This window comes from Ochotona princeps, chromosome 17 (genome assembly GCF_030435755.1).
Source record: "Ochotona princeps isolate mOchPri1 chromosome 17, mOchPri1.hap1, whole genome shotgun sequence".
Classification (NCBI taxonomy): domain Eukaryota; kingdom Metazoa; phylum Chordata; class Mammalia; order Lagomorpha; family Ochotonidae; genus Ochotona; species Ochotona princeps.
The window spans coordinates 8154484-8226100 of NC_080848.1; the positions used below are offsets into that span (position 1 = coordinate 8154484).

At 38.2% G+C, this 71617-nt stretch overlaps 1 protein-coding gene across 1 annotated transcript; it reads left to right on the top strand.

The window, feature by feature from the left end:
- The first annotated feature begins 8826 nt into the window (after window positions 1-8826).
- On the top strand, window positions 8827-57853 carry ABCA6 (ATP binding cassette subfamily A member 6). Its single transcript, XM_004592953.4, has 38 exons — window positions 8827-8942; window positions 10340-10544; window positions 11441-11602; window positions 13726-13829; window positions 14503-14729; window positions 18301-18442; window positions 19232-19417; window positions 19803-19950; window positions 21078-21246; window positions 23466-23524; window positions 24489-24599; window positions 24946-25121; window positions 25311-25430; window positions 26956-27094; window positions 27930-28020; window positions 28834-28973; window positions 30131-30247; window positions 32147-32330; window positions 32700-32866; window positions 34177-34310; window positions 36306-36443; window positions 38090-38197; window positions 39486-39659; window positions 39842-39955; window positions 41173-41292; window positions 43057-43134; window positions 44926-45017; window positions 46525-46645; window positions 47294-47411; window positions 49302-49393; window positions 49759-49937; window positions 50412-50487; window positions 50572-50666; window positions 53302-53421; window positions 53614-53754; window positions 54944-55023; window positions 57430-57485; window positions 57606-57853. Exons 1-38 carry the CDS (start codon window positions 8847-8849, stop codon window positions 57705-57707), a joined length of 4881 nt encoding a protein of 1626 aa, XP_004593010.2. The 5' UTR covers window positions 8827-8846; the 3' UTR covers window positions 57708-57853.
- Window positions 57854-71617: the final 13764 nt, after the last annotated feature.

Consider the following 71617-nt stretch of genomic DNA (forward strand, 5'->3'; position numbering starts at 1 on the left):
TTGTAAATTCTCCGTTTTCCTTCCTGTTGTTGATTTTGTTTTATGGCTTTCCAATTAAGGGAATGTATAGTAACTGTAACTAAGATTATTATATTCAGATACAATACAGTGTGCATATCTACTTTCAAATCAAAGCTGGATTCCCAATGAAACTGTTGAATGTATCTTGAAAATAGGATGCTGGACACTCTGCCATTGTCCGTACCTGCAGTGCGCATACATTTAAATAGCAGAATGATGGACTTATGACTGATTGTGAAGGGCTATGCTATTGTAATAATATAGGGGAAATCAGTGGGAAGAGGGAAGATCCCAGAGCCTATGGATCTGCATCACAAAATAATATTTAAAAATATGTGAAAAAATGCGTGATCTCAAAAAATTAAGGAAGAGAAAGGAAGGCAAGAAGTGAGAGGGAGAACGGGGGAGGGAGTGGCGTGTATTATACCAGAGCTGTAGCTCAGAAATCCACTGGATCTGTTCTCTTCATATCAATATCATATTTACGTGAGAATTCTGTTGTAGTCATGATCATGCATTTGCTCTGAGCGTGAGAATCTAATGTTAAGTTCCTTTCAAAAAAGGCATAATGCTTAAGTTAACATAGAATTTGCAAAGACAAAACAAATGGTCATAAAAAAGAAAGTGAGTCTTTTTCTTTTTCATTGCTGTGAGTAGTCAAGCAGGAAAGTCTGTTTTCTCCAATGCATGGTAAGTGGACAGCATGCTAACAAATTTGTGTTTAGTGTAAATACATAGCATAGAAAGAAAAGAAAATTGACATTATTTTTATTATATACAGGAATAGCGGAATCCTGACAGACTACATATATTTGAGAGAATCTAAGCAGCAAAGCAGCATTTCAAGTTGATGGATGACAGAAAAGTTTTTGAAGAGGAAAAATGGTCGAGGAGGATCCCCAAACACTTAGTTACCCAGAATATCTTCATAGGGAATCTTAGAAGTAAGAAGTAAGACATCTTATTAGCTTTGAGCAAAAAGATAGTCCATTGCTTTTAATAATATTTATTTTATTGATAGCCGCTGTAAACTGGAATTGAATTTTTATGTTTTATTGTATCTGTTGAGTCTCTCCAAGAAGAAAAATTCAGAAAAGCCAGAAGATGATGACGCTAAAGCTGTACTGAAAATAGCAGATGTGCTCATTACTAAATGACAAGTGCTGAGGACAGGTGAATAGAACATTAACATACTATTGCACAAATCATCCTTTACGGTTGAGGAGAGGTTGTATTTTATGTTGAGAACTTTCTTTTGTTTCTATATCACTTCCATTTGTTGATCATATTCAAATGACTGTCTGGTATAATATCTACCCTGTCCTCATTCTTCCAATTTTCTCCAGTTTTACGTGAGTCTTAGCTTACCAGATTCCTACTTAAAAAAACAAAAAATCTCAAAGATTTTTGCCAACTGTAACGAAACATATCTTTTTTGAGAGTTGAAATTTCATATAATACTGAGGTTATAATATTAATAACAGTGAAGTATACCAAATTTATTTATATTGCATGAAAATCAAGAAAGGATGATGTAGGATTGAAATAACTATGGACAAGAGTAGGTGTTCATCATAATGCAAAGGAAGTATATTTTATTAGGACTTAAGTCTACGAGTAGTTGAAAAATATTCATGAACATATATTTAGAGATTTTATTTAAAAGATGGGCTTATTCTCTTTAGTCTGAAACAAAATCTGGGTATGTTCACAGCCTAGGAAATGGAAGGTTAAACATGAATTCATTTAATATCTAACATTTAATGGGAAAATCATGCTTTGTCATGCTTTTAGAAGTATGTCATAATGGCAAACTGTTCATGGAAGGGATATAGGGGAAAAAAGGTGCTTTACAACAACAGGAAAAAGTAACTATTAAAAATGCTGCTTTTGTGTTAAAAAAAAAAACAAAATATTTAGACGAGTGTTCCTAATATTACAATGTTTCTTATTCTCTAAACTTAAGACTATGGAGGAAGTAAACCACCATTCTTACTTAATTTAGGATTCAACATTTCATTCTCTGTTTTGAAAGTAAGAATGAATAGAAGAGACAATTCCTTTCAACCCGTCTCTTTCCAGGACTAGGTGTGATGATTCCAATCAATAACTGAACAGCAGGGTTGGTAAGGATTGTTTGTGTGTTTCTGTGAGCGCCTGTTGTATATGTGATGTCAATATGAAAAAAGTAGTTACTTTAGGGATAGTTCAGATGATCAAAGAGAACTTTAGTTCTATCCGAAATACTCTAATTATCTTAGAAAAGTTTGTGTGTGATTACTGCATAATTAACACCTATGCATTTATCACATGAGAACATGTTTTAAATCCCCAACTTACCCTACTTATGGGATTACTTTAGGTTAGTGGTTCTTAATGGGAAATGTTGTACCTCTTCCAAGGGAGTTTTCAGAGTATATGGAAATATTTCTGTTGTCAACCAGGAATGCTACTTGTATCTGGTTGGTGGAGATTGTTATCCTGGTAAACATCAGATAACCCATTCCACATGACCAAAGAAAGTATATAAGACAAAACATTAGTAGCACTCATGTTAAGAAATACTGATTTTGTTTAACCAAAAAATGAATACTCTAAGCTTTGCTTGCTTGATAACTTGCAATTGAGACCGGCTTCTGTTATTTGTAGCCTATACTCTCCTAAGGACTTTTTAAAAAGGAATCTCTTATTTTAGGTTATATTGACACAGCCAGAGAAAAAGGTGCTAGTTTTAGTGTTTTTGCTTCATATTTTGTGATGGATTATCACAGTTGATCAAAAAGAGGAGATTGGGAAATAGGAATACCTCCCACTTTTCCACTACTGTGTTCATTCCTGCTAAATAGTTTGCTTTGACCAAAAAAAGATGCTGTAAAGTTGTGTAATTTTTTTTTCTGAAGCAGCTGTTTAGGCCTGGAGGCGTATCGAAGCCTGCACTAATGAGAACTGCATGTGACTCAGCTGTTTCTAAACAGGTACTGTTGGCGTATGCAATGCTGTCAGATAAAAGAACTTTATCTAGCAGATTTCTTTAGCTGCTTTTGAGAATAAGGTATTCCAGGATTTCACTCAGTAAATTTCCTACTACTACAAATAAGAATCATATAGCTACGTTGCAGTTGGGTTGCTCACACCCTTAAAACAGTTTCTTTGCAGTAATTGTCCATAGCTTCCCTTTTTGATCATGTGACCAGATGCCAAGAAAAGAAAGAGCTTAACATATAGAAAACATCCTGGATGTCCTCCAGCCATTATGTCTTAACTAATTGCAAAATCTCCACATTCTTTGAGATATCCTATTTCTTGCATGTTTATTCCTGGTCAAACTGCTGTGTTCAGTAGTTTCTCCAGTTGCAAGAACAGACTAAAATGTGCTACCTCAGATAATGAGGGGTGAATTATAATCCCAGGCAAATTAAAGAAAAAGAACTGGAAGACTTGAAAGCTATGGTAGCTCCAAGTCAGCCACAAGGATGTCCATGGCGAGAGATTGTGGTACTACAGGGCGACACTCCACCCATGCTAGAATTGACTTGACTTCTCACCATCAATAGTCCCTTCTTCCCCCTCGGCACTCACTGTATCATTTGCTTTTTCATGTGTCTCTTTCCCAATCTATATGTTCTGCTCTTAGAGCTAACTGCTACCCCCGAGTTACCCTGTAATTCATTGTGTCTGTCTGTGCCTGTCTGTGGACTCTGTCAGCCTTCTGTGTGTTTCCCAGTTTAATTTCTGGAGAGACAAAGCATATGGCTGTGTTGATCTCTAGCAAAACAAAGATGTCCACAACAAATCGCCATAAGTGGAATGTGCTGTGGTCTTAGGTTTGCAACCCAGGTTATGGTCAGACTCACATGGAGCCTCGCGTGGACCCTCCCAGAGAGGAGCTGGGTAGAAGCATATTTGTCATTTGCAGGACAAATTTAACCCATCGAGAGTTCAATTCTTTCAACATGACACTAAGTTAAACGAGGCTCTCCTACCTTTATAAATAGATTAATTTCTAGGTAAAATGAAAAAAAATACTTTTGACATAGTAAACTCAGCTTGTGTTGCAATAGCCCAACTCCATGGTGAACTTTTACTTAAAGCTATATGGTTGGAAACTGCGCTTTTGATACCTACAAGATGAAAAGCTAAAGTTGATGAAAAATGAGGACTTGAAAACCACAACACTACAAAAAGCTAGCTTCAAAGGCTGCTCAGACTGGGAAAGAAGCCCTTAAGACAAGTTGCTGACAGCCCAGAAACCTGCCCTAGTTTTTGACTGAAAAACACCAACCAACCAACCAGTAAGCAAATAAATAAATAAATAAATAAAGCGTTGGAATTTTTATTGATCAGGTGATTTCAAAATCCTTCCTGAATGAGCCTAAAACTGACGTATAAAACACTTTGAAAAACAGACCAGGCGCATAACCAACTTTGTGAAGTGTGCCTTGTTTCAAAAGGAACAGTAGGACCACCGTACAGGAGACCCTCTGAGGGTAGACTCAGAAGCAACAGGGATAGGATAGGTTTGATAGCTCTGTCATCACCTGGAGTGATCGCTTCTTCATGCCTTCAAAATGTAATGTTAGCAGATTGGATAAATGTAGAAGCAAATACGTAAGACCTAGCTGAATGGCGATGGCTGAGTAAAAAAAAAAAAAGTTGCAATAAAATAAATAGATATTTATACCAAGCAATGGTCAGTGTATCAATCCGTTTAATTTGGGTGTGTATCTGTCCCTCTGTGAATGTAACTACTACGTTTGCAGTAAACCAGACACAGAAGAGCAAATGTATGATTATATTTACATGAAATATCTAGAATAGGCAAAGATGCTCTAGTCTTCACAAAAGGATATGGAGAAGGAGAAAAAGGCTTTTTTACTGAATGGGTTCAGAAATCTTGTTTCAGGTGTTGAAAAATGCTGGAATGAGATGGTTGTGATGGCTATATCATGTTGGAAACACAATGTGACTTAATTATAATCTTACAATGGTTAAAATGACTTAATTCTTACAATTTTAAGAAACATAATTTAGAAAATTCTGATATAAGGCACGTTCACTATTGAAAATAGAATTTATGGCGTCAGCATTCTATCAAGAAAAACCTGTGCATCTCAGTTACCCTAATGAGTATCTCTTTGTGTCCCACCTGCTTCCTGCTAATGACCCAGAAAAAGCAGCAAAAGGTGGTGTGAGTGTTTGAGTCCCTGCTATCGACACGGAGGACCTGGGTAAAGCTCTTGTCTGCCGGCTTTGTCTTGGCCTGGCCCTGGCTTTCACGGTCATCTGGGGAGTGAATCGGCAGCCAGAACTGCTCTGACTTTCAAGTAACTTAACAAATCTTAAAAAAAAAAAAAAAAAAAAAAGAACATAGTATCAGAGAGGCATCGGGTGCAGTAGGCTTGGCCTCTGGCTGCAGTGCAAGCATCTCATTTGGGTGCCAGTTTGCGTCCTGGTTTCTCCACTTCTCCCAGAAAGCTCCCAACTTAATGACCTGGGGAGACAGTGAAGAAGAGCTCAGGTTTTTGGGACTATGCCCCCTTGTGGAAGACCTGGGAAAAACTCCTGTTACCTGGCTTTGGATGGGAGCTTTTTCATTAAACACAATTTGTATGCACATTCCAAACACTCACAGATCTGAACTTATATATGAGATTAATATTTTATTATTAGTATGAATTTTTATTATTGAAAATGCAGAAATACAGCGAGAAAGATATTCCATCTACTCATTTACTCCCCAAGTGCCGGCAACGGCCAGAGCAGAGCAGATCAGAAGCCAGGAGCCAGAAGCCAGGAGTTTCTTTTGGGTCTCCTACGTGGGTGCAGGGTCCCAAGGCTTTGGGCCGTCCTCTACTGCTTTCCCAGGCCACGGGCAGGGAGCGGGATGGGAAGTGGAGCAGCTGGGATTAGAACTGACACCCAATTCAAGGGGAGGATTTAGTTACTAGCTATCGCACCAGGCCTGAACTTACATTTTGAAATATACTTTTTTATATCATTGTCCAAGCTGGAGGTTGGGCAGTCCATCACTGTATCACCATTTATGTGGAAATCATGTTTAGTTGAGGAAAATACTCTCCCTAAAACGAAACGAAAGACCAATACAAAACATAGACAAGGAAAACAATGCTAAAGGGTGAAGCTGCTAACTATGGTTAATCTAAGAGCTATCATAATTGTCGCTATCAATTTTAGTGCATTTCCAAGAAAGGAAAAGTGAAAATTATTCCAAAAATAGGGTACACAACTTTAGTAAAAAAAAAAAATAATTAAACTAATAGAAATATAAAGTATATTCCAGGTGATTTAAAAGAAACTGAAATTTTATTCTACCATTGATGAAAATTTAAAATTTGTGAGACCAGTTCCCCAGCATTTGAAGCGCTGGTTACCTTTCAACCTCAGTTCTTGCCAGTTTCCAGCTAGATGAATGCAATATTTCACTATATTTTGATTTGTTGAACTCTATGTAGTAGAGCATTAAAAAGTCTTTGACTGGGCCCAGTGTGGTAGCCTAGTGGCTAAAGTCCTTGCCTTGAGCGCGTCAGGATCCTATATGGGTTCCAGTTCTAATCCCAGCTTTGGATCGGCTATTGTGGCCACTTGGGAAGTGAACCATCAGATGGAAGATCTTCCTCTCTGTGTATGTGCCTTTCCAACAAAAGAGTCTTTAAAAATAAATTTAAAAAGCCATTGACTGACATAACTTAAGATCTTTTTATCTCAAAAACATTTTTAAAATTCTAGTAAGAAAAGGGAATGAAATAAACAAAGCATAACTTGATGTGATTTTGCATAATTTAGAGTAGCACAAAAATTAATAGCACTAGCTGCAAAGGAAACGCATATTGGTATGTGCATACACATGTTGGTCCATACATATATGTGTAAATACACAGGTAGATGTAGGTTCACACTTTTGTAGGTTTAACTGCTGTTGCTTTAAAACTATCCGTTTTCACTCCAAGACATCTCTCGGCTTCATGAATATTAACGTCTTTGGAATGGGAGCCATGTCAAATATTTGAGCTTTCCCAATTCATGGACTTTGATTTCCTGTTTAGCCATTTACTGTGGCAGCTCCAAAAAATGGTCGCAACTCCACGGAGAGAAAGACTACGCAATGATTATTGAATACATTTCCACTTTTTTTTTCTAATCTTCATTCACAAAAGTTCATATTATTTTTTTCTCCTTGGCAGTCAACTCACTTTTGTTTATTTATGAAAAAAAATGCTGCATCCACAATGGACAAGATGTGAGAAAGGGATTTCCTGCTATTTCTTCATTTGTCCATTCTGGGAGTTTATTCAAGGCAGACTATGAAATGCTTAGTTTTATTAGTGACAAAAAACAACGTCAGAGCCAGCAGTTCTTACTACTTCTTCTGAATTAGATGTGCAATTTCCACTTGTGTGTAGACACAGTGAAAAAAAGGAAAAGTTTTTCATACAGAGTGAACTCTTTCTCGGTTTGTAATTGTTTTTCCTCTTCTTTTTCCATCTTGGTCTCACGTGTTACAGACTAAGTCCATGTTTCTTGTTTACCATTTTCCCCCTTATCCCTGGAATTGAAAGGCTAAGTGAACAGACATAGGATTTGTTTTACTCCCAACCAACCACGGAGCAGTTGTTTCCCTGCAGAATAATTGGCTTAGGAAAAAAAGACACAGACAACAAAACAAGTTTCATCATGTGCGGCTTGCTCTGACCACACCCCTTGTCAGAAACCAGCCTAAGTCAGGGAATAGGCGCCCATTTAAGGAATAAATGAAGAAACTGCAATACAGTTTCAGTGGGTGCACTGGCTGGAAAGAGAACTGTGAATTGACTGTGCTTCCAGAGTGCTTCTTCTAACTTCCCTGACAGTAAGTAAAGTGGTTTTGTGCTATGCTGAATATATGGGTGGATGTGGCTGAAATCAATCTATTTTCAGATGTTTGTAAATATTTATTTTTTGCTGGAGACAATAACAAATGTTTTCTATTCTTAACTACCTTTTGTTTTGAAGAAATAACAATAGAATGCAAGAAAAGAGTTGCATTAACTCCTGCACTAGCCAAAGGAGAATGGCCTGGATATTTGAATATATAATTGGAAAAAATTTGATTTCGAAACGAGTCTTTAAAAAATTGAGTTGCAAACAAAACTACTTTCCCATGCAATTTATTTGTTTTTTTTTTTTCTCAAACTTTAGAAGCTTATTTTGGTTTGTTTTTAGGTCATTCAGACAGCAAAAACTTCTGAATTCAGAAAATTAAAGAGACAGAGATACTGTGTCAAAATCAAACTTTAAGTAGCTCGAGTCTGGGTTGTTATGCTGCAACTTCACTGTTTCACAAAAATTGCTTGGTTCCATTTGGAGTTAAACACTTTGAGAAAACTGGGGATATTTCTAGTGAAAGTAATGTACAATGCAAATGAGCTTGAGTAATCAGCATTTTGATGTTCACTCAGCTAGCTTTTGGATTCCTATTTGAATATAAAGCATAAGAAATGACTAGTAGTAGGATGGTTTAATTTTCTATTTACATCATTAAATTCTAATATGAAGCATAAAAGTTATGTGTTTGAACTCTAGCAATAGCTTTATAATTGTAGCAATCTGTTATTGTAATATTGTGATAATAACCACTCTGTTCCTTCATTGTCATCCACACCCCCTCAAATGACTTAAAGTGAATATATTTGAGGTGAACTTTGGAATCATTAGTTATTGTAATAATATTATAAATCAAGTAAATGTTTTGCTCAAGAATACTTTTTTCTGGTTTATGTATCAACATGTTTCTCTATTTTTCCTCATGCATTTCATCAACAGACTAAATGACACCAAAACAGAGAAGTGTTTATCATCAAACACGAGCACTTCTACAAAAAATTGTTTTAAACAAATGGAGAGTAAGAAGAGAAAGTTTATTGGTATGGACATTCATCTCTTTCCAAAATGGGGACTCTGCTTTTCTTACCTAGTGACTCTCTTATGTGATGTTTTAATCAGAATATTAAACTTATGAATCTGAGTTTATCCATAGTTGTAATTGAGAACAAGACAGTTACAACAATCAAATGGAATTGCAAAGACCAAAATTATGAAATTAATTATATGGTGAATTAGAAGCACTCTTTTTTGTGAAGATGTATTTATTCTGCTTGTAAAGGGCAGATTTACAGAGAGGAGAGACAAAGATCTTCCATCTGCTGGTTCACTCCCCAAATGGCCACAGTAGCCAGAGCTGAGCCAGTCCGATCCAAAGCCAGGAGTCAGGAGCTTCTTCCTGGTCTCTCACACAGGTACAGGATTCAAAAGACTTGGGCCATCCCGCTTACTTTTTCTAGGCCATAAGCAGGGAACTGGATCAGAACTGGAGCAGGAAGGACACTAACCAGTGCCCATACGGGATGCCTCACTTGGAGGTGGAGGATCAGGTAGTTGAGCATCAGTCCCAGAATCACTCTTACACTGCTACTACACATCATACTTTTAAAGTCAAGACATCAGTTAAGTAATTATTATCTTGTGGATTTGTAAGACCATGAATTTTCTTCACAAAGATTCAAGGATTGTGACCATGTAACCACACTGATCATCAGTTTATGTTAGACATTTGGGCTGGTTACAAGTGACAATCTCAAATTGTAGTGGTGTGACATTGCAAAAGTTTATTTTTAATTCTTTTTGCAGTATGAAGGGCAGTCGTGAACGTGAAGTGGATTGGATGGGTAGAGAAATCATGGTCATTCTAATTTCTTAATCTGGGGATCCTGCATTTCCCTAGGCTTTGGAGACCTTCGCTGGACCCTCTAAAGCCAGTCAGAAGTTCAGGAGAAGAGAGCCACAGACCGAATATTAAAGCTTATACTGGGGCCCATGATCCACACCTTGGAGTGGTGACTATCATTTCTACCCACATCCAATGGAGTGGCTATGAATACAGTGAAGTGTCATGCCAGCAAGGAAGAATTTATTTAGAATTGCAAACCACTAGATACTCTACCATTTAGTCCTGTTTCATTTTCCTTTGCTTTTAATACAAGGGTATGAAAATTGACAGAAAACATTGCTATTTCACTATCTACAATACTTTTGTAATCCGGATGCCGGCTTCCGCGGTAGCTCATACGCTAATCAATGTAACTCTAGAAGGGGAGAATGATATTAGTAACTAAACCTCAGTATTCATCCTCCTACGCATTCTGCTTGTTCTGAATAGTGGAGAGCTGACTGTTTATCAAGTTTAGAATTTATCTTCAACAGGTCTTGATGTTAATTCATAAAGTGAATATGATCTAAGTCATTCCTTTCTTCTGTGTTATAGGAATTGGGTGTTGCAATACTGATTGGACTGTATATGGGTGTATTTTCATATTTCAAAGAAAATAATCGGGTTCCTGAAATACCTCCTCAGAATCTTGGAAGGGTCGATAAATTTAATAGCTCTTCTCTAAAGATTTTTTATACTCCAGTCTCTAATATGACACAGCAGATCATAAATCAAACGGAGTTTTCTCCCTATTTGAAAGGTAGGTACACTAATGGTAAGAAGACTTAATATTAGTTATATCTTTGTTGTAAGATGCATACAGGTTAACTTGAAGTTATAATAACACATTATGCTATCAAGTTAAGTATCAAGAGGATAAAAAAAACTTGCCTGGTATTTTTCTTGTTTTCATTAAACTAGGCTTGTAAATTAAAGCTTTAAGCGGTTCCAGTTTAGTAGGGACCGTGTTTCTTTCTTTTTTTTTTTCTTAAGGTTTATTATTTTTTGAATTTTTTGAATTTTATAGCACAATTCCATAGGGCCTGGGATTTCCCCCACCCCTCCCTAACTACCCATCCCTCTACTGATTTTCCCCAAATTATTACAATGGTATAGTCCTTCATAAGCAGTCATAAGTCCATTAGTCTGTTATTTCAGTGTGTCCCGACAATGCTGATACAGACCCTGTCATACAGTCCAGCATCCCACTGTCTAGATGTATCCAGCAGTTTCTTTGATTTGGAAGCACAGGTACACACTGCATTGTATCTTCACATCTGGATATGGTAGTCTCTGTTATAGCATCACTGTATACCCTGAAATGAGAAGTCACAAAATAAAGCCAACAGCAGGTATGAAGTTAAAAGAAAAAAATTTACAGCACCATGGAGTCAAAAAAACATGCCACTGAATAACCAATGTGGGACCGTGTTTCTCCTGGAACATAGCTGTAAGATTATTTATACTTCCAAATTTACAGATTTCTGTATGGTGGGAATATAGGTGTTAGTGAGTGTATGCTTTAACATAGGAATGCAATAGTTAAGATTTCTAGTTCAGATGAAAGGCTTGTTTAAGTCTGATAAGAACATACAATGACACAGTTGGACATCACATTAGTCATGTCACTACTATGTGCTTACCTTTAATTCATAGGAGTAAGCGTCGCTGAGGCACTAAATGAAAAACATATGGATACTTTGCTTCAAGAAAACATCCCAAATGCTGTGGGAATTGTCTTTAATGACACCTTCTCTTACAAGTTAAAATTTTTTAATGGATATCATGTTCCATTTGTGAAAGAAGAAGATTTTTCAGGTAATTTTTCGTATAAGTTCTTACAATGGCATATTTTCATATCTTCCTAAGGAGCAGGTAGGGGGAACAGCAGAGATACTTTCAGTAGCACGTGAGAAGACAGGGAACAGCATTTTCTTGATGAAATTGTTCTGAGGTCAAGCATACATTTCCATTAGACGATGACCCTCAAAACAGCGTAGAATATTTCATTACATATCCACTGAGCTCACCAACGAATGCTTTAATGATACAGGAGGAATCAGTACGCAGAAGTCAAAAAGGAGTCAGGTAAGATTGCTTTTCATCAGGAAGGAAATTCAGTGAACAGTTTATGACAAGTGCAAGAAATGGTGCTTGGACCAGAGGATTCTGATCAACTGAGATTAGATCAGTCCTACCCGGCAGAGTGATGTTTAAGATCACAAGAAGAGGCCATCATGTGGCAAAGGGGTTTAAATGATCACTTGGGATGTTGGCATCAAATGTGAGAGCATTAATCTGAGTCCTGACTTATCTGATTTCGATCCAACTTTCTAACAATGTCTCTGGGAAGAAAGCAGAAGATGCCCCAGATGCTTAAACCTCTGCCACCCATGTGGAAGACAAAGATAGACTTTTCTACTCCTGCCTTTGGCCTGGTCCAGCTTGGACCTGAACTTGGACCATTTGAGAAGTTAAATGATAAGTTAAACAATCTCTTTCTCCCTCTCCATACCTTCCTCCTTCCCCATTTTTCTTTCAAGTAAAATATGTATTTCAAAAGCAGGGATTTTTAAAATATCCACAGGAATAAGATGATATGGGCATAGTATTAAAGAAAGGTATTTGTGAAGTTCCTGAAGTGAAACGGGATATTGGTAGATTGGGAAACAAAGACTATGAAAAGGAACATGATAAGAGATGGATATGGGATTGGCTCAGCTCCAGCTGTTGCGGTCACTTGGGGAGTGAACCATCGAATGGAAGATCTTCCTCTCTGTCTCTCCTCTTCTCTGTATATCCGCCTTTCAATAAAAATAAATAAATCTTTTAAAAAAGAGATGGATGTGGAATTCTCAAGGATAGATCCTGTAGCATCTGACAATTCTAGACCAAGGTATAGCTACGGAGGTACTCTGATCAGGGAAAAGATGTGATTAGTTTTCCAAATTTAAGGTGGTGTTTCTGGGATAGCCCCAAAGAATGGATTGCAAAAAATCAGGCAGGGAAAACACAATGAAATACCTTCATGAAGAGATAGTCACTTGGATAAGTAAAATTGATGTGAACAATAGAATTCATTCTTCGGTTTTATCAGCTCACCACAGTGTGCTAGCTACACTGTCAGTTGTCTTGTGGTTAAAATGAAGAAAATATAGATCCTGCCTGCAGAAATCATTTCAGGCAGGAGCAAGGAAGGTTGTAAACAGTATAATCAGCAAATTGAAATAAAGTTTGGGGATGGAGACTACAAGGGTTATTTCAGATATTTCATGTATGGTGGCCTGGTAAACCTTTTGTAAAGAAATCAAAAACCCACATGCATTTGAGCCTAAAGATGCTCTGGAACTGGGATGCTGGGAATTTCGAGGCACAGAATGGAGTCCAGGATGGGCACAGCAAAGGTTTTGCTTTCATCTCCTATGTATTTTCTAAGATTTTCTACACCTGTTCTGGTCTGCATGGATAAGACTACCTTATGGAGAACATCCATTTTGTAATGTTTATTCTCATCTATGTTTAAGATGTGGTTATCCTTACAAACACACACATGTGAAAGAAAAGAAAAAGAAACAGAAATATTTTATCCATTGTGGGGCTCACCAAATACCCACAAGATCTGGAGCTGGGCCAGACTGAAGCCAGTAGCCGCAGGCCCCATTTGTCTCCTGACTTGGGGGCAAGGGCCCAAGCACTTGAGCCATCATCTTTTGCAACCCAAGGTGACTGACAGGAAGCCAGATGGGAAGCAGAGCTACCAGCACTCAAACTGACATTCCTAGATGGGATGTGGGCATCCCCAACAGTGGTTTGACCTCTGCTTCCTATTTCTACATGGCCCAAAGTTACAACTGGTAGAATAGCCTCTAGATTGTTTCTCTTGGGTTCTGATTCCTATTCTCCCATGGCTTTCATGCTGTTATGTTTGTGTGTGTTCACAGGTCATTGCTGGAATGGGTATTCAGAGACTTCATGCTCCTTGATCACTTATTGGACTAGAGGATTTGTGACTTTGCAAACTGTCTTGAATGCTGCTATTATAGAAGTAAGTAGGCAAGGTCTAGTAATTAAGATGAGCTAACTTGACAAACATCAAGCTTTTAATGAAAGATGATTATCTTAGTCTGCTTGTGCTGCTATCACAAAATATCAGAAACTGGGTTATTTGCAAAGAATGAAATCGTGTTTCTCAGTTCTGGAGGGTGGGATGGAGTATGGAGTTCTCTGTAATTGAGAGTGTGGTGGAGACCAGTTCCCCTCCGATGTCACATGTGGCATAGGCATACATGAAGATGGAGGAGCAAACAAGATCTCAGCTAGTTCCCTGCAGCCCTTCTAGAATTCCCTAATACCATCACATCAACACTTCCCAGAGGGCCCCGCTTGTAATCTTACCACAACGGGGACTGTGTTTCAGCACGAATTTCAGAGGGTATATAGCAAACCATAGTAATGATAACTACTCAGACTTTCACATTTGTATAATGAATCAAATATTTAGACAAATGAAGCATTGTTCATGAAAGTTACAAAAACAGCATGCAGGGAGGGAATTCTGGGTACCTTCTACTCAGTTTTTCCCATTGATAACATCCTGAATAACCACAGTACAATATTAAAATCAGGAAACCGAAATGAATGCAAATCATAGAACTTGTTCAGATTTCCCCCGGTTCTCACCCTTTAAATAATTATCATGTTTGTTTCAACCCTTTCAGATCACAACGGATCACCCTGTGGTAGATGAGTTGATGTCAGTTACTGCCATAAATATGAAGACATTACCTTTCATTTCTAAAGATGTTTTTCAAAATGAGTTGTTTATTTTCTTCAGCTTGCTGTATTTTTCCCCATTTATATATTTTCTAACAATCAACGTTACAAGAGAGAGAAAAAAGTACAAAGGTTTGATGAAAATGATGGGTCTTCAAGATTCAGCCTTCTGGTGAGTCAAGGAATCAAGTCGTGCAAACCAGAAAACAGGAAAATCAGCAAGCAGGGAACACGTTATTAGTTCTGAACATCGTGGTTTTAAACCTGATACACTGTTTACTTCTTTTGTTTTAGCATTTTTATTTAGTCTTTCTTAAATTTGGGCATGAAAAATACGGTGTGATTATAATGTGCTGAGCACTTTTCCTGTGTCTTGAATGTTTTCAAGCTAACCCTTTAGGAGAGTACTTTTGCAAACAAGATAAATGGAAGTCAAAGAGAGTCTTATTCAATGTCACAGAAATGGTGAATGTCAAAGCTAAAAGTTGCCACCTAGGTGCCCAGAGTAAATGCCTCCTGCAGATTTCCCCCCAATCTCCCATATTTAAAAAGCACGAGGGGCTTCAAAAGCTCATGGGAAAAGAGAAATAATTTTAATTTGATAAAAAAAAATGAAAATCAGATATTTCACTCTTAATGAACATTGCCATGAACTTTATGAAGATTTTTTTGTATCATCTTTAAAAGCTGCGAATTAGTGTTTAGAGTTTTGGTCACCAAGTACATATATTTGGAGCAACTAAATACTGTATGTTGGAATGAAATGAGATAGTCTTTAGAAAGTGCCCAAAACACAGCATATAGGCTGACCTATTGTGAAGTCTTAAGAGAAACAACTGCTTTATGCTCAATGTCTATCTCTCCCATTTCATCATAATTTGTGTGTGTGTATATATATACCCACTCATATTCTTTATGTACACATTTGAAAATCTATGTATTTACATCACAAAAGGAAATATCCCAGAAATGCAAAAAGTTAGCCAATAACAAGTAAATGAGTTTGGTAGACAGGAATGTAAATCATCCAAGTGGTAAATTTCTCAGAGGCCCAGCAGGGACTTGTGCAATGCTTTCAATAATGACAAAACCCACAGGAAAAGGAAGAAAGGAAAAAGCAACCTGTTTCTCTTGCCCCAAAAGAGACATAACCTTTTTGGATGTCAAATCACGCAGAGTGCGCTGTACATTCTCTGCTTCCCAAAAACATCTTGTGGATCAGAACTACCAAAACTGAATGAGGAATTATTGGCTGGTAAATCCTTTGCAAGCCACATGCTCTCTGAACTAAAACTGCGACCTAGGAGACATTTGTTTTTCTATAAATATTAACTATGAAATAGAAAACAAGAAAATATGCCTTTAAGAAGGGAGGAGAGGAATATTTTTTGCATGGAAACTTTGGAAAATACAAAAGGGTGTGCTTACAGACACTCGTGCCGTTTGTTAGAAGGGAAGAGAGATGGAGACCCTGCAAAACAGGCTTTCTTTCAGTCCAGGATGTGTCTTGTGGGACTGGATGCCTGGGTAACTAGAACCAGAAAGACATGATTAAATTCTGTGTTAAACTGAAGAAGATGCGGCAGGCATCCAGCCTAGCAGTGAGGACACCGCTTGGACCCTCACGTTCCAGACCAGAGGGCCTGTGTTGGATTCCAGCGCGGTCTTCCCATTCCAGCTTCATGCTAGCACAGAACGGGGGAAGCAGGGACGGTTTCTCTCTGGATCCCAGTCACCCATGTGTCAGACCTGATGGAGTCCCTGGCTCCAGGTCCAAGCCCGGTCCAACCCCAGCGGGCTGTGGCAGCCATCTGAGGGAATGAACTAGCAAAAGAACGCTTACTTGCTCTCAGTCTCTCCGAAAAAAAAAAAAAAACTAAATAGCTCAATTAAAACGATTGGGCATCAATATGTGAATTTATTTACAAGGAAAGTGATTTTAGTGTGTATATAACCAGTATGTATATTTAATATGTATATAAGTGGGCCAGTTAGAAGACAAGAGCCTGGAGTTCAATCTAGACTTCCCACACAGGTGACAGGGACCCACATTCCTGCATATTGGCAAGAAGATGGATTGGAATTGGAGGTGTAACTTGATCCCAAGCACTAGTATAATCTGAGGTGCAACCATCCCAAACACAACTGAACCAGTGTGTCATACAGCCATCCCACAATACACTCAGTAAAGTGTGATATATAAATTGTTTTGCTTTTAGCAAAAGAACAGTAAAAGTAAATGGGTTTTTCAAAGTTTATTAACATTTTCTCCCAGCTTGCCCCTTAGACTGGTCCCTTTTTCTGAGTAACATTTTAAGTCTCTCATTCATGGTTCTGTATGCTGATTTTCCCATTTTGACCTAAAGTAGTTCCCTTTCAGAATTGGAAGTGAATTGTTCAGAACACAGCATGCTTTTTCAAAAAAAATTGATGTTTCTAAATGATGCTGACGCATGGCAGCGACATGAAATTTACAAACAAATCATACAACCAATAAGCTGATCATAAAAATATTTTACTAGGTTATATTGACACAAGGTCCTGGTTTTAATACTTTCGTTATGTTCTTCAGCCATTCAATTCTAATTTAATCAGAAATTTTAAGTAGTGGGAAGAGCCCTAGACAGTGAGAGCAGGTAGAGCTTTATCTTTGCTTAGCGACTGATTTGTTTTGTGACCTTAGCTACACCCATTAATTGGCAGAAGCAATACAGCTTTACATATGAAATGAGAAGCTTGGACTAAAGTGCTCTTTAGGCTTCTCTAAGATGGATACTGTTTGGTAGTAACTATTTCATAAAGATTGAAATGTTGGTACTATCTAAGGCAGTATAAGAACATGTAAGACATACTGTAGCTTTTTGGTAAATTTAGACAAACAATCATAAATGTGAACAGGGAGAATGCAGCCGACTCAGTAGAGCTATGAAATTTCAATTTTCTGCTACTGAGGAAATTGAAAAGTGCTGCTTGCTAAGTTTCTCATGAACTGTCAAATTTGTCATCTGCCCCCGATGCTTGCAGAATTACTGGATTGGTCAGCAGCACTTGCTTCGTTCCAGGTATACAACTATAATACTTTGATAATATATAAGAAAGCTGCAAATACAAAATGTTTGCTTTCTTTAGAATTTTCACTTGTGGCACATCTCATATACTTCCCCCCCCACCCCACCCCCCCCCAAAAAGACAAGCACATTCTTAGCAGCACTGTAGTGGAAAATTTAGAAACTACCTAAATGTCCATGAGCTGAAAAACTCTGCAGTGAAAAACTATACAACAGTGTGTTTATACATTGCTAATGTTAATAAAAGCAAGTTGCAGAAGAATATTCATGGCACACGATGATCATACTGTTTGTATAGTCCATGGACATAGAGGTGACGTAAGCCTTGGTGTACCGTGTAGGTTACCATTGCTATTGTAGAGAGTCAGTTGTGGCATTTTATCTTATTACTTGATGTCTATACCAGTATCTATTATCATTTCCATGGTTATCTGTGGTTAAGGCATTCAAAACACTTCAGAATTATAAGCAGCATATTTGAAAAGTGCTCACCTGAACAGACAAAAGAACTGTCATCAGGAAAGAGGTGTGAAGTGAATCTGTACCATAGTATTCATACTAAGTTTTTAATCTAGGTGACAGATACAGAATAATAATTATGTTATTGTTATTCATTAGGTGGCTTGTATATTTTATGTATTTCATGCTCAAGTTAAATAACGTTTGTCTTTTTAGGCTCTCCTGGGGTTTGGTTTATGCTGCCTTCATCTTTCTTGGTTCCATTTTCATTGCAATTATTATAACATCCACCCAAATAATAGTCATGACTGGCTTTGTAGTCATATTCACACTCTTCTTCTTATACGGCTTATCTTTGGTAAGTTCATTTCTTTATTACCATTTTTCTTGGCTTTAGATAATTGCTATATGTAACAATTATTAATAACCCACAATGTCCCTACACTCACATGTGCCTGTGTATTTTTTTGTGTATGTTTGTTTTTTTGTGTATGTTTTGTGTATGTTTATTGAGAAAATATATGTGGACATGAGAAAATGAGTCAGCCCAAGTAAAATTGGACCTGTCTTTGGCATAAGGGTCTGGATTAACGAATTAGCTTATTAAAAAGAAAATTTTTCTTGGGTTGAAACTATCAAAGACTTCCTTAGATTATTAACATTGATATTGAGGGACACACCTGTCATCTTCCTCAAAGGGGATCTACCAGGTGCTGGCCACTCACAAGTGCTCTTGTTAATATTCTGCTTTCTTCTGATGCACCCCCCCTTTCCTTCTCTGAACAATGGCCTTGAGTTTGTTTCATCTTTCTGGATGTTTTGTGCAGAGGGTTTGTGGATATACGTTCTTAGGACATCAGGGTAAGTTCATTCAGTTTTCCAAGTCTGCATTCCCACCCTGTCCTCTCCTCTTTGTTCAGAGATTTTCACACTCATTCCTCCAGAAGAAAAGGTCTAGCATTTGAATGGGGCGAAGGATCCTCTTTAAAAGGTAGCTGAGAGGAGGGCAGAATAATTATAATTTAACACTTGCACGAGTAATTCAGTAACAACTATGTGTATTTATGTTATAGCAAACACCTGCCGTTTGTGTACTGTCAGTGATGATCCAGATCTGTATGACACAGAAACAACTTCTCTCTTGCAGGTGGCGTTAACATTCCTGATGAGTGTATTGTTGAAGAAAGCTGCCCTCACCAATTTAGTGGAGTTCCTCCTTACCTTCTTTTGGGGCTGTGTGGGATTCACTGTGTATTATAAACAGCTTCCAACATCTGTGGAGTGGATTTTGAGTATTTGTAGCCCCTTTGCCTTCACTGCTGGAATAAGTCAGGTAAGAGTATGGTTAATGGGTTCATCAACATTCAAAAGAACTTGATATTTTGTGATCTGTCAGAATCAATTCCATTTTCAAACTAAGATCTTTTATCCTAAGGGATTCTTTTTATTCCAAAGTTAAACTTGAAAAAGTTACCACCACATTGTAGAAAAATTAACTGATGTGAAAACGAAAGAATACTAAATAATTTAAGATATTTTAATAAATATTAACTTGGAAAATTTAAATAGTTAAAAAAACTTTATCAGATTTCCAATTCTCAGATATATTTCTATGAAATATTTTTTCTTGGTTTTTCTATACACAAGTATTTATCTTTCTTTTAGCTTCAGTTGAAATCATTCTATAAGTTTATTTAACTATTTTGTTTGATTTTTAGATTGTCCAACTAGAATTTAACATGAATGGTGTAATTTTTCCTGATCCTTCAGGAGATTCATATAAAATGATAGCAACTTTTTTCCTATTGGCTTTTGATGGTCTTATCTACTCGTTATTGGCATTATACTTGGACAAAATCTTACCCTGTAAGTAGAACTGGATTTTTCGTTAATAAGTGAGGAGTAAGCACTTTTATCTTCACTAAATAAATTATTCGTGTCTGCTTCATACTTTTAAGGATTTGAAGGAATTTGCATATAAACTAATGATTCCAAATGTTTGATAATTATTGATAATATTAATTACAATATAGACTATAACATGATTAAATAATGTTGATTTTCAAATGTTCTGAAAAGTATTCAGGTGAGTACTATTTGGAATTTGTATTAAAATAAGCTAAAATAAATTATTTCCTATAATGGTTGAAACATTGTTCTATGAAGCTGCTTTCTAGTAAATATTTGTTCAGTATTATTTTCAAGAGTTTAAAAATTTTTTGCAACGACAGTGTGTTGATTACTTATGTGTTCTTTTTCTTGCAAACAGCCAGAAATTACTTACACGTCTACTTCCTTCATAGATATTGGACTCAGTGTTCCTTTTTTCTTTATAAAATTATACATCCTCTTACTTTGAATATTTCTCATCTTAGTACTTTAGAATATGTTTCTATGTAAATACGTACTAATATGCAATTTATATGTAATATAAAATATATTTAATGAATATTTATATATAAGTGTGTTTATGTGTTCCTACATTTCTAGCATTTTTGCTTTGTATTTGAAGGTTTTTAATAACATGTACTAATTTTTAAAATATGGAGAAATAAAAATTTTGGCCATTTCTTGTCCTGAATTGATATATTTTTTCCATGCATTTTTCATTTATGTACTTGCTGGTGAATATATGTGTTTCAGTATTATTTTACATTGTAGTCCTATGATCTAACTGTTTAGGTCTACCAATTTAGATGTAATTATTTTTATGTATCATTTAATTATTTTCATTTTCTCACTTATTCATTCTTTTCAATATTTTCTAGATCTTGTTTCATTAAAACCTTGTTGGAAGCTCTATTACATTTTTAACTTTTGCAATGTGTTAATTATTTCAGTTTTCATTGTTTATGATTAAGTTTTTTCTTACTGATAGCAATTAGAGTTTTATGATGTTTAAACATTCGAGACATTTTGTGTTATTCTGAGCAATACCTCTTTACTCCTTGTATGGCTACTGCTTATCTGTTGCTCTGTTGCCTCTTGGTTAGATGGAAATGACCAACATTGTTCTCCATTATTTTGCCTGAAGTCGTCATCTCATTTCCAACACCGAAGGATTGATAACAAGGTCACTGAGAAAGAAACAGATCCTGAGCATCCATCTGATGATTGTTTTGAGCCCGTCGCTGCTGAGTTCCAAGGCAGAGAAGCCATCAGGTAGTCACATTGGCAGTTCTATTTGAGTGTGAGTGCAAGGCTGTGGAATTATTAACCAACAGCATGGGGTAAACCTGTTAAAGGGGAAAAAACTGGCTTTGTTGACATAACTGAACTGTTTCACTGCTACCATCACCAGTTTTTTTTTTTTTTCCACTGCTGCTTGAAAGGAAAATGTTCTTCGGTTACCCCCATCTAACGTTATCTTTTAATGTTCCATTTGTCTGTTTCCATGACAATCTCTTGTCTCCCACCTCTATTTTGTACTTGTCCTTTTAATCTCATGTCGTAGTTTGTTCTTGTATGGTATAGTAGAATATTTAAGAAACTTGCAGCCAGAGAGTTTAGCTCCTAATGCTGCTCTTGTAATCATAGAAAATAAATAGGCTTCTTGAAGTGTCAGCAGCATCTTTGAAGCTGAAGTAACTTCTGTTTTGTAGAGTTATTATGGAATCAGTACATAACTGAATCGTACGAAGATTACTTTACAAATCTGTGTTCAGACCTTAGTTCTTCTACTGGTTGTAAATCAGCAGGTGTAAGATAAGATCCAGGAATCTTTGATTTTTAAATAGCATTGTTGGTTTTCCAGTAGAGTTTGTAACAAAGTTCAAGAATCAGATCTTTAAATATTAACCATTTATTTTTTTAACAGATAGTTGAGTAGCACTTACAATGTGTCAGACTTAATGCAAGCGCTTAGTGCTGACACAAAAGTTACAGACAGGCACTTTCATGTGCTACGTTTTACAAACGAGACCAGTGATGTCTTGAAAGAATAGACATCCCAGCCAATGTCACAAAACTAAGCAATGGGGAGCTGGGATTGGAATTCAGACAGTCTGGCTCCAGATTCCCTGTTTGTAAAACCTAACAGATATCAGGACGCAAAAGATTAATAAATTAGAATCTTGGCTAGAAAGAGAACTGCATGACTAAAAGCATAAGTGTGATTCATGTACCTGAGTTTCACCCATCTAGTCCTCACCCCATCTTTATTAAGTTTTCTAACATGGCAGCATACCAAAAAACTCTAGAAGAGTAATCTTCCAAAACTTAAGTCCAGTATTATCAACCCCTTTTTGTAAGTAGGATGTATGGAAATAAAATATTACTACTCAAATTATGTTTTTCAGATCCAATCTTATGGATAATCTGACATGTAGAAAGGTTCAGTTTTTTTCTTTGCTCTTCTACTGGCTAGCAGGCAAGGAGAAAAAAGTGAACTGTTCCATTCCTTCCCCTGTAATCTCTCCCCTCACCACTAACCAGTTGATGCAATCGTGGCTGGACATTCCTGTCTCTTGATCTGGATTGCTAACTAACGTGGAGGCCTGGTGCCACTGACAAACTATGCATGCAAAGTCTAAAATGTCTTTCAGCTTCATCATGGAGCAACTTGCCCCAGATCCACATTAAAGTAGAAAACTAAGCTAGGTGCCCAACATACAGACTCAGTCACGGCCAAGACTGGTTCTATGGATGCAAGGTCACCTAAAACTGACCAGTGACCTCCGAAGCCATGAGTCTGAGTTCAACTTTCTTCATAGTAAAACTTTCTTATAGTAGCACTTCTTCTCCCAGTTAATCTCAATGTGTGTATTTGATTTCATATGTATATAAAAGGTATGAAAGGTATTCATTTTCCCAAGTAGTCTGTACTTGATAGGCAGGGGTTCTTTCCCTTTCCCTAGCAGTATTTAAGCTTCATGTGTCAGAGTGTGTAAGAATGCTACAGAATAGTAGCCAAAATCACAGCCCTGGTTTTGCAAAAGTATCTGTGTTTTATTCACACCTGGCTCCCTCTGAGTCATGACGCTGCGGTATTTTGGGACAATTTGTGCATATCTCTAAGTTCCAGCATTTTCAGAACACAGGCACAATGTCTTCCCCAAAAGCAAAGGGCTGTATTCACCTCTAAAATCTGAGAAAACAAAATACTGCTAAATGGAAATTCTTTTAAAAATTAAAATATAAGTTGCTGCTTCAGTGAGCATCCTACTGTACAAAGACTGCAATAAAATCTGTTGTCATATTTAATATCTTAAATTACTGTTTTAGAGTAAGTGATTAATTAAAATCTTTGTCATTCTGGATAGACTGGTTAAGCTTACCTTTATGAAGTGATTCATTGGCAGCCGTCATCGTAACAAGTATTTATTATCTGTGCTATTTTAGCTGTTGTGTTGGTTAAGTAAGCACTCCTTTTATTATTTCAGACTCAGAAATGTTCAAAAGGAATATAATGGAAAATCTGGAAAAGTGGAAGCATTAAAAGGTAAAGAAAAATATTTCATTGTCACAAAAAACATGAAAGTTTTAAATATGAAAAATTTGAAAGCATAAACAATGAAAAAGTACAATACAAGCGATTTAACTTGATAACATTAAAATTAATCACAATTATGAATTTTAAAAACTAGACTGTCAAGGAAATAATTGTATTGAATTTATTCATTTATTATTTCAATTGCTCATATTTATGGGCTACAATGTGATCACTTAATATTAGTGTAGTGAATAGGTGAAGATTAAATCAGATAAGTTAACATTTCCATCTCCTAAATACTACAAATGTTTTTGATTGGCACTCAACATCTGAACATGTTCATGGGGTAGAGTGTGATATTTCAGTGAGAACATATCAAGTACTGATCAGTTCATGGTAATTAACATTACCCTGTCTGGTTGTTAACTTACATATGGAGACTTCAAACTCCTGTCTTCCATTTGCATATAAAATTTATGTGTATTTTAAACTATATTAACCCCTCTGTACTGCAGAACACTAGAATTTATTGCTTTTATATAATTGTGTTTGAGTATCTGTTGTGCAGTGTTAATATCATACAAATTCCAGATATTGTATGAGTCTGTGAATTTCCAAATAATGGTATCATAATATGAAAATGTGATTTCACTTTGTTTATTCAGATGAACAAACAATATTTTATATATTTGTTCCATGTAAGATTATTATTCCTTTTCATTAGTCCCTATATCCTTAACCAGTAACATATTTTGTCATTTATTCTGTGTATTCCATTTATATCATTCTGTTGGTAATATTTCAGTTCTCTAATTTATTACTTTGACAATTGGGAAAATATTGAATACAATGTAGTTTAAAGGACTGAAGTTATTGAGACGTGTGCTACCCAACTTAATTATCTTGTTCTATATTAAGGTCCTCTTGTCTAATTGTCTCCTGTTTATACATGAATATTTTATTCTACAACTAGGCTTGTTCTTTGACATATACGAGGGTCAAATAACTGCAGTTCTGGGTCACAGTGGATCTGGCAAATCGTCATTGCTGAACATCCTTAATGGGTTATCTGTTCCGACACGAGGTGAGTAATAAGACAAGATATTGGAAAATAGAGTCGTATGCATGCCTCTTGCTAAGTTATACGGGGCAGGAAGAGGAGAGAAAGAGGGAGTGAACCAGTGGATGGAAAATTCTTCCTTCCTTTCTTTTCTGTCCCTCTCCCTTCTTTTCTTGCTCCTTCTTCCTCTCCCCTGCCCTTTGTAACTTTTGCTCTGCCTTTCAGATAAACAAATAAATAATTTTTAAAAAGAATAGTATTAATAATAAGAAATATAATCATCTTAGACATCTGTGAATATATAGCAGTATTTCTTGAATAAGACCTTAACCTATTATTTCATCATCACTGAATTATTTTTTCCCCTTAGGATCAGTTACCATATATAATAAAAATCTCTCTGAAAAGCAAGACCTGGAGGAAGTAAGGAAGAAAACTGGTATTTGCCCTCAATTCAGTGTTCACTTTGACATGCTCACGGTGAAGGAAAACCTCAGCCTGTTTGCTCACATAAAAGGGATTCACCCACAGGAGGTGGAACAAGAGGTAGATGGGCAGGCTTGGATTCTCTGTGTAACCAACCATGTTTAAAATCATCACCACAGAATCCCCTGTTCAGAATAAAATCTAGGAAAGAGGACCCTTCCTATAAATAACTCTATTGCTTTCCTGAAAGATAAAATTACATAATATGAGTCATTTTGGATTTTAAGCTTTGCGTATTTTCTCATACAGGTGCGACAAATTTTATTGGAACTGGACATGCAAGACGTTCAAGATAACCTTGCTAAACATTTGAGTGAAGGACAGAAAAGAAGCCTGACTCTTGGCATTGCCATTTTAGGAGATCCTCAAGTAAGTGAGATTATGTAGAAGGAGAAAAGAAAATTGAAAATCCTTAAAACATCAAACTCTTCAACACATGCAGAAGCAACTTACACATTAAGCAAAGATAAACTCAAAGATCCAAAGTTAAGGCCTGACACCATCAAATAATCAGAGGAAAGCATTGTGGGGAACAATGCAAGACATTGGCATAGGCAGAAACTTCTGGGAAAAGAGCCCAAAAGCTCAGGTGGTTGAAACAAAAATAGACAAATTGGTTTCTGTAACCTAAGAAGTTCCTGCACTGCCAAGAAAACCCTCAATGAAGTGAAGAGGCAACCAACAAAATGGCAGAAAATATTTGCAAGCTCTACAGCTATAAAGGATTAAGATCTGGAATCTATAAAGGGCTCCAGAAACTCGACAATAATAAAGCAAACAATCCAGTTAAGATATGAGCAAAGTACATAAATGTTTTCGAAAGATGAAATGCAAATGGCCAACAGACATATGTAAAGATGCTCAGCATAATTAGCCACCAAGGAAATGCAAAGAAAGGCCACGGTGAGGGAATGTATCACTCCAGTGAGAGGCCACCATTCATAAATCTGAAAACAGTGTATGTTGGCAAGGATGTGGGGAAAGCAGATGCCCTAATCTATTGGTGGGAGTATGAACTAGTAAAACGGTGATGGAGGACGTAAAGAGATTCCTCAGAAACCTGAAAATACATCTACCAGGTAGATCCAGCCACCCCACTGCTGGGAATTTAACCAAACAAGATGAAATCAGCGTACTAGAGCGTTATCTGTATGTCCGTGTTGGTAATGGCTCGATCCATTAAGACATGAAATCATTTGAGCTGTCTACCCACCCGTGACTGGATAGACAAAATGTGCTTCTGTGTACCCCATGGAATACGATTCTACCGCAAAACGATGACGTCCTGTCTTTTGCAACAAAATGGATGCAACTAGAAATCACTGTGCTTTGTGAAATAAGCTGGTCCCTCTTCTGCCTGCCCCCCCCCAAAAAAACCCCAAAGCATGTTTTCCCTAATGCGTAATAACAAATATGCAGAACACAAAAATATAATCCAAAATGAAAATTGCATTTTAAAATTTGATTACGTTTGGCAACCTTTGTAATCCTGAGGATCAATGGGGATTTTTTTTTTCTTCATGATAGTTGTTGAATTCTTTATCTTACAGATTATTAAGCCTGTATTTGTGACATGAACTGAAAGTATGCCATTATAAACATTTCTAAAAAATGACAAAGAAGGGTAGCTGGGAAACATAGGAAGACGGTAGGCAGGATGAAAAATATAACTACTATATTGAGAAATACGTGAAATGTGTTCACCTTGTGTAAACAAAGTAGTCTTTTAAAAAAAGACAAAGCTTACTATATTTAAACTGTGCATTATGAGTGTGTTAAAGACAGATGGTTATGTAAATACAATTATTTTCTCCAGTTTGATTGGTTCCAATGCTTTCGTGTGGAACTGGTCAACATTCGCGAGGTACGGTTTCTGTGTCTCCATCCTCTGCAGGTGTTGCTCTTAGATGAGCCAACTGCTGGACTGGATCCTTACTCAAGACATCGAGTGTGGAGCCTCCTGAGGGAGCGCAGAGCAGACCGTGTGATCCTCTTCAGTACCCACCTCATGGAAGAGGCTGACCTCCTGGCTGGTAATTGCTTGGTTTATCTCAGTGTTAAAATGAAAAAAAAAATGACAATAACCAGATCAGTATTCCTAGTGCCATCATATCAGTAATGTCTACATTCCATAGCAGTCTGATATGCCAGAAGTCAACCCCCACCATAGAATCCCTTACTGGTCACATGGGACTGCTACTAAAAATGATTTATTTTAAAATAGTGGTCATTACATTTTAAACAGGAAGATCATGGCTAGTAGACATTTCGTTGAAAAACAACCACTCATTCTAGCAACCAAAGCAGAGAACACACTTTTGTGATTAATTTTTAGCAAGTCCCGAAGATTGCTAAAATAAATGTTGATGCTCATGAGTTCATTTTAAGCATATCACTTTTTAAAAGGGGATTTATTTTATTTTATTTTTTAATTGGAAAGGCAGATCTACACAGGGGAGAGACAGAGAGAAAGATACTGCATCTGCTGGTTCACTCTCCAAGCAGCCACAACGGCCAGAGCTTTGTCTGGGTCTTCCATGTGGGTGCAGGGTCCCAAGGCTTTCAGTCATCCTGTACTGCTTTCCCAGGCCACAGGCAGGGTGCTGGATGGGAAGTGAAGCAGCCAGAACATGAGCCAGCACCCATACATGATTCCAGCAGATACAAGGCGGGGATTTAGCCACTACACTACTGGTCAGGCCCAGCTTTATCACTTTGAATATGTTTCAGAATTTGAAATGTTCAGTGCACCTAGCTATGCCCCATGGATGATGTCTTTGAAGTGCTAATTGTTAGTTCCTCATCCTTGTTTTCTGGGGAGAAGAAACTACTCCTAATAATCTTTTCTCACTTGCTTCTTTTACTTAGATAGAAAAATGATCATGTCAAACGGGGAATTAAAGTGTTCAGGTTCTTCTGTGTTTTTGAAGAGAAAATGGGGTCTTGGATATCACTTAAGGTAAAGACTTTGGGTAAAGATATATATTTATGTATATTATAAGATATCCTATATATAATCTTCAATCTGTAAAATATATTATTTGCAACACTGGTGAACCGAAAGCAGAAGTGGGCTTTTGCATCGTCTCTGCTGTCCTGAGTTCACAGGTGTTTCTCCAATACTCTTCCTACTTCCTGACCTCCTTGAATCATTCCTGATGTTGACATGGGGTGAAATTTCAACATTATAAAATGACTGTTCACAGATTACTTCATGTACCACTTTTCTAGGCAGCAATTCTGTGCAGCTTAAACCTGTACCTCCTTCCTACTCTATTTTCCTTTTTTAGTGGAGAACAAAGGCAAATGAATTCAAAAGCCGATGCAGCTAGGGATAAATCAGGTAACACAGAGTAGTGAGTACTCTGTATAGTAAGAACGTACATATCTAAGCTAAAAGCTGTGGCTGAATAAACGTAGATGAGGATGAAATGTCCCTATTTATAGTCCATTTCTGACAGTTACCTGTTCTAGTTTAGCAATTATTTGAAGAAGTCTCTACTGTAAATTTTCTTACATCTCTGTTCATCTTCATACTTGGTACAAAATTGTAATGCACATTGCTTATGTACTCTTAGTTATTCTAAATTTATACATTGTCTATGTAAGTATCATAAAACTTACAAATCTATATGTTTTTATTATTGCTAATTTTGTTTGCTTCATAAAGCTCAATAAGGTAGTACTCAAAGAATGAATGTTTAATAAAAGCTTTTCTTTCGTGGTAGCAGTGGAAAAATAGAAATTATTTGTGTTTTCTTTGAAATATTAGTTTGCAAAAAAATGAAATATGTGATCCTGAACAAATAATATTGCTCATTAATCATCACATTCCTGATGCAAAATTGAAAACCGAAAACAAAGAAAAGCTGGTATATACTTTGCCCTTGGAAAAGACAAATAAACTTCCAGGTAAATGAAATATGATTATAATGGAATGAAACTTGGAGGTAAATGCTCACATTATTAAAATATTAATTTTTTAATGGATTTGTACTTTTTTTCTAATGTTGGGTTGCATAAGAAGCAGAACTGGAGGCTAAGACTTGAGTGTAATTCATTCATTTGGCAGTCAATCCCAGAAGCACCAGCAAGGAATGAAAACACGAGCGATAGAAGCGGAGAAAGTCAGAGACGGTTGCTTGATTGGACAGATTATTTCCAAGAGCCGTTGAGGTGTCATGTTACTGGAGGAAAATAAAAGAACAGCTAAATGGGATCCGCTTTACGTCACCAGAGGAGAGAGGAAGTTGGGTTACTTACTCCTCTCAGTCTTTGTAGATGTTTCTAGGAACGTTAGCTTTCTGATCCTTCTGATTCACTTTGAATAAGAGCTTAAATACTCTTGAAAACAAAAAAAAAGAACCTTGAGCAGAAGTTTTTAATAAGTGGGTTTACTGTGGATAAAGTATATATGTGTATGTGTGTATATATATATATATATATATATCCCTAACTTCATGGGTTTTGTAAACCACTGGGTGGGGAAAACCAAACACATAAACAATGTACTGTGGTTATACAATAAAATAATAAAGGCCGAATGAGTTAGAATGGTGATTGATACAGAGTAATCAGGGAAGGTAATGATAAGAAAAGTGTCAAAAACATTCCAAGTAGAGAAAAAAATAAGATACCTATGGGACAGAGAAGGAGGGAGCCAAGTAGCGAAAGAGGATGAGTGGCGTTGTGTGGATAGGTGGAGACTGGCTCCTGCAGAGTTTTGGAAACTGGTATTCCCTTTGATTTTTATTTTAAACATATTTAGAGACCATTTAAAGGCATTAAACAGGGTATGAGATGATAGGATGTATACTCACATTTTCCAGATGGTAGATGAGCCCTCTGGATATAGTGAAACAGAGTGTACCCTGGAGACAGACACAGATGAAAATTGGTGCTGACCAGGCTGCTGTGCTGTCAGTGAAATGAAGTTCTTTGATTACTGTGATATTCAGAAAGTATAGGTTTTCTTGAATAACCATCATTGTATTGATACAATGCTGATTTACTAGGTTCCATTTTTGATGTCATATTTCAAATGTATTTATTCCTTTCTGTTGCCTTAGATCTGTTTGGTGATCTGGAAAAGTGCTTAGGCAAAGGTGTAGCAGGTTATGATATTTCCATGCCAAGTCTGAGCGAAGTCTTCATGAAACTGGAAGGAAGATCCACTGTTAGACAAGGTAAAAACATCTGTATAATTGCTGGTCCAAAAATGATCATTGCCAGTTTAGTTTTCATGATTTCTATACATGATTTACACTAAAAATATTATTCATTCCCAGTTTAGAAAAAATTATTTCTTTCACTTGAAGGCCATAGTTACAGAGAGAGAGAGAGAGAGAGAGAGAGAGAGAGAGAGATGAAGAGCTCTTCCTTCGGCTGGTTTACTCCTCAGAGAACTCCCAACAGCCGGCACTGGATCTGGCCAAAGCCAGGCTCTAGGAACTTCTTCCAGGTCTACACATGGGCCACAGGGGCCCAAGCACTTGAACAATCTTCTGTTGCTTTTCTCAGAGCACTAGTAGGGAGCCATGTCCCAAGGGGCACAACCAGGACTTGAACTGGCATCATTATGCAATGGCAGCGTTACAGGTGGTCATTTGACCTACTATGCCACAATGCCAGACCCTCAAACTAATTTTGACTTGTTCATTGGGATAGGCAGTAACTGTTTCCCAACATCATTAATGGGAATGGACACAGGTCCGTTTTTGGAGTCTAACAAACTCTTTGAAATTGCCTTCTTAGTTCAGCAGTTTTCTCTTATCCCTGGAGGCTCACAGCTTCTAACATTCATCACGGCTCTAAAACATCTAATTTGAGGCATGAGGTCTGAGCAGATATGTCTTATAAAAAATGTTTTCTAAGTTTGTCAATATTCAAAATTCTGCTGAGGTCCTTATGCGGACAGGTCTCGGTGGGGACTCCTCCATGCTTTGACGTGGAGTGTCTCACATGGCAGACACCTGGATCAGTGTCTCCTTAATGTCTCATGTTTCTACTCATGTGAACCTTCCCAGCAGGTATCCTACAGCACTTTACAAATGATAGAAATCAGATCTCAGAGAAATGTAACCTTTATTGAAAATCATGCCACTTTTAAGAAATATATGTGAGATTCACATACAATTCTGGTCATACCTGTCCCACATAAATTGTTGATACTTCCTCTATACAACTTAATACCTGTCATTTAAGTGTTAATTATTGAATATGGTAATGGAGAGTCCTTGAAATCTTTCAGAATATTGTTGCTGCATATGGAACTTTCATGCCTCTTTGAAGTACGTGCAGAACAAAATCTTCTTTTGATGTAAATTTGGCATATTTCCTCACTGAGTTTAGATACTACAACCTACTTTTTTCAGCATTATAGTCACCAACATTTTAAAACATTTTCCTTATTTAAAAATTGTTGCTTAAATAATTCTTTTGCATCGATTTATAACAATAAAACTGCATGTTTCTCCTGATTTTTGCTAACAATGCAAAAAGTGTATTATAGATGAGAAAATTTTATTTTGAGATGTGATTATTGTCTACAGCCCTTGCTATACTCTTGAGAAACAAAAATTTTTGCACTTACTGCTTGTTGGATTCTTCTTTGTTAGATGATTGAGCTTGTGATTAGAAAGTAAATTGAAAGTACGTCATTGTAAATATTAAAAGAAAAACCACAGGCAAAAACAAAAATAAAATAAAATCCTGTAACTTGTCAAAATAAAACCATTGTAAAACAAATTTAGTAATATTTCAAAACAAAAAACGAAACTGATACCACAAGAAGGTATGAACTTCATATTTCCACAAGCAAGACAAGATGAATTTAGATTCCTCAGCATCGCCAACCAGCTTTCTTTCCATAATATACATTACACTGAGTGTAAAGGGATATTTCATGGTGTTTGTTATTTGCATTAACTTAAAAATAAAACAATGTTGAGGATGTTTTTCTGGATTATTCAGCCATTTGTATCTCTGTATGGATATGTCTGCTGGGTTTCAATGTTAATCTCTTATGCAATGTGATTTATAGTTTCCCCAGAAAAAGTAACACATGTGTTTATGTGTGTGTGTAGATTTTGAACAACCGCAGAAAATAAAAGACTCAGAAAGCCTGAATGACATGGGAGCAGCTTCCTCTTGTTTTCCTGAAATGCAGAAGACCGTGAGTGGCATGGGCCTCTGGAGGATGCAGATCTGTGCAATTGCATGGCTCCATTTCTTAAAGTTCAAACGTGGAAGGAAACTGTTTTTGACCCTGTGAGTATCAAAGTATTATATTTTTGTCACATAGTGAATTTCAAAAGAGCTTCAAACCAGGAGAGAAATTAGATCTAGAATGTGGTAGCCAGGATTTCTGCCTGGGAATGGACAAATGCAGCATTAACTTCACTAACAGTGGAAATAGCTATACAATGGTGCTAAGTAGGCTCTACCTTTTTTCATTAATTATTAAATTGATACTAATGTAATAATACCATAGCACACAGAGATAAAACTTGTAGAATTTTAGCAGCTAGAATCGTGACTGGCATACTACAGGTTTGATACTCAATGCATAATTATGGCTGTCAGACTCAATAAATGGAATTGCTACAGAGTCCTGTGATAATTTTCTTTGTTGTTTAGACTTTTGATATTGGGAATTGCAGTGTTCCCCTTGATTGTGGAAATGATCGTTTTAGCTATAACAAACACCAAGACCGATTGGGAACTTAAAACTGACTTGTATTTCCTCTCGCCCGGCCAACTTCCCCAAGACCCTCGTACCAGCTTGTTGATCATCAATAACACAGGTGAACAACAACAAAATAATTTAAATACACAAAAAAGTTATTTCTATTGTTGAGCTGTACATGTGCGGGGAAGTAAAGAAAATCATAAAATTAAAAAACATACATGTAAGCTTGATTTATCAAAAACAACTAAAAAAGAGCAATGTGTATTTTCTCTGATCTTGGGAATTATGGGTTTGGTGAGGAAACCTATGAAGAATCCAGGGTTAACCCACATTATGATAAAATAAAGCTGCCCATTTACCTCTCTCACAAAATAGCTATCCTTAGGAAATCAAACTTCTGTACTGTCTGGCCCACTCTACTTTGAGATTTCCAGGTAACATGAGTCTAATCTGTGCCACAAATACAGTATATACTGATTGGCATGTAACCATGGCATGGATATCCACTAATACTTTCCATAGAAATACCACCAGGATTCAAGAAAATGCCTTATTTTATTATCTCAAATGATGTGTCATTGAACTGTTTAACTTTGAAGACAAATCTATTGTGTTTCTATTTTTTTTTTTTTACATTTTCGCAGTAAGTTTCCATTCACGTGTTCCTTACCCATTTCAATCATCACACGTATTTGTAATTCGGGGTGTGGAGGTCTCTCCTTTAGACAAAGACGCTCCTTTCTCATTTCAGTTTCTCATTCTTATTTTCCACTGGATTTTTGGAAGGCATATTTGCCCTGCCACCCCAGCACTGACAGCAATGCTAGTTACACATTTGATTTTCAAGATCCAGAGCTGTTTCTTTACCTAATAAGACTGTCTCCTTCTCTCTTCTCCTCGCCAGCCAGCTCTGATGACGACGCACAACCTACCACTTCTCTTCTTCCCTGTGTTCAGTTGTCAGATATTTTGAGATTTAACATTGGGACTTCTTGTCTTTTGGCTTCTATTTTCTTTGTTACGAACGTCCCATTTGCCTTGGAGACTGAGGGCTGGCCTGTTGTATTTCCCTGTCTCTTGATTGTGGAAATGCTGTATGCTCTGTGGATTCCCCAGGTCATAGGCAAAGCTTATGTTTTCTGTGCATGTCCCTTCCTACCTGGGAGGAAATTCTAACTTATTTGGGGTTTCGTCTAATCATGGAGTCGATTCTGAGTATCTCCAGTGAACACACACATTTTAAATAGTGGAAGATTTTCTAAAAGTGATAGTTATTTCGCTTTCATTGGCCAATGTTAACTATTTTTGCTGTCCAAAGAATTATACCTTAACAAAATATGCTATAAATGTTTACTTTATACCAGCCATAGGGTTTATTGTTATTATCTAACATATTTTCCTGTCTTCTCATTGACTTCATACTAGAATCAAATATTGAAGATTTTATACAGTCACTCAAGCATCAAAACATACTTTTAGAAGTAGATGATTTTGAAAACAGAAATGGCACTTCTGAACTCTCATACAATGGAGCTATCATAGTTTCTGGTAAACAAAAGGTTTGTTTTGCCTCTTCAGTTTTGTTTTTCTGACCAAAAGAAAAAAAATGAGAATGCACTTTATATTAACTGTTTTAAAATCTTAAGAAAGTCATCTAAATTTAGACAACTTGACACAGAAAATTATCTTGGATCATTATCGAATAAATTGTGATATTTAAATAAATTTTTATGAAATAATTTGTATGTGAACTTTGTTAAAGATTTATTTAGTTAGTTATGTGAAAGACAAAGCGTAAGAGAGGGACAGAAAAAAAATCCATCTGCTGGTTCATTTCCTGTAATGGTGACAACATCTGGGGTTGGAGTAAGCCAAATCTAAGAGCTTACAACTCCACCCACGTCTCCCCCTCAGGGATGGGAGCCACCATCTGCTGTCCTTTCAGGATGTTGTGTCAGGGAGCTGGATCAAAAACAGATTAGCTGGGACCTGAATCCATGTTCTGATTTTGTATGTCATTGTTGCAGGGGGTGGCTTAACTTGTGCCACCAGAGTTAATACTGGACCCATTTACTTTGTTTTAAATAGGTCATTTTTTTTCTTTTACATTGAGAGGGAACAAAATAAAATTGCATCGTCCAAGCTCCATAAAATATTACACCTTATAGTTATCAACAACATAAACATGAATTTAAGAACAGTTACTCAATAGCTAACTACCCAGATGATGTTTTACAAATCAAGAAATACATTAAATGCTATAAGGTACACACAAAATAAGAGAGATGAAAAATATTCTCAGTCTGTCTTTATACATTTCTGTTAAAAACAAGACCAATGATCATACAACCTAATCACAAATAGAATTCTTAAGTCTTTTTTAAGGATCTATTTATTTTTATTTGAAAGAGAGTTATAGAAAGAGTAGTAGAGACAGAGAGAAAGATCTTCCATCAGCTGATTCACTCCACAAATGGCCAGAGCAGGTGGAGATGGGCTAATGCAAAGCCAAAAGCCAGGAGCTTCTTCCAGGTCTCCCACGTGGGTAAGGAGGCTCAACAACTTGGGCCATACTCTACTACCTTCCAATGGCATTGGCAGGGAGCTGGATTGGAAGTGCAGCAGCTGAGACTCAAATTGGCACCTATGATGCTAGTGCCACAACATCAACACCGGCCCTAGAAGCCTTGAGTCTTATTTGTATTGTGAAAGTAAGGGGCCAAATTAACCCAAGCTCCCTATTTATTTCATGCTATAAAGGAAATGAAAGCAGAATTATTTCAAGGTGTATCATTGAACTCAGTTCTATTGAAATTAATTCTATTACACATCATATTAACTCCACATATTATTTATTATATGTAGGATATATTCTATGTGTTCATTATATAGAATGTGTATTATTCTATATATTAATACTATGTATTCCATATTAATTGTGTTCACTTTGTGGCAAAGGTGGAAAAATATTCTGTTTTATAGCCCCTTTGCATATTTGTTTTCATAGCAAATTATTATTTTTATAATTCCTTTCTAACATATTTATGGTTGGACTATTGGAAATATTTAAATATTGAATCTTGATGAATAAATAAACATTTTTATAAGCTTGAACTACATTAAGCATTATTTTTAAAGTGTGAAAAAGGCTTCTTTGGCAGCAGTATTTTATGAACTCCTAGCTTATCTGTTATTCAGGAGACCCAGGTTTCTTTGCTTGCTTACTGTAAGACTGGCAGTATCTCCTTTGCAAAGAAGAAAATCCCTGGTCAGAAAATAAGTACAAAAAGATATAAAATCAGTAACACTGAATCGATGCTGAATTCTTACTATCCACCTTACTGGATCCTAATATGTATGTAACATCTCAATTAAACCATCTAGCTACCCATTTAATATCATCTTTCCCAGAAGAGGAAGTTAAAGCTCAGAAAGGCACGTTAAGGTGATTCCAAAGCTAACGTGTGACATTGCTAGTATCTTAAACTTCAACATGTTACTTTTGTTCCTTGAGTATCTAGAATTAACATTTGATTTTATTGGTTCGTTTGAAGGATTATAGATTTTCAGTTGTGTGCAATACCAAGAGAGTGCACTGTTTTCCAATCCTTATGAATATTATCAGCAACGGGCTACTTCGGATGTTTAATCACACACAATCTATTCGAATTGAGAGAGGTCTATACCCTCATGTAAGTATTGGGTTTCCTTATTGTAAACAACGAATAATTTGACAAGTAATTTATGTCTTCCTTCTCTTAAAAATCCATAATTGTTAATTCTGAAAATTATTATTTTGTGTCCCAACATTTCAAACAGGTTATATCAAACAAAATATGATTTGCTTGCAGAATTATTATCAGAGAATACTTAGCGGTAGAATACTAATCAGTAATTTTTCACTTTAAACCATGTCCTAAAATGTATGCATATGTATTGACCTGTAAAGGAATCTCATCCAGGAGCAGGAGCAGGCACGGCGGTAGGAGTTGAGGACACTGAATGGGACACTGAGAGAGCTTGTTATCGGGCTTTAGAATTTTGTAAATCTAACTTGTCAATGGACACTGCTGTGTAGATAGGTAGTGCATAGACTGGCATGAAAGAGGATTGGCATTTCTGCAGCTAACTACGCTGCCCAATTCATCCCTTTGTCCACAGTCACTCTCTGTGGCCACAGCATCCGACACACACAGGTTGCATTTTCGGAATTCTGACTTGAGACAATAGGAAGCCATTAGCAAAGCAGGGTAAATTCTCCAGCCCTTTGTTTGGCGTGTCAACCCGGAAGTGACAATGTCTTCTGACTCAGTCCTTGGCGCACGAGCATCACCCGCTTAACCAATCTGTGGCTACTTTTTTCTCTAAGCACTTAAAGTAGTTATGGTTCTCAGTTGCTACCAACAGCATCACTCAAAGTTTCAACTGTTGGATGCCAGAAGATTGGAAGAGGGTCAGAAGGAATAGAATGAAACAGTACAAAAGGAAATCTATCTTATGTCAAAGGTGTTCAGTTTAGTTTTGGCTTCATTCCATCAGTAGGGCTGAAAGTACAAGCAAGTCCTCCTATTTCCATCACTAGGTTTGCTGATAAAGACATGTCACATGAGCCTGATGACCTGTGAATCAAGGCTGAAAATGTCTGAATTATTTTTTGTCATGATGAAACACATATCATAAAATTAGCCAAAACTTGTCTTTTCAGGTGTACAGTTCAGTATCATTAAACATATTCACATTATTGTAAAAACAGATCTCTAGAAGTGTTTCAACTTATGAAACTGAAGCCCCTCCCCCAGTATTACAACTCCCCTGGCCCTGGCTTATGCTCTGTTTATGACTCTGGATATTTCAGGCATAGTTCATATAGACATAATTTCTCTTTTGATGACAAGTTTACTTCACTTGGCATAACGTTCTCCAGATGTTCACAGCTGTTGATAAGATTCTTGTTTTTGAAATCGGAACAATATTCCATCGTATGACTATATGGTACATTTCGTTCGTTTATATTCCACCAATAGAGTTTAATGTTCTCCCATCTCTTGACTGTGGTAAGACTGCTGTCAAAATAAGTGTATAGATATAACTCCAAGACCCTGATTTAAATTATTTTGGATATACCCACAAATAGGTCCTGAATTGTATTTGACTTTGCTGTTCAATAACTGAAGATTTATGTTTATTACATGATCAGAAAGTATTTTCTCTCCCATAGATGTTTATGATCTACATTTATATTTTAATATTCCAAAAATAATATTTTATGATAACTTGTTCTTTAAATATATTTTTAATTTATCAGTTTAAAATTGACTCGTACCTTTTATATTTGCAGAGCTATTTAATGTTTTGGACTGGGCTGCCAGAAGGCTCCACATTCTTACTTTTCTTGGCATGCAGCATTTCTCCTTACATTGCCATGAGCAGTGTCAGCGATTATAAAGTAAGAGAAAAGAGTCATGGGAGGAGGGCTGAATGAAAAGAAACTCAAGGAATATCAGTAATTATGTTTTAATACTGTGCATTCAAAATATTTTCCTTTGAGGAAAACACTCAAGTATATGTTAAAGTGACATGGTTAAACATTTTTCAGCAAGCCAGAAATCTAGAAGTACCTTCTGCTTACTTCAGTGTTACAGGAAAACTACAGTGATTTTTCAGAGACTTAATTAGTCTAAACTATAAAGAGAAATATTATCATGCTTCTAACCACATTAGATCCTAACTCCAAGGAGGAAGTCATTGACATCGATACTGAAAACGAAACTTGAGACTTGAAATCCCTTTCTTTTTCTTTTTTTTTTTTTTTTCACATAAACCAGTGGAAGCAGCAGCCTAGTCGGGGCGACCCACAGTAACTCCCATGAGGCCCGCCCCATATCCTGGTTCCCATGCTTGCCATCATGTGCAGCAGACTAGTCCAGTCCGTCCCACATCCCATTCAGCTCTCATACATGTCAGTGGGCATTGAAGCCTAGTTCAACCCAACCAGCCCGACTATCTAGCCCACATACATGCTGTTGGGTGCCCTTCTGTCTAGTTACCCTAATCCCTTTCCTGGTTTTCGTGCCCTCCAGTGGGAGTGGTAATCGAAGAGTGAGGCACCCATTTTTTTCCTTTCTTTTTTTTTTTAATTTTATTTTTATTTTTTTATTATTTATTATTTTTACTTCATTAATTACATTGTATTATGTGACAGTTTCATAGGTACTTGGGTTCTCCCCACCCCTCCCCAAACCCTTCCACCATGGTGGATTCCTCCACCTTGTTGCATAACCACAGTTCAAGTTCAGTTGAGATTCCCCCATTGCAAGCATATTGAAATCCATTTCCATTCTGAAAGTTGGAGTATTGTATTATTTGTATCTGGATATAATCATTGTTCACACAAAACAAATCATATTTAGATAAATAACCTGTTACTATCCTGAGCCAATAACTGAGGAAATATTTTTAAAATGGAAAGTGTATTCTGTCTGCCAGGTCACAAAATAACATTTCTTTTGAAGACCGGTGTGACGTCATCATTATGAAGCATGCTTTTCTGCTCATTTTTAGAGAATTAAAAAACCATTGCAAATCTGTAAAATAAAGCAGTCAGCATTGTAATAGGCCACCTTTCGAACTGGTTCCTAAACACTGTATGTGTAATTGTTGTTAGAAACATTAGGTTATGAGCTTTAATTTATTGAAAAATGTTCTCCAATGTTTGTGCTGTGTTTTTTCGTCAGAGGAAAGCTAAGTCCCAGCTCTGGGTCTCTGGTCTCCACCCTTCTGCTTACTGGTGTGGTCAGGCTCTGCTGGACATTAATCTCCTCACTTTCATTATACTTTCAACGTTTCTAATTTTCTACATTGTAAACATGGATCACGTTTATATTTCAAGTCGGATTGTGTTTGCTGTGGTAAGTAACATAATTATTAACCGTATTATTTTATAATTCAGTTGTTTTCATTTTTATTGTATGATAAACCAAAACAAAAATGTTTGAAAATTGAATGCACAATAGAATATTATTTAATATTTGGAGCTTAATTCTTCTCTGAGATATTTCATATTGATTATGGCATTATTTTATATTTTCAGGTTGTGTTTTCATTTGGTTATGGAGCCTCTCTTGTCTTCTTAACATACGTGATATCATTTATTTTTCGCAACAAGAAAAAACACAGTGGCTTTTGGTCATTTTGCTTTTACATTGTAAGTAACAAATACATACCATAGATACTTATTTTTAAACATGCAATGTAGTGTTATATGTAGTCATTTTTGTCTAAACAGTGAGAAAAATTAATAATATAGGTTAAGTAGCCACAATCCCAAGATCCAAAATATTCCAAACCTCCCAATTTTGAAGCTGTGTTGTCCATGGGTCTACAGATGGACTTGGCTGTTCCCATTCAGTGCTTAGTTCTCTGTGTCACTTACGCCACTCGTGCCTGAAAGTTTCAGTGTCTGGTCTCCAGCTGCACTTCTGCCCCAACCTCCATAGCCAGGGTACTTTTCTATTTTTCATTGTTCAAGTAGTACCCAGGATTAGGGAGACGATCGCTGTGTCTTTCAACTGGGTCTTAGGGCTATGGAGAAACCCAAACCCTTCTTTGGATGGAACCAAAATGGGATACCAAGTGAAGTGCCAAGTCGGTAATATTATGGTGGGACCAGAGACAAGCGTTGTGTCAGAAGCGAGTTCTCCCTGGACTTAGTGCATTAGTACCTGTACAACTCACCCCAATCCCCCGGGAGCTTTGTCACTGAGCTCAAAATGGCATCCAGTGTGCCACCAGTGGCTGTGTGTATGTAGAGGAGTGTGAGGGGAGAGCTTGAGAATACCACCCGCACTCCCGCACCCATCTGCGAGGGCTCTGCCGTTCTGCTTTGGTTACAAATCAGCGTACTGCATTTCAGTGGCCAGATTCACCTCATAGTTTTCCGGTGAGCTTCCCTCCACACGTGTACATCAGTGGAGCTCTGATGGCCGCTGGGGTGTCTGTGCTGCTTGCCCAGTTCCTCAGGTCCTCACCCATCTCTGCCATCAACCTGCCTACTCCTAAACCCAGAGTGTGCACTCTCTGATTCTCCCCTGTTAATCTGTCCATTTTAACATATCCTAACCCTGTTCCACAGTCTTGCTGCCTCCTTGTATTGAATGTAATAATGCACTATTGGAAAACCTGACCAGTTTACTTTTCACATTAATCTACGATCATTTTAACTATTTATAATATTCTAATGGGAAGCTAAAATCATGAATATTTTCCTTGATAAAAGCATCTCCCAGGGTCTTCTCTTCGTGATGGCCATGTGGGCTTATCTACACATGGAAAAATCATGGTATGCATGATAAGAGCACTTAGAACTTAACTCTTTTTCCGATCATCTGTAGACTGATGTGGTGTTTTGAAATTGACTTGTAGGTCTTTAACATTACACTCAGCATCAGTGTGTTTTGTCACTTGGACCTAACCGTCATTATTATCAACATGATACTGGTTCCTTCATCTACAATGGGTGGATTTTTATTGTTTTTGAATGATGTAAGTAACATTTCCAACTATATTACCAACAGTGGCTATGTAGTCTGTTAAAATAGTTTCCTCAGACTTACAAAGATAGAAAATGGATTGATGAGAATGGAAAATGATAGCAAAAGGGCACAAGGGATCTCTTTCCGATGATTAAAATTGGTAAAGTTGAATTCTTACGTCTTGTACAGCTCTGCAAACATAATAACATCCTTGAATTATACACTTAAAATGGTTGCATTCCATGGCATAAAATTGAACTCCATAGAGTTGTTTAAGAAAAGCATTGCTATGTCAAATGTTATTCAAATTTGACGTCATGTTAAGAAAAAAAGATGTTTTATTTAGCGAGTATTTATTACCCCTGATGAGAACAAGCACATGAGGAATGCCATTTAATCGTTCAAACACATACATTAAACACCACTCTGCATTAATTGCTTTGCTAGTATTAGGGACACCTGATGAAGAAGGTAGCCCCCCCCCCTTCCTTTCACAGAGATTGAAAGCGGCAGACCTACCTCAATGCAGCCAAGACAAAGAATTTCACGTTTACGACGGAGAAAGGCAAGGGAGAACATAACAGGCCTGCCAATGTGCTCCACTCGGAGTGGGATAGGAGCCGGCCGTGTTCTATAGAGGGGAACCAAAGCATAGACACAGGAAAGGCATGAAAGAAAGGCAGCTGCTTCCGTGATTGCAAGTGAACGGGGATGCCAAGGCAGGATATCTAATCGACCATACTTCTGTGGGATCCTGAGTCATCCTAGATGGAAGGGCAGAGGGTTTTGTTAATTGTTCGTAATACTCACGAATAGTTAGAAATCTCTCACCTGCAAAAATAGCATTCCAGAGACTAATAGACTAATAAAGGCCTGGATTTTTTTTTTTACTGGAAATTCACCCTATTGCTTTAACCTAAAATATAAATAGACTGCAAAGTGAAATATATAAAAATGGATCTGTCACATACTATTTGGAAGGAATACATTACTTTTCTGCAAAAAAAAAAAGATTGCTAGAGAAAGACTATCATGTTGAAACTAATGTAAATAGGATAGGAAAGTAGTCATTTTTGGGAAAAGAAGGAATCTTGAAAAGACTTGCATGGGACACTTAAGACACATATTGTTGGGTCCAGCGCGGTGGCCTAGAGGTTAAAGTCCTCGTCTTGAAAGAGCCAGGATCCCATATGGCCTCCGGTTCTAATCCCGGCAGCTCCACTTCCCGTCCAGCTCCATGCTTGTGACCTGGGAAAGCAATCCAGGATGGCCCAAAGCCTCAGGACCCTGCACCCATGTGGGAGACCTGGAGAAAGTTCCTGGCTCCTGGCTTCAGATCGGTTCAGCACCGGCCGTTGCGGCTCACTTGGGGAGTGAATCATCGGATGGAAGATCTTCCTCTCTGTCTCTCCTCCTGTCTGTATATCTGACTTTGCAATAAAAATAAATAAATCTTTTTTAAAAAAAGACGCATATTATGGACCCCTGGAAGTTGTTACAGTGCCAAACTCTCTGCTCTTCTTTTAGTAGGTCTACAGTAAATGTTAAGGTCAACAAAAAAAAGAATGGGAAGAGTTGAACAGACTATGTTATCTGCTTGTTGAGAGATAGGTAGCAGGAGTTCAGAGGGAGGGTCTTCTCTTTATAGAAAATTACCTGGACCTTTAGTTTACATAGAGGGTTGACTTAATAAAAGAAGTAGCCAGTATGCGAAATTTTGCATTATGTAAATGTTTACCATTTTTATTGAATCTATATCTTTTTGTCTTTTCAGAGAGCTTATGAGTACCACAGGAAATTTAATGACCCAAATTTTGACCTGACTGCAGTGGACCTTCTAATATGCCTAATAGTAAGAAGTGCCTTCAACCTCTCCTCATTTAGTTTTTACTATCTGCAAAAACTACTGAACTTGATCTCAAGTGTCCTAGCTTTAAAAGTGTTTTAATTCAGTCTTGGATATAGCAGTTTCATTCAAAAATTATTCTAAATCCTAGAGTTGCTTTTTCTATGCGTAAATGGGCTGTGTAAGTCTAGAATTCAACAATTCAACATTAAATTATTTTTTGGTTTTCCTTTCATTGCCCTCTCTCTACATTTGAGAGATGTTGTTTAACGAAAAGTACGGAAAAAATGTGAAATGATTGTTGTGAAGTATTAAATAGAACTCAGGAGTGTCAAAAGAAAAAATATTGTATCAGCAATTTATGCTATAGAAATTTGTTATCTTTAGATCTTATTTACCAGCATTTTATGCATCTAGATATAAATTGAGACATGTCACTGACCACACAGAATTTATGTGTTGGTAGAAACAGACAACCAAATAATAACAACATTGTGTTAGATTCACTGTCAAAAAAAACGTTAGGAAAGAGCATTCCAGTAGGAGATAACAAGAGTGACCCTTGTTTGTTCCAAAGTAAGTCAGAGGGCAAGGCTGATTTTGGTGGAGTGAGCGGTAACGAGGGTAGTAGGACAGATGGTCTACATGGTGTTGACTAAGGGGCAACCCAGAGCATTCTTGGTCTGTCCAAGGGCTTCAACTCAACTCTGAATGACGGAGGAATCATTGTCAAGTTTTAAGCTGAGTGGTGGGACCAGACTTATATATACTTTTGGTTATTATTTATTTTCTAAAAAAATTTTGTATTATTTTCTGTGATACAGTTTTGAAGGTATAGCATTTTCGCCTCCTCTTTCCCTTTTTCCCTTCTTGTCTTTGCCTCCCACCATTTTCCCTGAATTATCACAGTTGAATAGTACCTTAGTAACTATTGCAAATTTAACTCTCACTATTTAAGTGTGTGATGGCATGATGGGCATAGGCCAAGATGGAGACTCTAGTATCATACTGTAAAGATATATTTAAATGCTTCTTTGGGAGTCTCTTATTCAGAAGTAGAAACACGGAATGCAACATGCCTTCATTTCCTGGTATGGTAGTCTCCATTACACAGTTCTTCTGTGAGAATAAGTGAAAATACTTGATTACCTGTTTCTATTCATTTTATACTTTGAATAATGTCTGCCTTATTATCAAGGAGAACATGTGATATTTGTCCTTTTGGGATAAGCTTATTTGAGTAATCATAATGGTTGCCAGGTGGAACCATTTTGTTGAAAATGGTAGGATTTCATTCTTATGGCCATGTAGTGCTCCATAGAGTAGATGTAACATAGTGTCTTTCTGCATTCATCCATTTGTGCACATCGAGGTTATTTCCCATGATGCTTGAAGAGGTACTGCAGGCATCTAAAAAGAGTGATAGATACCATAGCCAAGGAAGAAAAAAGTGGTGAATATCTGGGTGAAACAATAAAACAAACCTAAAGTAGACTTGCATATTAAAAGAGAATTTGTGGTTACGACGATGAGAAGCGAGAGTGACCTGGACCTGCGTGAGATGAGCACAAACGGGTGAGAAGCAGTTGAGTTTTGCAGACAGTTGACTGACAGTCTGAATGCGAGTTGTCAGAAAAATGACACGTCTCTCTGTGTAGACTGATGAGTGTCTGGATGGAGATCGCCCACAATCTGTAGTTATTTTTGCACAAGACAAAACATCACCCACTGTATTAGAATGTTCAGATTATATTTGTGAAATTATGCTTAAGTAAAATTGTTTTTCTTTGCTTGTAGCCCTACTTTCAGGCTTTGATACTCATTTTTGTTCTAAGATGCCTGGAGATGAAATGTGGAAATAAAATTATGCAAAAGGATCCTGTTTTCAGGTTGGCACAGAATCTAATCTCATACTGAACACCATATTTTCATGCTCTTTAACAATAGTGGTCATAGTGGTTTGCATTTACAATATAAGCAGTACAACAATTGCCATTATGGGTAGTGAGTAGTTTATTGTTATGAAACAAGACTCCTGGGCCCGGAAGTTAGCATAGTGGTTAAAGTCCACGCCTTGCATGCGCTGGGATCCCATATGGGCGCCGGTTCTAATCCCAGCGGCCCTGCTTCCCATCCAGCTCCCTGCTTGTGGCCTGGGAAAGCTGTTGAGGACGGCCCAAGGCCGTGGGACCCTGCACCCAAGTGGGAGACCCGGAGGAGCTCCTGGCTCCTGGCTTCAGATTGGCTCAGCCCTAGTCGTTGGGTTCACTTGGAGAGTGAACCATCAGACGAAAGATCTTCCCCTCTGTCTCTCCTCCTCTCTGTATATCTGCCTTTCCAATAAAAATAAACAAATCTTAAAAAAGAAAAAAAGAAATAAGACTCCCAAATGAGTTCTGTTTTAAGACATTAAGGGAAATTTTCAGTTTCTCAAAATTTATCACTCAAATATGTCATTCTGCTGTCCAAGATGGTTATACATCTGACCAGAAGAGACAGGTTGGAGTTAGTTTAGCAACATAATTCAAAGCATTTCACAAGCAGGGAGACTAGGAAAGGTGAGCAGGAAAGTTGCTCCAACAATTGTTGAGTGTGCTTAAGAGGGGGGTTACAGGGAGCAGTGAAAAGAGGAAAGAACAATAAGTAGGATGCAATGGAAGACATCATGTTGAATAAAATAGGAGGGAGAGAGAGAGAGAGAGAGAGAGAGAGAGAGAGAGAGCGCGGAAAGAAATGGTGGATGGAGGGTAAGTATAAGGCAATCTGTGGATGTCAGTTTTGCTGTGGATACAGTGTTTCATCAAACTCTTTTTGAAATCCTTGTTAGGCAAATACGAATTACATATTACTGTTTCTCTCTCTCTCTCTCTCTCTCTCTCTCTCTCTCTCTCTCTCTCTCTTTCTTTCTTTCAAGATATTGAAAATGTTACATGGATTAATTCTTGTTTCCTTGCTCTGAAGGATTTCATTTCTTGGTCTATTCTGTCCTCTTCGTTCTTTCCTGTTTGTTTCTCACTGGCACAGTATAATCTTCCTGATTGTATATATTGACCCTTATACTCAGTAACCTGGAAGAATTCTCTACTTGTTTGGGGGTTATGTTGGATTAGCTCTGCATACAATAGTGTCATCCACATACGTTGATGATTTGTTGCTTATGCACATGTGTGAGTATAATCTAAAAAGAAAAAGAAGGAGGGAGCAGGGCTTGTCAACAGACTTGAAGGCATTTCAGAAAAACTTACTGGAGGTGTGTTCTCAGAAAAAGAGGAACATTACTCCTCATCTTCATGAACAGTTCATTGAAAGTAGTGGCAATGCTAAAGCCACGCAAGCACTGAGTTTTGATCTTTGACATCTAGAAAACTACATGTAAAGTTTTATTTTCTTCCATAGAATGTCCCCCCAAAATAGAGGTATTCGGCCAAATCCAGAAGAACCCAGAGATGAAGATGAAGATGTTCAAGCAGAAAGAATAAGAACAGCAACTACCTCAACCGCTTCAAGATTAGACGAGGTACAAAAGCACGTAACAAATTGGATGTTTATGGTCGTATCCAAGAACTGTAAAGAATAGTCTGAAATTCTCGCTTTCGTTTTTTTTTTTTTTTTTCACACTCCCTTCCCTAGGTGTCATATCCACTTTCTTTTTTTTTTTTTTTGTTTTTGTTTTTGTTTTTGTTTTTTTTTTTTTTGTTTTGGAGACCACTGCACTTTTATAATTTTTGAAAATGCAAGCACTTGTTTGGGGTTTTCTGGAAGCTTAAAAATGCATTTTGGAAAACCGGGGTTGGAGTGTTAGAATTATGGTTTTAAAATGAATCTATGCATTATAAATTGAATTTAAGCAATGGTGTTATGAAACGCTAGATAGAGATAATTAAACACAGATGCAACAATGTTTTCATGAGCTTATCCAGTTATGTTCTGGCACAACGATAAGCTGTCTTGTATTAGGCCATGCTTTTTCTGAGTCAATTTAGAAGCAAGAAATACGGTCTATGTTAATGATTGCATATTATGTTTAACAAACAAAATGCACCACTTGGAACTCAAAATATGCTTTGGTTCATAACAGAAGGCATCAAAGTATCAAAAAGGGAAAATATTAGAACACAAAGTTTATAAAAGTTTATGAGGAAAGTCATGCTGCTCTCTCTCCTAGAAACCAGTCATCCTTGCCAGGTGTCTACACAAAGAATATGCAGGACTGAAGAAAAACTGCTGTTCAAAGAGGAAGATGAAAACAGCAGTAAAAAATGTCTCTTTCTGCATTAAAAAAGGTGTGTAATAATCACATTTTACCTTGGCCATTAGTTTTAGAAATATCCATTGAGTGTTTATATTATAGATACCATTTTATTTGCTTGCTCATTCATCCATTCATTCAAAACGCATACTTTAAAATTGTTTCAAGAGCTGGTTTAGATTCTGGAAATCAAAGTTATGAAAAAATATGCAATGTGTCTGTCCTGGTGAATTTTGCATCCCAGAAAGAGGGGTGGGGAGGTGTGTCTATTAGTAAAATGCCTTATTGAGAAAAGCGTTATATATTATTTATAAATTCTGAATGAAGCATTGGAATATGTAAAATGACCTGCATGACTTGAGTCTACACTTCACCAGGGCCAGGGAGGGCCTGTTTGAGGCAGTAATGTTTAAACTGAGCTCTGGCTAGCAAGATGGTGGCCATGGAACATGAAGAGATGTGAGCATCCAGGTAGAAAAAGCAGCAAAGACAGTCAGACAGTAACACATTCAGGTGTAAGCACAATCCGAGACCATTGAATGTTTCTGCCAATGGAAGGAATGCTGCTCAGGAATTAGGAATGGCCAAGTTGGATACAGTTTTCTTTTCTTTCCTCCTCCTCCTCCTCCTTCTTCTGCTTCTTCTTCAACTTTTTTAAAAAAGATTTATTTTACTTTTATTGGAAAGTCAGGTATACAGAGAGATATATATATACAGGAGAAAAAACAGAGAGGAAGATCTTCTATCTATTGATTTACTCCTCAAGTGGCCGCAATGGCTGGAGCTGAGCCAATCCGAAGCCAGGAGCCACGAGCCACTCACTGAGCCTCTTCCAGGTCTCCCACACAGGTGCAGGGTCCCAAGCTTTGGGCCATCATCAACTGCTTTCCCTGGCCACTAGCAGGGAGCTGGATGGGAAGCGGGGCTGCTGGGATTAGAACCGACACCCATATGGGATCCTGGAGTGTGCAAGGCGAGGAATTTAGATGCTAGTCTACCATGCTAGTCTCTTCTTCTTCTTCTTCTTCTTCTTCTTCTTTTTTTAAATAGCAAGCAGTTATTGGAATGCCAGAAAAATAAAGGTTTTAAGCAGGCTCTCATTTCTGTTAAAATATATCAAGAGATGATTACACACTGTTATGCTTTTGAATTTGGATATCAGGGCTAATTAAGGTCTGTTCATGGAAAAGTTTCGACGTGTTTGAGAATTAAAAATATCCTTAAGTTTCCAGAATTATAAATTTCTTTGAGGGGTCATCTTCCTAAAGTTCATGCAAAACATATATATTGCCTTTTCTAAGATTAAAAAAAACATATGTGAGAGACAGAGACATATGCTGAGATAGCGATCTGGGGTGCTCAACCACTGATTAGCTCCCACAATGCCCAAGGATCAAAGTCTCAAGCTGGGAACTTGGTCCAGGCTCCCACAGAGGGCAAGAAGTCATTCCCTTGGGCCATCACCACTGACTGCCTCCCAGGCCCTGTGGTGACGCAAAGCTAAAGCCAAGGATAGAATCCAGACTCTCTCATGTGGGATGTAGAAGTCTTAATTGGCACTAGGATGAATACTTGCCCACTAGGATGAATACGCAGCATAAAATACCATTTAATTCTATTTTCCCATGAACTTTGTGACACATTTGCATGTATATTCCATGCATCAGCCAAACACGATAGAAAGCAGGACATATTTTTAATTAATGTAAGGAATCTTGGGGAAATATATTGGCATCAAACCTATAAACTTTTCATTAGTATAGTGTCTGATCATAATAATGAATGACTTGTTTTGCTCGAATGCATTGCATATATGATATAAGTTTTTAAATGATACTAATCGAGGGCAGCAAATCTCAGATTTCATTGAAGCTTCACGTTTATGTCTATTTTGTGTCCAATAGTGACAGATTCTTTCCTTCAGGTGAAACTTTGGGATTACTAGGACCCAATGGCGCTGGTAAAAGTTCATCTATGAGAATGATGTGTGGGATCACAAAGCCAACATCTGGAGAGGTAGTGAAAAATAAATAACTGATTCCCATGACCAATGTAGATTTTATCTTCACAAGGTTATATATGCTGTTGCCTTTGGGTGCATTTAGTTTTTCACTTTTATTATTTTTACTGAGCATTGGAACACTAAGAGTTTATAGCAGGGATTGGATGGCCCCCAGGAACCAAGGACCTCTCATTCATCATGGTTTCTGAGGTAATACCTGAGCTTGTTAGATTTTGTCCACCTGTTCTGTAAGGCCACGTTATTTCTATTAGTGGTATATACATTTTTCTAATATTTCTTTGATGCTTAATATGATTTAACCAAATCTATTAGCTATCTGTAAGTTTCTCTATGAGACAAAGCCATTTATGTTTTTTAGGTGGAACTGAAAGGGTACACTTCAGTCGACAGTCACCAGGAAGAAGGCGTGGTCAAGTTCTTGGGATACTGTCCTCAGGAGAATGTGCTATGGCCCATGCTGACTGTGAAAGAACACCTGGAGTTGTATGCCGCTGTGAAGGGCCTGAGGAAGGCGGATGCTGCCCGGGCTATTTCTCGGTACAGAGCATTTGTGTGTCTACTTTGCACTAAGAAGCAGGGGCTTTGTTCCACTGTGACTGATGTGCTGATAGAATATAAGTGACGTATTGTCCTTTGAAAAGAAATAGAGATGTTTTCAAAGCTGGTAGAACACCAATGCAGGACAAGACCTAGTTTCCTGCATCTCAGAAGGAAGGATCTTTTTACATATAAAAAAAGGAGAGTTTCAAAGTGATTGTTAAGGAAGCATTGAATGAATAATCATGAATAACTATACATGTAAGTTTCTTATTTGGAATTCCAGTTTTTCTTAGCTTTTTTGTGAGGTAAAAAGTATTTCATGCTCTAAAATCAACAGTTTTTTTTTTCATTGCAAGTTAGAGTTTTGAGAGCAGTTATGGCAAGCATTTCTAATGTAGTTACAATTTTGTGTGCGTGCATTTTTCCAGAAACCCTCTCTTGACGAAATCTTCTCACCCTCTTCTCTACCAGGTTAGTAGATGCTTTAAATCTGCGTGAGCAGCTAAATGTTACAGTACAGAAGTTAACGACCGGAAGCACAAGACAGGTATGTGTAGTATTTGGGGCACTTTCGATGCTTCATTGCTGGATTTCAAGTGGCCGTCAACAGGGTTGTTTTTCTGTATTATAGCTATGCTTTGTGCTTAGCATCCTGGGAGATCCACCTGTTCTTCTTCTGGATGAACCATCCACAGGCATGGACCCAACAGGGCAGCAACAAATGTGGTAAGCATTGTAACTTAGAGCCACAAGCATAAATGTTGTATAAAGTTACTTTTATTGGGAACCAGAAGGTTGTTCTAAGAGGTGATTGGACATAGAGTTTAGTAAAGTTGTAGGATACAAAATCAGCACACAAAAAAATCAATAGTATGTTTATACACAAACAGTTTTATGCCTGAGAAAGAACTTCTAAGCCCAATCCACAATAGCTGCAAAAAATATTGAAATACCTTGGAAAAAAATTTAACCCAAGAATGTGAGGGAATTTCTTTAAAGAAAGAAATAGAAGACATCAGAAAATGGAAAGCTCTGATGTGTTCTTGAACTGGTAGAATTAATATCATCAAAATGTCCACACTTAAAAGACAATTTGCAGATTCAATGCAAAACCAAACTTAATACCAATGACATTCTTATCAGAGCTAGATAAAAATGATACTAAAATTCATGTGGAAACAGAGGAAATCCTGAATAACTGATGTAATCTTAAGCAACAAAAAAAGCTGGAGCGTATCAGATTATCAGATTTCAACACATACTATAGGACAGCTATGATCAAACCAGTCTGGTACTGGCGCAAAAATAAACCTGACGATTAGTGGAACAAAATGAATGCAACTGGAAACCATTACGCTTAATGAAATAAGCCAGTCACCCAAAAACAAATATCATAATTTTCCACTGATTTGCGGTAATACACAGAGTATAAAAAAATGTAATCCATAAAAGATAGACATTTTGAAATTTGATTATTGTGACAGCCTGTGTGTATATTCTTAAGGAATAGTAGGGTTCTTTTTTCTGCGCGGTTTGTTAAAATTTTTACCTAATAAAATGTTAAGCCTGTGAACTGAAAGAGTGCTCTTGTAAAGGTTTTATGAAGAAAAAAGGAGAGGGATGGGGAATGTGGCTGGAAAGGAGGGTGGCGTGGGAAGTGCTGTAGTGCTCCGAGTCTGTATTGTGGAATACATAAAAATCCTTCACTTGAAATAAATAAAAGAAGCTTCAAGAAAGAATTATACAGTAATATACTTCTGATGATTTTGTGGCTGTTTTAAAATTTATGAGTGAAGATGAACATATTTTCATTAGATCATTTTTTTTACTTTAAAAATTTTTAAATAATGTTTGCTTTCTGTTAAATCATTTTTTAGTAATGCCTGAAGCCTCTGAGAATAATCTAAATTAAAATATTTTATCTCAAAAATAGAAAATACTAAGTAAAAAGGAATGATTTGTGATGCTACTTGTATCCCTCTGAGTATATATTTAATGACCATACTCATGTCCTCAAATTGCTACTTAAAACTGATTTTGAATGATTAAACCTCATTTCTACTAGTTCTTGATTCAGTGGAGACAGTTCATATTATTAGCGAAACAAGTGTTTAGATCCTGTATCATATTCATGAATTTCTCTGAACATTTTTTGAGTCTTACTTCCTTTTCCATTATTGAGGTACCTATAACTGTCTTACTTTTTTAGTCTAACCTTTATTTTTACACTTTACTGACACATTTTCCTGTTTTAATAGAATTCCTAGTGTGACATTGCCTGAGTGCCCTCAGTATTTATCACATTCTTCATAATGAAATTAGTGTCAATCTAACACAAATATCAGGAGTCTAATAGAACTATCACGCAGTTGTAACAGTTATCAATGGAAACTTCATCTTGTTTGACCTGTGACTCCACCCACTTCCTTTTCTAACCTCCAGTTTGAAGGAAACAGGAAGCACCATACCCCTTTGTTTATAAACATGTTAGACAGTATTTCAAAAAGATAAGGAATCTTGTTTAACATAATCACAATACCATTAGTACACATAACAAACACAATTTTTTCTTTGTGGTGACAAAAAATCAATCACTGGTGGACACTGTGGCATTGTGAGTTAAGCCACTGCTGGGGGTGCCTGCATCCTATATTGAAGTGCCTGGGTTCTAGTACAGCCTCCACTTCCCATCGATCCTCTGGCTAAGTCACATCCTGAAAGGCAACGGTGAATGGCTCTAATTCTTGGGTCCCTTCCACTCACTTGGGAGATCCACATAGATTTCTTAGCTCCTGCTTCTTGCTTTAGCCAGCACCAGCTCGGGGTGGGCATTCAGGGGAGTAAACCATCAGTGTAAACTATCTTTCATTTATTTAAAAAAGGGAAGAGAAGCTGGAGGGTGGAGGCATATGCATTTCCAGTCACTGGCTTATTCCTCAGTGTTCACAATGGCTGGGTTAGGGTTGGGCTGCAGGTTGGGAATTCACCTAGATCTCCCTGTTGAGTATCAAGAACCCAAATACTTGAGCCATCACTGCTGCCTCTCAGGGAATGCATTAGCAGGAGCTGGAATCAGAGGCTCAGTCTAGGACTAAGCCCAGGTGTTCTAGGACCTGGGCGTTCTAGCTAGCTTCATATTCCCTAGTCCAAATACCTGCCCCAGTGTATTTTGTCTTTTAATTCCATTTTCCACCAGTTCTGTGAAGTTTTCTTGTAATCACCTATCTCTGATGTTTTTAAACTAGGATCTGAATATGATTCATAAATTAGGTTCTTCTGTGAATGTACCTTCCCATCTCTCTGTTTTGTTGTTGTTGACTTCTTTTGTATTAAACGCTGCTAATTTGCTGCTTCACTTCAGGCAAGCCATCCGGGCAGCTGTAAGAACCAGCGAAAGGGCTGTCCTGCTGACCACGCACTCCCTGGTGGAGGCTGAGGCCCTGTGTGACCGCCTGGCAGTCATGGTGTCGGGAAGACTGAGGTGAGGTGTGGTCTCTCCTGAGCTTTCACTTGACACCCAAAATGAGAACTTCCTGTGGAAAGGGAAAGGACCTTTCGGTAGCTGGGACTTTTCCTTTTGCCTTCCTCTGTGACATCTCTCACCTGCAATTCAAATTTAAGAAAAAAGAAAAGTGAGGATAATCATTTTCCAGCATGTTCTCCTCATCCATAGATGCATTGGCTCCATCGAACACCTGAAGAGAAAATTTGGCAAGGGCTACATTCTAGAATTGAAAGTGAAGGAACCCTCTCAAGTGACTTTGCTCCACATGGAGATTTTGAAGCTTTTCCCACAGGCTGTACAACAAACAAGGTAAAAGAGATTTTGATTGTGGGGAAACATGCAAACTTGACTCCATCAGTAATTCCCTTGTTGCTCTGTGAAAGCTTCATGATGATTTCACTTTAGTATAAAATGTGAGAACCTCAAACACTTATTTGTTGAGTCTTCCAGAATGTGAGAGATTGGGAACCATCCAGAAAGCTGTGTCTCCAGGAAACTGAGTAGTCAGGGTTCCCCTGCTTAGCCACCTGGGACTTTGCATTGAAAGCATGAAGAGGAAGGAATGTCATAGTTGCTGAAGTTATGAAACCTCAGTGGGACCCGTGGCACCCTCTTTGGGCCTTCCCATAAGAATTTGAAATACATGAATAGTCAAAACACAATAATTTACATTTTAAAAGATATACTTAAAGTGGATGCCTCCTAAATGGCAGTTGAGATTATCAAAAATTCTCCCTTTCCAGTTTCAAAGCGTGTGTGGAGGTAGTCAAGGGAAGTGGAACAGGATAAACCCAGCCAGGAAACAGAATATAATTTCTGAAGACGTTTAGCAGACATGTAATTTAGTCCTGTTGCCAGACCCTGGATGTCACAAATAAGGGAAGCAGTGGTAGTACAGGTGGGAAGACCTTAGCTGTTGAGATGGGCACCAGGGGCGGATCTGAGGAAAGCCAGGACCGGAGATCGGGCACCAGGAGTACCACACTGCTGGTTGGAGATGAGAGAAGAGGCCACGTATGTGGCTGTAAAGCCAGAGTAGCACACAGGGGCTCTAGAGCAGACATTTCCTGAGGAATTAAAGACGCATGTGAACATTATCTCCGCTAAGTATTTCAAAGTTTTGAGTTCTCCCACTGCCTTACCTTTGTTTACATATTATTAGTTTTTGTTGACAAGGATGAACTGTCATGGTGGGATTAGCTCCCAATCTCATTTGAACTAATCAAAGGAACCATAATATTTGTTTTAACACAGGAAAAATGTGTGGAAACTTAGCCTTAAATAATTGTACCAGATCATTTCTAGAACTGTAACAGGTAGTTATCAAAATCATTTTTAAAAACCTGCTATTGATAAATGATTTGATTTTGTGTTTTGACCATATATTGATTTGTGCTACTTGTTTTTTTAAAAAAAGGAAATAGTTGCTGATACCAATATTTGCTTTGGTGTTCATTTTCTCTCCTTGAAACTCCTTTGTAACTTTTCCTGTTCTCAGGTATTACCCCTTGTTGACCTATAAGCTTCCCCTTGCCGATGTTTGCCCTCTGTCTCAGGCATTTCACAAATTAGAGACAGGTAAGAATGACTCGATTTATTTATTTAAATATTGTATTTATTGATTTATTTGAAAAGCTAAGAGACGAGAATAGGCAGGAGCAGATCTCACATGCTCACACCCACAGTGACTGGGCCTAGCTCTGGCCAAAGCCAGGATACATCACTCACATCTCCTAGCCTGCAAGGATGCAGCTACTTGACCCGTCACTGTGCCTTCCTAAGGTGTGCTCTGGCAGGAAGCTGTAATGGGAAGCAGAGCCAGGACACAAACCCAGCACCTTGGTAAGAGGCTACAGGTGTGCTAAGCAGAGTCAGCCGCTGTGCCAAACACCTGCCATACATGGAGCCTATTAAATAAAACTTGAAGAATTCATATTAGGGAATAATTTAATGAGATCTAATTGTATAACACTCTAAAAATAGGTCCTATACACCACAAGTTATGGAGGATAACGGTGAGGTTTAATCTCAATTTCAGTTAACTCAGCTCTGAACATAGGTTCATTTCCAGCCCAGGTACTGAAGCTGTACAAAAATAATTGTGGGCCAGTATTGTGGTGCCACAGGTTAAACTACTGCATGTAACACTGCCATTCCCACATCAGATTACTGGTTTGAGTACCAACTAGTCTGCTTCTGGTCCAGATTCCTGCTAAGGCGTGCTATAAAGCTGCTGCAGATTGTCCAAGGACTTGGAATCCTGCCACACACGTGAGGAGTCAGAATGGAAATCCCTGGCCTCTGGCTTTAACCTGACCAAGCCTGGCTATTGTAGGCATTTGGGAAGTGAGTCAACGGATGAAATTCTTACTTGCTCTGTGTGTGTGTGTGTCGCCCCCTTGTTGTCACTCTTCTTTACTTTTTTTAAAGGTAAAGTAAAAAGGACACTGTCATGCTTGACTGCTCGCCTTGTAAAGCTGCGACACCGCCCACAGAAGGGCATTTTGTATAATGTGACTTACCTGGATGGGCACACTCCGTTCACCCCATGCTTGCACCACCCTCTCATGCTCCTGTGTTCTTGCGTGTGCCTCCACCTCCCTCTCCCAACTCTCCCTCCGCTGATACTCTTGGCTTTATATTCCATAAAGTTCATGGTAAATGAGCACTTCTTTAAATTTCATTTCCCACAGATTATTGCAAAGCTCCTTGTTTTTCACTAATAACACAACACAGAAATTGTCGGTCCATGCAGTCATACATCATTCATCTGCCACCCTAAGCCCTTATGTCTGTGCTGGTGTCGAAGACCCTCCTTGAAGATGACTAAGTGATACCGAATGCTGTCCCCTGCATTGTACATACTCCTACCTGCTACTGGAAATGGTCCATTCTTTCTTTCATCATTTTCCTTATTCTTTAAACTGGGCAATTTCCAACAGCAGTCATCCCAGTGTCCTTTCTCAGCTCAGTGCGGTAGTGAAGAACTCAAACTTCCGAGCTAGCCTTCCCCCATCCCAGTGCTACCCCTAAGTGTGTACATTTATTTCATTCCTACATGTTACTTCATCCCTGCGTATTATCTCATCCCTACATGATTGCTTATCTACACCGAAGGCTCATATACATGTCCACTGGACCGGACCGTAGGAAAACTAGAAGAGCTTATTGGTTAAGTGCTTGTGTTGTGCCTGGTTAATATGTTTGCTAAAGTAAATATCTACTTCACTCCTTCCTTCCTACATAGCAGGCTTCCCAATTTTTCCTAAATGCAGCCAGATATGTATTATCCTGACTTGGGATTTTGTATTTACTAATCCTTCCGCCTAGAATTTCCTCTCCTACATATCCAGGCAACTTCCTTACTTTTTCTGGTTTCTGTTCAATTATCATTTTATTGTTGCCTTCTAAGGGTGCTTTACATATTGATTTCCCGCGATGTATGAGCGGTAACCTGTGGACATGTGCATATTAAATCTGGCAACAACTGTCATACACATTTTCTACTAAGGAGGCCAGTGGAATCAACTGGCTGACAGGAATATATAGGATTATTTTCAAAGGGCTTGGATGTGATTAATCCCCTAGTGTAAGAGTAGATCATCAATCGATGATGCATTTACCCAAGGCACATGCACTACGCAACAAAACACATTATCAAAAAATAACATGAAAAGATTCTGTTACCAAGATTAATTGAATGTGCATTCTTATTAATTTTTATGATTTCATCCTTTTACCAATCACTTCCTTATTCAACTTTTTCTTCTATCCATGGCAATAACTTGCATTATTTTTATTTGATTTTGAAAAGGAAAATTGATAGCACATTGTAAGCATCTACTATCAGTGCTTTATTTTCAGATATTTTTTAAATTTCAATTTTGAATTTTATGGTACAATTTCATAGGGTCTGGGATTTCCCTATACCCTCCCCCCCAATTTCCCACTCCCTGGCTGATTTTTTTTTAATTTTGTTTTCAGTGAAACATAACTTTAACTTGGAAGACTACAGCCTTTCTCAGTGCACGTTGGAAAAGGTTAGTCAACCACTTGGCCTTGTATCATTCACACCAAAGCAACATGCGCTCTCTGGGTTCCTTTGGAAGGTCGGCACTGACTCGATGCTTGCTTCTCCCTGTTCTGTGTCTTCTCTACAGGTGCTCCTAGAGCTTTCTAAGGAGCAGGAGGTGGGAGGTGCTGAGGAAGAAGTTGATACAACCATGAGATGGAGACTCCTCCCTCATTCAGATGAACCTTAAAACCTCAAGCTTCATAATTCTCTCAACATGAATTTTAAGTAATGATTGGCAGTATGATAGCTTTAAAAATCACTTGATATTAAGATCAGTTATATTTTGTGTGTTTATTCAATTAATGGATAAAAAGATTATTCTGCCTCTAATGCTTACGGCTGAGATGAATTCCATGATCAAGACAAAACTAAATATTAGTGCTCACCGCACAGCTGGGCACTAACTATTGTAGAAATAAAATTTTAAACTTAGAACTTGTAAAATATGTATTTTTTATGACTTTATTTAAAAAACATCTCTTGCTGGCACAGAGAGGGAGGTATTCAGTATCCAGAAGCTGCCTAGATGACCACTTGACCTTAGTTTAGGGCACTTCGGCTTACTGGTTCTCTTTTATAAACAGGTACAACCCAAGTTAGTTTCCTCATATCTTTCCAGAATTTTTTTTGAAATGTATTGTCATTCGGAGGCCCCTTGGACTTGCATTTTAACAAACACACATACACAAAAAAGAAGTTTCAAGATACCTTTTGGAAAAGCAAGGGAAGCCACAGTTATACTTACTCTTATCTTCTCTGATTTCTGAGGTTTTAGTCATATGATACTTACTGATGCGTGTATGTGTATACACACGTACCTATTACTCAACTGAAAGCATCTGAGTCTTCTTTACATATTTTATTTTCCTGAAGAAGCACTTAAATTAGACACATTGGGGCTGACATAGTGGCTTTTCAGACTTATCTTCCTCCTGCGGTGCCAGCATGCCATGTGGGTGCTGGTTCGAGACCCAGCTGCTCCACTTCTGATCCAACTCCCTGCCAATAGCCTGGCAAGGCAGCAGATGATGGCTCAAGTTCTTGGACCCCGCACCCACATGAGAGACCTGGAAGAAGTTCCTGGCTGCTGGCTTCAGCTCAGCTCAACTCTGGCCGCTGCTGCCACCTGCGGGAGAAAGCCAGCAAATGGAAGATATCTTTTTCTCTCTAGCTCTCCTTTCTGTAAATCTGCCTTTCAGATAAAAGTAAATACACTTTTCAGGAAACAAATTCTGAATATTATCAGGGAAAGGTTTTTTTAATAATCAGGGAGTTTTTTAAAGATTTATTTATTTTCATTGGAAAGGCAGATATACAGAGAGGAGGAGAGACAGAGAGGAAGATCTTCCGTCTGATGGTTCACTCCCCAAGTGAGCACAACGGCTGGAGCTGAGCCAAGAGCCAGGAGCTCTTCCAGGTCTCGCACGCGGGTGCAGGGTCCCAAGGCTTTGGGCTGTCCTCAACTGCTCTCCCAGGCCACAAGCAGGGAGCTGGATGGGAAGCAGGGCCGGGATTAGAACCGACACCCATATGGGATCCTGGCGGGTGCAAGGCGAGGACTTTAACCACTACGCTATCGCACCAGGCCCCAGGAAAAGGTTTTAAAGACAAGATAGTATCTCTGCTTCTTTTGAATATGCTGTGTAATTTAAAAGTGCCTTTGCTTTCATCAACACATCAGAATAGTTGAATAAAGGATAAAATATGCCACTTGAATTACACTGAATAATAACTACAACTTATGCATGCTATGTGCTTGATTCTTTTGCAATTTTTACATAGTTCTAATTATGGTACACTTAAATTTCTAATTAAATAGATACTTGCTGATGATATAACTTACACACGAACTTAAATTACTTTTAACCCTATGGCAAGGTTGCAGCGTTGTATTTTAGTTTATTGTGCTGATTTTCTCTGCGGGTGTATTTTTCCTTATTTGTGTGTGCACAGGGACCATTTCACACACATCACAGCACAGACCTGGGAGCTTAGGAATCCCTCCCACCTTACCTCCTTGCTCCCTGCATTGCCCGCTCACATTCCTCCTCCTTCATTTCTTTTTTATCGTTTTAAATTTCATTCCACGATCACAAGTCTAACACTCTTTTAGGCAGACATATAAACATATGGGAAGTAGAAAACAATAGTAAAGAACAATAAAATCCAAATAAAACCAGACCAAAACCTCCTAGTCCTCAGGTGTATAAACAGGCCTATTTATAGTAATCAGATTCCAGAATGTCACTCTCACACCTACAGACGACATGTTCTATAGTCTGTGTATTTAGCTAGCACATATTAGGGAAACCACAGTATTTGGGACTTGCTTATTTGAAAAGTGTGATCATTCATTCTTTCTATAGCTGAAAAATATTCCATAATGAGTTCATCCCACATTTTGTTTTTACAGTTATCTACTGATGGGCTTCTGGGTTAATTCCATTTCTTACCTATTGTGAATTGAGCTCCATAAATGTGAAGGTAGACATAATTCTATCATATGATGACTTTATTACTTTCATATAAATTCCCAGCACCGGGATCCCTTTTCTGATGTCTACGGAATCTCTATTCTGTCTTCCATAGGTTACTAGTTTACATCCCCACTAAGAGTGGGTAGGGCACCGTTCTCCTGCATCCTCAGCAGCAGTTACTGCTTTTTGATTTTCACATGGCAGCTGTTTTAACTGGGATCAGGCAAAACCTCACTGTGCTTTTGTTTGCATTTCCCTGATGGCCAATGAACATGAGCATCATCATCGTTTGAGAAATGCCTGCCCCCAGCTACAGCCAGTTGTTTAGGCTGCCTTGTACCTAGGCTGCGTTACACTGCTGGGAGAAAAGCAGCTAATAGCTGGCGGGCATTCTGGGCCTGGTTAATGTTGTAGTTTTAACTATACCAGTATGTCAGCATAGTTTCTTTCTTTCTTTCTTTCTTTCTTTCTTTCTTTCTTTCTTTCTTTCTTTCTTTCTTCTTTCTTTCTTTCTTTCTTTCTTTCTTTCTTTCTTTCCTTCCTTCCTTCCTTCCTTCCTTCCTTCCTTCCTTCCTTCCTTCCTTCCTTCCTTCCTTCCTTCCTTCCTTCCTTCCTTCCTTCCTTCCTTCCTAAGGTAAGTGGGTAAGGCAGGTAGCTCTGGACATGCCACCTCAGCCCCAGGGCAGGGTAGGGGAAGAAGGTAGCTGCACATTTCCCAGGGGAAGGGGATTTGAGTACATATTGCAGTGGGAACAGCTGAGGGAGGTTTGAGTGGGAACGAATGATTTCTGAGGTCTTCTATGAACTGGGCCATTGCACTCACAAGTAGGTGAGGGTGCTGAGATGCAGTGTTTTAGATAGGGGAATCCAGAGGGCGTGTCTGGGTCAGACCCAGACACTTGGCACATGGGAGTCCTGGACTGGACTGAATCACATCACCTGCCACCCACTGGAGCACATGAAAGCCGGGGCTGGGTGTATGCCTGGTTGGGCTAGGCTGAGGTCTCTGCCTGCACGTTTGGAGCAATGAGTGGGCCTAATCAAACTGGGCACAGCATCCACAAGAACAGGAGAGAACTGGATCTGGGGGAAGATTCTGTAGGGGACTTGGGGGCTCACTTGTGCGGGACTGCAGTAACCACCAGTTTATAGTTTACACGGAGAACACAGGTGGTGATGGGGTGAGCTGGGCTGGACCATAGGACTCACCTGATGGGAACTCACTAACACTCCTGGGAGCTGGAGCTGAGAGGAGGCTGAGCTGGGCCAAGCTGCAGCACCTGTGTGCACAAGCAAGGGCTTGGACTGAGGGCAGACCATGCCAAGTAAGACAGCTTTGGCACATGTGAGATCTGGGACTTGGAGCAGCCCTTGTGGGGGAGCTTGGGGAACTCCCCTACTAGCTTATAGCTCCCTCTGGGGAGCAGAAGAGCCAGGGCTGGTGGTGGGCTGGGACAGGCAGCCTGCGGCACTGAGCAGCATTTGTGTGGGTCAGTCTGGGGATAAGCCTGGCTGGGCCAGGCCTCAGTACCTGCTGGCATACAGGAGAGCCAGGTTAGGGTGTGAGCTGCACCTGGCTAAGCTAGGCTGCAACACCCATCAGTGAGAGCAGAAATTGTGGGTTGGCCAGACCAGGCTGGGTTGAAGCACCTGCCAGCATGCACAAGACCTGGGAATGAGAACAACCTGTCAGGGAAACACTGGGGACTCTAGCTAGGTTGTAGCACCCATTGGTGAATACAAGAGCCAGGGCTGTAGGCAAACTGGGCTTGGCAAGGGTTTAGCATCTATTGGCATGCATACAGGCTAGGTCTGGAGATGGGACACACTGGGCTAGGCTCCAGCACCTGCTGGTGCTCATGAGAGCCAGGATGGATCACAGCTAGATTACAGCACCTGCCAGTTCATATGAATGCTGAATCTGGAGGTGGTCCAGGTTGGGTTATGCTGCAGCACCTCCTGGTGAATTCTGAGATTGGGGGAAGGCCATCTCAGTCGGGGCTGCAGCACCTGCTGCAACTGCAAGATGGCAATGGGTCTGGTATGGGGACTTTGGGGACTCCCTTTTTGGGCTGTTCCTTCCAATGGTGAGCTTGAGAGCTGGGACTGGTGAAGAGCCAGTTTGGGGCAGGCCAGCTGGCTAGCTACAGTGTTGGTTGGTAAGTGCTGAAACTGGATGCAAGTCATGTCAGGCTGGACTGCATTAGCCCTGACAGGTGCTAGATCTGGTGCTGGGAACATGCCTGAAAACTCCCCTGCTTGGCTGTCCAAGACAGCTGCATCCATCACTATGTGTGTTGACTGGGAAGGTCACAGACTGCAACTGACCCTGCATTGACTTGCACAAGAAGCTGGGCTGGGGGCAAGCCAGTCTGGACAAGGCAGCAGCACCTGTGGGCATATCTGAGGGTCGGGTCTGGCACAAGGCAGACTGAGTTAATTTACAGAACCCAGGCGGTATGCACAAGAGTTGGAAGGGATACAGGCTGGGCTGGGCTATGCTGGCATGTGCAATAACTGGGGCTGGAGGTAGGCCTGGTGGGGGATACTGGATTTAGTCTGGATTAGGCCGTGGCATCTGCTGGTATGTGTAGGGACTGAGTCTGTGACAGGCTGGCTGGGTCACAGCACCCATCAGTTCACATGAGATTTGGGGCTGGGGTGTAACTGACCAGACAGCTGTATCCACCACTATGTGTGTTGGCTGGGAAGGTCACAGACTGAATCTGACCCTGCATTGGCTGGCACATACAAGAGTCAAGTCTAAGGTCACCCCAGGGAGGTTTCCCGGGGGACTCCCCGACTAGACCACTGGATTAGGAACCCAGCCACAGGGAAAATCAGAGGCTGTGCGGTCTGACCTTGAAGTGCATAGATCAGACTAGGCCTCTTCAGTTGTTGATGCCTATGCAGTGGACAGCATACCCGGTTGCACACGACAGACATGACCACCTTCTCATCAAGGCCAACGGGATGTCAACTGCCTGGACAGAGGATGGAAAGCAGACGAGGTTGGACAGTTGTCTTGGCATCTCCTTTCAGCATGTTACTGTGTCTGCGGATGCACTAAGGTGAGCTTTGTCAGCCAGTAGACCTCATCAGTCTTCACATTCTAATATTGAAGCATTGCTTCCTTTTGGGGAGTCATAACGTCTTCCTTGTTGTTGTTTCTTGTGCTTCTGCACTTATTTTAGGCATCTGGGAAAACAGTTTCTTCTCTTGTGGTTTTATCTTTTAACTATTGCTCTGTCCCTTGGTAGAGTGACTGCTCCTGTAAGTGGACGCTCAAAGTTGTATTCAGGGTGGCGTGAGAATCCAGATCCAGGGTGACACCGAGTTGGGTGTGTGAGAACTTGTTTGTTGACAGGGGCTTTGGGAGGGCACAAACAAAGAGTCATCAAAATCACCATCTACATGTTTGTGCCTACCAATGTACGGCCCCTAGCACCTTCTACTTTCAGGTAAGAAAATCTTCTCAGGGTTGTTGTTGTTTTGTACAGAATGTTTTTTTTATCCCTACCCAGGAATTTTATTTTAGCTGGCTTAGCAGCAGCCTTTGGCAAACTGCCTCAAAACTCACTGTCTTAAAACTGTTTTAAAACAGTCTTTAAAATAGTTTTATTTCCTGCTCGTTTCGTGTCTGGCATGTAGATTCTTTTTTGATTTGATCTATGTTTCTGTTATGTCTTATTCATCCCTTTCATTAATTTGTTTATTGAAGGAGCATTCACACCAGCATAGTCTGACAATTTGTAGGCATCACGAGATTATACTATAGTTAGTTTGATGCAAAGGATCAATTAAAAAGCAACTACTAGACTGATTTACTCTTCAGGTTTGTTTGAGTTTTACACTAAAAACACTAGAAAATTTGCAACAAGGCTCCTAGAATGTGTTCAGCAAGTATTAATTATGTAATGTAAACAATATGCTTATTTTTGTATGATTGAATGTTTTCATTTGGAGATTTTCATTTCCCCAAAACAAAAAGTTTTCGACAAAAGTGTTCAGCACCTGAGTTTTATGCAAGAAACGTTTAATAGTAAAAATTCTCCACGAAGGACACGAAAAAATTCATGTTAACACAAACTTCAGAAGGGCAAGCTTAGAAAACATTGTTGGGGCTAATGGCCCAAATTATTGTACAGAAGTCCCCGAGTTCCTTTTCTGTATGAGAGAAATTGCTACGGTTTCTGTTGAGGTGTTTTGCACGGGGGTTGGCATCCAGTGTAATGTAAACTCACCTTCTGTGCAGTGCCTCAATAAAAACAGAAAATACACAATAGAAGAAATATTTAGTTTTTTTTTTCCAAAATCTGTGCCTTGTATGCAGCTACTATAACTCTCACTATAGGGTATTGTATGTGTGGTTATGTGCAAAGAGTCTCAGGTCAACAGATAAGCTGTGTAAGAGAGAAACCTGTGTGGACCCAATGATTTTCTTTGCTAAATTAAAAATCGATGAATACTAAAAAGCATTAAAGAAAACCACCTAATATTAGTAAAATAAATGAAAACCGGTAAAAAAGCAGTAATACGTCTCCTGCTTTTGCACTGCCACTTGTGTTAATGCTAATGTCTTGAGTTTGACTAACTCTGCTCCTTCAGTAGCTATAAGTACATTTTTCTTTGATCACTTTAAGCATTTTCTTTCCAAGTCTTTGAGTCATTCATCGTTAGTTGCACTAAGCCATTGAGACATTTCTCAACCCACCAATAATTTCAGTTAGCGATTAATAACTTTTAAACCTATGTCATTTTGAGATACAAGTTCAGAGACACACTTTGCAGAATTTCCTTTTACATTAAGTAGCATCACCTGTGTTTGCAGGACCTTCAGAATGACTTGCATGTTCCTAACTCGTTTATGGTGATTCTCCATACTCCTTACTAGCTATTTGAAGATTCCTAACTCCATGTTCAATTTCCTAGCACATTTGGCCTCTTACATAACAATTTTCTCTCGGCTTTTATTAGAATTTCCTTTTAATGTTTCTTGTCAAAGAGGAAAAAGCTGACAGACCCTTCCTTTCAATAGTTGCACTCTCATTTTATTTCTTTATTCAATTCTTTCTTACACATGCCTCCTCCCAGTAATAGCAGCACTTGATTACTTGAATTTTGTATTTTTAACATCTTCCTCTTAACTTCCTTCATGTCTAAGGAGTTATGTTGTAACTAACAGGTTAAGCCTCAGCCTACAGTGCCAGCATCCCATTTGGATGTCAGCTGGAGTCCTGGCTGTACCACTTATGCTCCGGTTCCTGAATGATATGTATGTTTCAGTGCACGTGGCCCACATCATGGTGCCTCTGGAGTCAGATGGGAGTCCCACATGGAGTCCTCATTTTGGCCGGGGTAATCCCAGCAGTGTAGCCATTTGGAGAAGATGTCTCTCTCCTTCTTTCTCTTTGTAACAGCAGGCTGATGCTGCCAAGGCAGACACTAAAGTGACTTAATAAAAGTTCTGTGTGGGAAAAGTTATTCCCATGGAGTCTGGAAATGAACTGCTTTCCCACTTCAAGGTGGACACAAAACAGACAAGCAGCATATTAATCTAATAAACTTCCAGGCAAGAAGAAAAGGATGGGAAGAGAAGCAATACTTACCAAAGATTTTAACTGAAAATTCTCCAGCACTTAAACAAAGAGACATGCTACTGGATTTCAAGTGAACGCAAAGTGTCATGCAGAATGAAAATAAAAACTAAACCTACAGCTAAACACATTGCTGTGAAACTTCATACACTTGTGGTTGAGGAGAAAATCCTAAAATATTCTACTGAACTCAACAGAACACTTCGAATTCATGAGTACCAAAGTTATGTAAGCATTTTTATTAGTAAAAACTAGTTGTGAACTATGTTTAGTGAGTAATGTCAGAAATTTCTGGGCAGAATTAAAAACAAAACCAGAAAAAAAGAGGAATGACAAAACAACAAAAGATATACGAAGTCTGCTAAGGAAGTGAAATTTGGGCAGATTTGTTACATTACAAAAAAATTTACAAATGTCCAAAGAGCACGTTAAAGTCAACTTAATATTACAAATGATCTACGAAATGAATGTTTAATTTTCACGATGGTATTTTTTGTCAGTCATGTTGATAAAATCTTTACATTTCAAACACTAAAGTGATCAAATACTAGAATGATCATATCAGCTGTTTCAAACAGATGAGAAAATGAAACTTGGGTAAATATTAAGGCTCAAGATAAGTCATACGCATGGCAATTTAGAGCTAAGGTTTCTAGATCAGATATGCTAAATAAATTTATACAGGAATGGGTAGGAAGATGGCTAAAGATACAGGCTGTTATTTCATGTTGTCACAGTAATACAGGTTCAAATATAACTTTAATGCTTAGAGGTCCTCACTAGTACCACAAAATGCAAATCTAGAACCGGCTGGATAGGAGGTGAGTAAAAAAGGGAACCTAAAAAAGGAACAGAGAAAGCATGACCTATGGAGAAAATAAAAAATAGAAAGCCACAGGGAAGCTTAATTTAAACAGCCTGGGAGATGCCTGGAGGAAGTGACTCATCATCCTTGAGTCCACTAAGGAAGTAAAAAATGTGCAAAATAGGTAAAAAGACAAATACAACTGCAATGTTTTAGGAGGCATCCTGGACAGATAGCAGAATCCTGTACAATTATACTGGAGAGATGCAAGAGCAAATAGGAATGAATCAGACGAAGAATGTTACAAGACAAAATGTATAACACAGTACCAAAGACGAATTTGCATGTTGTATTGCCAAGAGGATAAAAGAGTAACTTTTAAAGGGTGTATGGCAAAACCTATATGGGTGCACTGGTGTAGCGTAGCCGGGCCTGAGGAAGGGTGAAAGGGACAGGAAAGGCCCTGGGAAACGAGCAGACGCTTTTCCTTGTCAGGAAGCTGGAATGCTTCATTCTCCCCACTTTGCAAAAAGGATCTTTTTGCCTTTGCACACAGCAATGAGAAGAGCGCACACAGGTCCCAGGAGGACAAGCACACTACAGCAACTCGCAAGAATATCTGGAACAATGTTTGAGACTGATATTACGCACATAAATTGCTGGCAACGCTGCTGCAAATAAATGAACTGAAAGGCAGGGGCAGCTGTAGATCTAACTAAAGTGAGGGTAGAATGATTAAATTAACAATGCATAAGCTAGGCAACGTAGTAGTTGTAATTTCAACTCACTTTGGTGAAAGCCTGTTTTGTTTTTTTTTAAGATTTATTTATTTTTATTGGAAAGGCAGATATACAGAGAGGAGGAGAGACAGAGAGGAAGATCTTCCGTCTGATGATTCACTCCCCAAGTGACCACAATGGCCAGAGCTGAGCCAATCTGAAGCCAGGAGCCAGGAGCTCTTCTGGGGCTCCCAAACAGGTGCAGGATCTTAGGGCTTTGAGCCATCCTCGACTGCTTTCCCAGGCCACAAATAGGGAGTTGGATGGGAAGCGGAGCTGCTAGGATTAGAACCAGCACCCATGTGGGATCCTGGCACATTCAGGTAAGGACTTTAGCGGCTAGGCCACCATGCTGAACCCAGACCTGGATTTTAATTGAAGTTCTGCTCCTCACCAATTCTGTAAGTGGGTACAAATAATTTCTAAACTCTGGGTCTCCATGTATAAAATGGAGGTGATTGCAACAGTGCCTACATACATATATTGATGTTTAAGTGTGCCTTGTCCACATAAATACAATATGTGGTCACTAAATAGGTGGGTTAATGTTATAAAATCAATGTTTTCTCAATTTTGAAAGCCCATAGGATTTTTTTTAAATTGACAAAATAATTCTGAAAATTGTTTGGAGGAGTAAAAGCACTTAAAAAAAATCAAGAAAATGTTGAAAATAAGATTCATGAGGTCTGGCGTTGTCATGTATTGGGTAAGCCCGCACCTGTGATACCAGCAGGCGCCATCATGGGCACCATTTATGTTCCATATGCTCCACTTCCAAACTAAGTCTCTCTGCTAATGGCCTGAGAAAAGCAGCAGAAGATGGCCCAAGTGTTCAAAGCTCTGTCGTCAACATGGGAGACCCTGAAGAAGTTTCTGGTTCTTGGCTTCAGCCTGGCTCAGCTTTGACCTTTGTGGTCACTTCAAGAGCGAATCATGGATGGAAAGTTGATCTCTCTCTCTCTCTCTCTGTTTGTATTTGTGTGTGTGTGTCCCTCTTTCAAATAAACAAATAAATGTTTAAAAGGAAGACCAGAAGATGAGTTTTTTTTCCTGTTACAGGGATGACAAAAGTTTGTAAGTGAAGAGGCCAAATAAACGACAAAGATAGACTGAACGTTGACCACAGCTGTAACTTTTAAGCTCTAATTTAGGTATAAATTTCTCTTTGGAAACATGTTTTCTCAAAAATATTTTCTGTGCACAAATTGTTGGCAATACTATTAAATGTGATCATTTTTTATATTCTACAAAGGATGGAAACCATACAAAAAGAATCAAAAACTTTTTTTGGCTTCATGGTATTGTGAATAATGAATTCAGTCTGTTTCCACAGATTTTGCTTGCTGCGGAATTTTTAGAGTTCGTAAAAGTAGTTAACAAAATAATGCATATGCTTAGTGAACTTTGGGTGAATGGGACATGGGAAGAAAGATGACATGTAGCTGTCGTGGTTAGGGGGCACAGATGCACACGTTCGCCAAACCCTCGGTGGGTTCAGGAAGCAATCATTGTGCAGAAGACTAACAGACTCACCGATGACAGACGAAAGATGTTGACATTTTTTCGCCATTCTTCTTTAGCCAAAAATAATCCTCATCTGTTACAAGAAGTTTTGGAACAGCCATGTTGTCTATTTACGCAAGAGACTCCCTAAAGAAAACTAGAATAAGCAGCTTCTAAGTGTAAATATGTTTCTCCTGACAATATTGACAAGCAGGACATACTGAAAATTAATGGTGAATTATAGAGTAAGTAGTTTGTTACCTGGGTCTGTGCAGAAATAACAAAGCTGTAGACTTTGGAAGAGTAGACACTTATGCATGCATTGCTTCAAAGATTCTATTTTCTGCTCTAAGAAAGGTGCTACAATTATCATGCATGCAATGCAACTTGCGTGTAAGTGACAATTCAAAGTTGATTATCCTGAAAAAATGACCCCACCACATTGTCATATTTCTAGCTGTGGCTTTTAGGAACCCATGGAAGGTTCTGAGGTGCTTTGTTTCCCAGCTTGTATGCCTCTATTTGTCATTTAAAAATTATTCTTTTTCATGTTGCTCTGGTCTTCTCTGATTGGGGTTTCTATCCTTGTTTAAAAGATTGTGTTGAGGGTCAAATGTCCCATCAGGGCCTCATATGAAAAATCCAATGAATTTGAACTGTAATGCTGTAACAAGGTGGAGGAATCCACCATGGGGTGAGGGCCCAGGGAGTGGTTGGGGGAGTCCCAGAGCCTATGAAACTGTGTCACATAATGCAACGTAATTAATAATAACAAAAAATCCAATGAGATAGACTGCATTCTCCTTGGCTTTATAATTCTTACTATTTGGAAAGTCCTAGTTCCTGATGTTTGGATATGTCCAGCCAACCATCTGCAACTATGAACTCCCTGCTAAGGAGCTGGCGGGAGACAAAGAAATAGCAAACAGAACAGGAATCACCATGTGAGCAAGGAGTTTTTGGCAGCCTGTCTGCATTGAGACCATAATCCCCTTCGGAACTCACTCTGGAAGATAACCATTCACAATAAGCACAGAATTAAAAGCATGATGTAGTAATGACCGAAAGAAACGCGAATTCCTCTCCAGGACAAACAAAGACCCAGGGATGAACTGTGTTTTTAGACTTTTGCTTCCGCTTTTCTGAGAGTAAGTCAACCTTTAAAATCGTGGTTATTTTGAATGTTTCAAAATAGGAATAGAAGTAGTTATGCCAAACTTTTGGGTGGAAGCCCTTAAGTTATTAGTGGATTATTTTGATTTTTTTTCAAATCATCTAAAAGATTTTTCTATTTGCCCATGACTAAAGCATACTTAGACAAACAGCATGTTATCTAACAACATTTTGGATAAAGTGAAAGGAATGTAAGTACGAGCTATTTGTAAAGTTGTTTTTATTCTTATTCTTTTCTGTTTGTTTTTAGTTTTACTGCCAGAGGAATTTTAAGCGTTGGAGGGTATGATTTTCTAAGTTTGGGATTCCTTCTACCTGGCTTGAGAATATTTACATCTCAGAGACTTAGCAAACTGTTTTTATTGAACGTGTTTACGATATTAAATCAGAAGAATTTTGGACAAATTTGGTTATAGTATGCCTTTATAACGCAGTGAATAATGAGAATTCTAGCTGAATAAATAATGACTGTCTTCTACTAATCAATTTATTATTATTTATAACTAATTTTCTTTTTTTTTTACTTTTTTTAATTAATTATTATGCATTATGTGAGTTTCATAGGCTCTGGGAATCCCCCCACCCCTCCCCACGCCCCTCCCCCTATAACTAATTTTCTAATCATAGCAATATAATTGAACTACAGAGATGTTCTGCACTGCTACCATTAAAAACATTTGCCTGATATTTACATTAAGATGTGTAGTAACCACACAAAAAAATCCAAACACTCAGAAACAAATAAGTACATTCATGAAAATAACATATATGTAAATATATGTAACTTATCTGTAAATATTAACTCACACATATATTAATTCAAAGAAAGTCATTAAAGCAATATAGTTTACCCTTTTAAGTTAGGAGGCTTACCGTAGCATTGATTTCTTAAAGGGGGATATTGTAGTTTGTTTTGTCTGTAGTCAAGATTTGAGGCCATCACCGTGTGGCAGTGACAGTAGATCATCTACATGGGAAATTTATGCAGACTTAATGGATGGTATGAACTTCTCAGAAACTTCTGTGACATTTTTCTGTCTGTTTGCCTTTGGGTTTTTATTCATGATTTTGTTTTGCTGTCAGGGTTACTGTTTCGTGTGTGTGTGTGTGTTTCTATTTTATGATGGTCTTGGGGCGCTTTCTGAGCTTCAGTGTTGGAAGGTCAGCAAAGGATTGAGTGCGTTGTGTTCTTGAATTCATGAAACACAACGAGTGGTTAAAAAACGGCTCCCACTTTGTTTGGGTTGCTTTCTTGAATTTTCAATTCACATTTCACACTGAACTTTCTTTCCTACTTCCCACTGCCAAAAGTAACCTCTTTATTGAATTTTCTGGTGATCCGTTAGTTTTCTGCATGTTTGAAAAAAAATACAATTTTTATTTGTGCAAATGAATGTAAATAATGACATAATTCTTCATCTTGTCTTTTCTCTTTTGAATTGATGTTATGATTTTATGTCTCTTATGTTGATGAGGTAGCCCCCAGTCCATTGCTCCTGACTTTTCTGGAATACTCTTGGGGCTTCACCCATCGCATTTTGTTCCCCTAACCTCCTAACTTTCACTGCGCCGAGCATGCTTGTACACATTGCTCTATCCAGACCTCTCTTATAAACTCAAGTGCAAATTTCCTTCCAACATATCCAAGAAAAGAACTGATTGATGATAAAATATTGCTAAGAAGTAATGCAGCATGAAATGATATGAAAGTCTGTACTCCACTAGCAATGTATTATTTCTTTATGCCCGTTAGGCAATTTAAT

What these genes read in the sequence shown, in the direction of transcription:
- ABCA6 (XM_004592953.4), top strand. Translation starts at nt 8,847, where the DNA reads ATGACACCAAAACAGAGAAGTGTTTATCATCAAACACGAGCACTTCTA. An exon ending in GTTTTCTCCCTATTTGAAAG is followed by an intron (nt 10,545 to 11,440) that starts GTAGGTACACTA and finishes TTTAATTCATAG; the next exon opens with GAGTAAGCGTCGCTGAGGCA. An exon ending in GCAGTGTCAGCGATTATAAA is followed by an intron (nt 38,198 to 39,485) that starts GTAAGAGAAAAG and finishes TTTTTTCGTCAG; the next exon opens with AGGAAAGCTAAGTCCCAGCT.